General features: G+C 43.0%; 1 protein-coding gene and 1 long non-coding RNA gene across 2 annotated transcripts in view; both read left to right on the forward strand.

Moving 5' to 3' along the window:
- Nucleotides 1-1,024, forward strand: part of GSC (goosecoid homeobox) — a 1,997-nt gene extending 973 nt beyond the window's left edge. The window contains exons 2-3 of the mRNA XM_067555177.1: nt 39-298; nt 713-1,024. Of these exons, the coding sequence (XP_067411278.1) occupies nt 39-298; nt 713-865 (413 nt within the window). The 3' untranslated portion in view covers nt 866-1,024. The remainder of the gene's footprint in view (nt 1-38; nt 299-712) is intronic.
- Nucleotides 1,025-31,835: 30,811 nt separating this feature from the next.
- On the forward strand, nt 31,836-54,456 carry LOC137157754 (uncharacterized). Its single transcript, XR_010921229.1, has 3 exons — nt 31,836-31,972; nt 52,605-52,727; nt 54,381-54,456. It is a non-coding gene; the product is annotated as an uncharacterized lncRNA (long non-coding RNA).
- The last annotated feature ends 17,633 nt before the right edge of the window (nt 54,457-72,089 follow it).

Here is a 72,089-nt window from a genome sequence, read left to right on the forward strand (position 1 = left end):
TCAGTCCAGTGCACATGGTGTGGTCGTCTTCCCTCTAGGCTACGAGGGTACTGGGTCAGTCCTGATGTCGCCTGTGCCTCACCAGATGTTGCCGTATATGAACGTGGGCACCTTGTCCCGGACCGAGCTGCAGTTACTGAACCAGCTGCACTGCAGGAGGAAAAGACGACACCGAACGATCTTCACTGACGAGCAGCTGGAAGCGCTGGAAAACCTCTTCCAGGAAACGAAATACCCAGATGTGGGCACCAGGGAACAGCTGGCCAGGCGGGTGCATTTAAGAGAGGAGAAAGTGGAGGTATTGTCCCCTTTATGTTTAAAAGTGAACTGAGTCTCCATTCCTAGTCTAGCTGCAGCCATCCCCGCTCACCCTGGCCACGGCAAGCTGATGGGGGGAGCACGCAACGGGTTTACAAGAGGGGTCAAACTAGCGCGTAAACGTGCCCGTCTGCAACGGGATAAACAAGTCGATCACTCAGCTAATTAGCAAATCTCGGTAAGCGATCACCCCTTTTTACTCGAGGTAAACCTCAGACTTGAGATAGACGTAACCGATTGTTGTTGCGCTGCTTTTCCATTTGAACCGAACCAAAGCAAACCGAGTCAAAGGTGTGCATGCCCTACCGAACTGGTGTGGCGCGGACGGTCTGAAAATGGGGTCTGTCTGAACGAAATAGTATGTACTGTAACGATTTGATTTATTGCACGACAGGTTTGGTTCAAGAACCGCCGGGCAAAATGGAGAAGGCAAAAGAGATCCTCTTCGGAGGAGTCAGAAAACGCACAGAAATGGAATAAAGCTTCCAAAACGTCCCCAGAAAAGAGGCAAGAGGAAGGGAAAAGTGACGTGGACTCCGATAGTTGATACCTTGCAACGGGACACTTGTCGAGGACTGTACTTGCACAAAAGGATGCTCCTATCTTGCACACGCTCTGCCTTGTTGGAGGAAAAAGAGATCTGTATATAGTGTACATTACCCCCAGGTGATTTCTTGTAAATAAAATACGTTGCGGAGGTGTTGCACAGGTCTATGCCGCGCCTTGATTTATTTTATTTTATTTTTGCTATTTATAGTTACTTTACATCCGCTGGTGGCAAAATATTTTCCCTTAGTCTAGAAAAAAGGGGCGTATGCAGTTATTTATTTAACAGGCTTTGCATAGTTTGGAAAGAGTGGAAGATAATGGTGTTGTAAAGGGTGCCAATTTGTAACTGATTAATCTCTAACTTCAGCGTGTGAAGTGATTGTGAGTTTTATCACCAGGCGACAGACACGATGAAAAGAGAAAGCAGAACTTAAAAAAAAAAGTACGGACAATGGAAGAATCCAGCTGTGAACAACTGCACATTTCTAAATCGACGGTCCCTGCCAATCCGCTGTGGCGGTGACCAGCAGACCCTGGCAGTACCATTAATTGCCGAAGGAGCGTCCAGCAATCGGGTTTTAACTAAGATAATTGTCTGCAAAGATTCCCAACGCCCTCATCTTGCAACGAGGGTGATAAGTGCCTAACCTCGGCCTGCAGCGCTAGTATCAGCTTGCAAATGGGTATTGGGTTAGATGCCGCGTCGCCTGGGGGCTGCTTTGGAAGGTGGGGGGCAGGGGAGGGAAAAGCCAGCAGAAGAATGCGCGGCACGTTTGAGAGCGGGCAGCTGGCGCGGGGTCTGGGGCGAGAGATCCGGGCTGGCACTGAGCTGAGCTGTGCCGGCAGAGCCCAGCCCAGGGCGGGGAAACGGGCTAATACACTGTATTTCAATGACCCCCGGAGCTCGGCAGAGCGGGGGTGAGCGCTCCCCCGGCTGGGCTGGAGGCTGCGGCCTGGCACCCCGGCAGCGCTGATTTGTGCTCGTGGCTTCGGCTCGGTCCGCTTTCACCGCGTGGGGCGGTGGCGGCCTTGCGCGGGCGGGCGGGCAGGCCCGAGACAGTGGCCTCCGCAGCCAGGCCACTGCCGCGCGCGCGCGCGGGCGGCCCTGCACTCTCTGGGCCGGGCCCGGCTGGTCAAGGCAGGGGCGCGCGCTCTGCTCCGCTTGCCACACGAAGCCCTGCGCTCGGCCGCCGGGCCCCTCTCCCCCTGGCGGAGCAGCGGGCGGGTCCCGCTTAGAGGCACCTACCCTCCCGGGCCTGGCTACCCGCCGTGCCACGCCGGGCCGGGGCAGCGAGGAGGGCAGGCCGCTGGCCCTGCACTGCAAGGGCGGCGCGGGGCTGGATCGTGGCTCGAGGGCGGCCCGGGCCCCGCTTTCCCTTCATGCGGGGCGACCCACGTGTTGGCACGAGGTTTACCCCGTGCTGGGAGGGGAGTCGGGCCGTCTGCCCGGGTAAAACAGCCCCTGCCCTGGGCCGAGCTGCCTGTTCTTAGCCGCGCCCCCCGGCCCTTGAGTGAGCCGTGCGCTGGCCTGGCCTTTCCCCCGCTCTTAGCCCCCGGCCGGCACGGGAGCGCGGCACGCCGGGCCCTACGGCTGGGGTCCTAGCAAGGCAGCGGGGCTGGGGTGTGATGGTGCCGCTCCGAAGCGCCCCATTTCCAGCGCCCGCGGGTGAGGTGGCCCCCGGTTCATAGAGTAGCGCGTCCTCCGAGCCTCGGGGGAGGCGGCTGGGACCTCCAGCACCTGGAGAGCCGGGCTGAGGGGACAGCTGGGCTGCCTGGCGCTGCCCCTGGCAGTCCTGGCTCAGGGCTGCAGAGCAGCGGGGAGAAAACCTTCGGCTGAGGCCGGGTTCCTTGTCAGAGCTTCACCAGCGCTGACTAAGAGCGACCAGAGAGACAAGGGGGGTGAGGTAATGTCTCTTATTGGACCAACGAGTTATCCTGGGACCCACAAGGCTACAACTACACTGCATATAATAATGATCAGCGCTTTTATTCTGCCAATATCCTCATGTTTTGTAATACAATGTGAATAACACTCCCCCCACATACCTCGCCCCCCCAATACAATTTGCTCAACTCCTCTGCTCTCATAAACCAGAGTCAAGCTGGAAGCCATGGCACTAGAAAATATTTTCAGGCAAAGCAAATCCAGCCTCCCTTGTGTTGTTTGATTTGAAATTTTCCTGCTCTCCTCTCTCTTGCTTTCCGAAGATATGCTCCTTTGAGTTTCCAACCGGTTTGTTTTTAATGATCCCCATTTATGACAGCTGTCTCACGCACCAATATTGTTATTGATGCAACTCAATAACTACCAGATAAGTCATATACAAGAGGAGTTATGAACTGCTCTAGGGGATATTTGGTAGGAAAGGTGCTAGTGGCTCTTTACCCTACTGAGACAACAGAATCATAATTGGTCTGTAGTAGCTTCCTAATCTCCATCTTTTCAGGCCTCACAGCAGAGACTTCCACTCCACCCCTTAAGGTAACCTCTATTTGTGTTCACTTCCCCCATGCATGCTTCCTGAGACATCCAACCCCACTGTCCTCATCCCTCTTGAGTCAAACAGCCACCTTCCACCCAGATATACTTCACCTTTTGTAGCCTTGTTTAGAAAGGGTCTTTTCCCTCTAACATTCCAAGCATTGCTACCACCAGTTCACTATCACTGATGGTAGCAATGGTGGGACCACTAGTGTAGACAAGGCACTGGTGTGAGCTAGTAGTCCCACCACTGCTCCCCTGGTGCAGCTGTCCAGGTGGTGGCAACAGTGGTTTTGGTGGAAGGGGGAGGAAAGGGTAGTATAGACACTCTAACACCTGTGCTCAAACATCTCCTTCCCTCCATGATATACCCAGTTTTCTTATGTTTGTTCCTTCCTGGCTTCCTTTACATCAGAGTTTATTAAAATCTCCCACTGTAGAAGTGGCATGGTGCAGCTCTGCTGGTGTTAGTGCAACAGTGGGAGATTTCCCCAAAAGTGCCAGTGAAGACAAGATTCCTGATGCTCCTGCACTTGCCCTTTGGATGAACCCAACACCTCTTTCCCCTCTCGTGAGACACTGGAGTAGCCCTGGTCCCCTACTGAAGAAAAGAAATAGGAGTGGCCTCACATGACCAAATCCTCAGTGTGTTGACTACTGTCTAACCACCCCTAGGAAAGAGAAGGAGAAGGCAATCCTGCCTTTTCCTCTGAAGAGAAGAAGCAAAGGGGTACCATTTCCCAACTGATTCTTCCCCATCAATGCAGATGCCAGTATGTGTGTGCAGAACTACTGTGATGCTTCTTAAAGCACAGCAATGACACAGCAGACGTACATTACCTATGTAAGAATAGATTGAATTACAGCCCAGCATCATTCAAACTAGGTTGCAAAATGTGGGAAGTTGTGGTGTGTGCAGGATGGTGTTTTCTGGTAAGATATATGCATGAAGCCCATTGGATGGATATTTAATTTTTTCCCAAATATATTTAGCTACAATTATGTTTTAACGGGCATGTTCAGGCTGTATATAATAGTGAGAGATAGGGTACTATAGCCTTGATCTTGAAAACGTTTATGCACTGTCTTAACTTTATGCATGTAAATAGTCCCACTGACAACTTGTTGAAGTTAGTTTGCGAGTAAAAGTGATTTTGAATGGGTAAGGTATGAGTTTGTAAAAATATGTATGCTATTAAACTGGCTTGCTAAATCTTTACAAGAGAGGGTACTAAAAGATGTAGTTACTATAGGCTTGATCCTGCAAACACCAATACACATGCTTAACTTCATACATGTGAGTTTTTTCATTAAAGTTAATAGCATAAATATTTTTTTTTAAATCTCATTGAAGGTCAGTTTAACTCCTGAACTAAACCACATGAGTTAAATTCTTAAAGGTGACTTCTAAGAGGGGGAGAGGGGAGAGACTTGTACCTTATTTTTCTTCTTTATGATGTGTAAAAAAAAGCCTGAAAGTTTATTCCTGGCTGGCAGGGGGATAGAGCAAGCGCTGGCGGGGGAAGGGGAAACGAGCTTCTCAAGTGGGGGGGGGGGGTCACAGAATATACCCCTCCAAAAGGGGTCAAATTTAAATTCCTGTGCAAATTGGATGCGGGCCAATGTCTCTGAAGCCATAGTGTAGCCAAGAGGGGGATGCTTACACTGGTGGACTCCTTTAATGAAGTCACTTATGCGTTACATCAGCGTAGGTTAGATGACAGTCAATCCCCACATCTCATGCTTTTGCCACAAGGCTATTCTTTCTCCGTAACCTATTCAATTGAAATCATTTCTAAATAGTTTTCACTATACAGTAATAATAATCAAAAGGGAAATTAACCATTAGTCTGTTGTTAAGTCAGGACAGCATATAAAGGGCTCCGTGATCTGTTGCTGTTTCCCCTATCCCTCCCTCCTTATTTTTTTGAATACCTGTATAAAAGGGTTGCTCTTGTTCAAGATTGGCAGCATCGTGGAGGGTGAAGAATGATTTCAGACGGAACTAAGGAGCATAGCTAGAAATAATCAGATAACATTAAGAGAAGGAAAATGTAGAGCAACTATCAAGACAAACCTCTCGACAGTGAGATGTGTGGAATAGGCTTTCAAGGGACATTTAAAACTAGAATGGAGCAAACTCTAGTAAAGGTACAATATGGAAGCATTCTACTGAATGGAGATGGATTAGGCCATCTAATAGGTCTTTTCCAACTCCGACTCCTCTGTTATATATTTCAGTCTATCTAATCCATGCTATACTGGCAGATTCATCTCCTTAGTTTTAAGTGATGGGAATGTTTTTTAATCATTGTGGTAATCAGTGTTAGAAAGTGCAAGCCAGATTCTCAGCTGCTGCAACTCAAATTACACCACTTGAGAATCTTGACCCTACTTTATATTTTTACTACTGTTTGAGTTAACTCTGTTCAAATCACCACCTTAAGTGGATCCTGGGAACATAAACTGTATCAGCTTTGTTTTGCAAGTGACTTGTGAAACAAAGACACATTTGAAGTAGTGGAAGTTACAGAAAAATTGCAGCATTTTAAAGTAGACAGGATATTGGGCTAGATGGACCATTGGTCTGATCCGGTATGGCCATTCTTATGGTCTCTAAAATTGTGCCTGAATGTTTGCATGTGCACATTTTTTGTGCTATATTTGCATATATGTGCTCAAATTGAGTATTTGGATCTTTATCTAACTAGTGTACCACAAAAAATCTGTTACCTACACATACAACATTAGAGACTGTAATGGAAAATTGCTCCTTCACATTATTTTAAACCGTGTTTACTAGAAATGGGCCCAAGGCACAAAATTTAGCCTTTGAATACCCACAAAGTGTGTGTGTTTATTTGTAATACTAGTAGTGATTAGAATATTTCTTTAGACTGATCTCTGTCTTCAGGGATTTTTCTAGCACCTGTCATGTAGTAATCTGAAAGTGCTTTGCAAACATTTAGGGCCAGATTGTGACCCTGACTACACTCCTGAACAGGGGAACAAGGTAGCATAAGGAGCCCACTGACTCCTTTACGTGGGCTAGGAGCCTTCAGAGGACTGCTGCTCCCTTTCCTGTGCCTTTGGATGGAGCCTTGAAGCTGCCCTATCAATATGCTTGCTTGTATAACTGAGCTGGCACACCAAGGAAGTAATCTGTGTCAGGTTTAGGGCTGGTACAGATTCCTTCTCCCCCAGAACAAGTGAGGAACCAGGAGCCAGATTTTGATTCAGGATATGTCTACACTGCAGTGTAAGTCCAAGGTTAGTAGACCTTGAATTAGCAGATCCTGGGTTTGTTAAGCTAGGGCTTGAACTTCTACACTCATTTGTAGCCTCAAGTTAGGAACTGTTGAATCCTGGGTCCTGACCTGGAGCTTCAGCATCTACACCGCATTATGCAGGCCCAAGTCCAGCCATCCATATCCCAGACTCCCTAGCGCCCTCCCCAAATATGGCAGCCTAGCCCTTTGTTCATGCTGCAGTGTGAGAAAACTTGACTGTCCACCAAACTTGATTGTCCAGAGGACAAAGAAGATCAGATCATGGGATTGCAGGATACTTTTGGTGGAGTCCCAAAGCATGAGTCCAATGGGACTGTGCCTGCTCTGCAAAGCAATAGGACTTGAACCCTGGGTCCTAGCTTGAATCAGGCTTGGACCATTCCCCCTTGTAGGGTCCCAGGACCCTGGATCCAAGCGCCGGGTTAGCGCAATTTGTGTGTAGATGGAAGCGGGGGTGTAGGCTTGAGTCTGAGTTCAAACTCTGGGCTTACATTGCAGTGCAGACATGCCATCACAGTCCCAGTCTGGTTCTCAGTCTACTGGGGCAGTGTAACTATGTATTACCATTTTTTCAGGGCATCACAGGGTTGCTGGCCCCTTTAAGAGGTGTGTGGGCCCAGGCTATCTGTTACCAGCTAATTTAAGGAGTCCATCTCGGCAGTTAATTGAATAACAAGCACCCGGGCCTGATAAAAGGTCGTCAGGGCTCAGTTGCAGGGAGGTGCTCATAGAAACAGAAGTTTACCTAAGGGAGAGGTGCTCCCTGAGATGACAGGTGTCCAGAAGGATGGCTGTGCAACCCCACAGCCCAACAGGAGATACTTTAGTTCAGAATTACTTCTGTTTAATAAAATGGGACCCCAGCAAGGGAATTACATCTTACATCCTTTTGGATAGTGTGGAGTTCTTAAGAGAACAGCAACTGATGCAAAGAATGCCTGCAGCATCACAGTAGGTTAGCAGTCGGAGCTACAGGGCAGGCACACACTAGGACAGTGGCTCTCAACCTTTCTAGACTACTGTGCCCCTTTCAGGAGTCTGATTTTTCTTGTGTACCCCAAGTTTCACCTCACTTAAAAGCTACTTGCTTACAAAATCAGACATAAAAATACAACAGTGTCACAGTAAACCATTACTGAAAAATTGCTTATTTTACCATATAATTATAAAATAAATCAATATATAAATTGGAATATAAATATTGTACAAATACTTACATTTCAGTGTTTAGTATATAAAGCAGTATAAACAAGTCATTGTCTGTATGAAATTTTAGTTTGTACTGACTTCACTAGTGCTTTTTATGTAGACTGTTGTAAAACCAGGCAAATGTACCCCCTGGAAGACATCTGCATAACCCCTGATTGAGAACCACTGCCCTAGGACACAGGAGTTGTGGCAAGCCACAATGAATTATGCAATGAAGCTTCCTAACACTCTGTTGAGGTAGGGAACTGTAATCCACCCCATTTTACAGACAGGGAAATGGAAGTACAGAAAAGTTATGACTTCCTCAAGGTCACCCAGGAAGTCTGTGGCAGAGCTGGGAATAGAACTAGGAATGCCTGAGTGTCAGTCCTGAATTTTAGCCTAAAGATCATGATTTCCCATCAGCTCAATCTGGAAGTTTTGCCTGTATAAAGGCTGCATGATTGTCTCTTGTGATAGAAAATTACTGATTTCATGCAGAGAACACACATATTTTGCCACCTGAGAATGAGCCCAGGGTGAAGACTGGATTAATGAAAGATCAGTGATATGATATGGACAACATTGTTTTGTATTTGAGGATTACATTACTAAAATTATGAAATGAGAGCCCAAACCTACATTGCTTGCACACTGAAAAACTCTGAGAGTGGGGAGTGTGCAAAGTATCTCCAAGTGAGTAAAAAGGCCCCAGATGAGTAACTTCCTATTAAGAAGAGCAGGGAATGGAAATATGATCTTTTATGCCAAATTTGACCTCATAGTGAATCATTATGGCCACGTTGTAAACCTCTTAAAAGCCATTGCTTGAAACTACAGTAAAGAGCAGAGTTACAAGACACATAGATGAGCATATACTGGGGAAGAGTCAACACAATTTTTGTAAAGGGAAAGTATGCCTCATTAATTTATTAGAATTCTTTGAAGGGGTCAACAAACATGTGGACAATGGTGATCCAGTTGATATAGTGTACTTGGACTTTCAGAAAGCCTTTGACAAGGTGCCATGCCAAAAGGCACTTAAGCAAAGTAAGCAGTCATGGGGTAAGAGGGAAGGTTTTCTCATGGATCAGTAATTGGTTAAAAGATAGGAAACAAAGGGTAGGAATAAATGGTCAGTTTTCACAGTGGAGATAGGTAAATAGCAGGGTCCCCCAAGGATCTGTACTGGGACCAGTGCTGTTCAACAGATTCATAAATTATCTGAAAGAAGGGGTAAGCAGTGAGGTGGCAAAGTTTGCAGATGATACAATATTACTCAAGATAGTTACGTCCAAAGCTGACTATGATGAGTTTCAAAGGGATCTCACGAAACTGTGTGACTGGGCAACAAAATGGCAGATGAAATTCAGAGTTGATAAGTGCAAAAGTAATGCACATTCAGAAACATAATACCTACTATATGGACAAAATAATGGGATCTAAATTAGCTGTTAACAGTCAAGAAGGAGATCTTGGAGTCATCATGGATTAGGGTGACCAGATGTTCCATTTTATAGGGACAGTCCTGATATCCAGGGCTTTGTCTTATATAGGTGTCTATTACCTCCCACCCCACATCCTGATTTTTCACACTTGCTGTCTGGTCACCCTATCATGGATGGTTAGGAACCATTAGGAAAGGGATATATAGTAAGACAGAAAACAGCATAATGCCACTATATATATCCATGGGCTGCCCACACCTTGAGTACTGTGTGCAGTTCTGATTGCCCCATCTAAAAAAAACGAAAACAAAAACATTAGAATTGGAGAAAGAAAAAGTCAGTATGGAGAAAAGGTCAACAAAAATTATTAGGGGTATGGAACAGCTTTTCAAAGAGACTGGGACTCTTCAGCTTAGGAGAGAGACAACTAAGAGAGGATATGACAGAGGTCTATACAATCATGAATGATATGGAGAAAGTGAATAAGGAAATGTTATTTGCCCCTTCACAAAATATAAAAACCAGGGCTCATCAATGAAATTAATAGGCAACAGTTTTAAAATAATAATAAGGAAGTACTTCTTCACACAACACATAGTCAACCTGTGGAGCTCATTGCCAGGGGATATTGTGAAAGCCAGAAGTATAACTGGGCTCAAAAAAGAATTGGATAATTCCAATAGCCACGATGGTCTGGGATCCAATCCCATGTGCTAGGTATCCCTAAACATCTGACTGCTGGAAGTTGGGACTGGACAATGGGGGATGGATAACTCGGTAATTGCCCTGTTCTGTTAATTTCTTCTGAAGCATCTGGCACCGGCCACTGTTGGAAGTCAGGATACTGGACTAAATGGACCATTGGTCTGACCCGGTATGGCCATTCTTATGTTTTTGTTATGAGGCACCACTGATGAACACACAACTGAAAATTACTGTAAATAAATTGTGAGCATACTCTCGAATATTTAGCTCTTTAACTTCTTAAATTTGTAGTTTCCACTGAGGACTTATAAGTGCTAGAGACTGATTTTGGTCATGTTGCTTATGTTACTTTAATAATGTGGGCTGCTGATCACTGGGGACAGAGCTGTGTCACCCAGCATATTGCACTAAGAGAGTAGGTAGGATTTACATGAAGGGCCAACAGATAGGACATTAGTGTCCCGTGAATGATTATTTCTTATTTACTGTCAATTTGATGTGGCTGTTTTAGGAATAGCCTAATGTTACTTTGTAGTTTCATACATCTGCTCTACTGACTGAAGTAAATTACTGTCCCTGGCTAGAGGAAAGCCAGACAACTGCAAAAATAAATTAAAAAAAAAAAAAAAAAGCCCATATGAAAACCATAATGCTGTTCACTTTCATAGGGTTAAATCCTGAAGGTCTTGGTCACTATTTTATCAGTTTCTACTCTGAGAAAACTCCTATCAAAAGCCATGAGAACTTTGCCTTATGCTAATTAAGAATAAAAACTGAGGGCCAGGTTCTTGGCCTCAACTCCACCTGCTTTGTGCTGATTTCAGCACTGCTGAGTCTGCACAAAGCTGGTATGTAGCTACCCTAAAGGTGGGGGAATCATTGGATGGTGTAGCCAGCTCCGTGCCATCTGCTTCGGGGTGCAGGAGGGGGTACTAGGCGTGTGACAAAGCACATGGTGCTCTTCTTGATATCTGTGGACAGCCACTCCTGGCATAATTTAAAGTAGCCCCCAGCCAGTTCAGGATCAAAGGAGCCATCTTTCCTCCTCCCCAGCAGCCTGCTAACCTCATCCGTGCTCAGTGTAAACTCAATGCAGCTGAGAATCTGGACCTGAGTAAGGTCCTCAGGGTTTGGCCCATAGAAGTAGGTGACATGAAATAACAATATAGTTAAGCAGCGTCCTGAGTGAGTGAGGCATGCAGCGTTTGGCTCAAAGCGCATTTACGCAACTGAATTTCAAGTCTTTACTTGTGAATATTTAAAGGGTTCCAGAAATGTTAGGCTTTTCCTTCCAAAAGTAAAAGCTATGGTATAAAAGTGAATACGCTTTTATTGTGTGTTGTTATGTTCTATTTTTCTGTTTTACTGCAGGGAAAGCCCCCACACCGCAGCTGAATAAACTGTAGCATAGATTCTGCAGATAGGCGGTTACATTCATAAATAACTAAATCCCTATGACCAGATTAGAAATTCCTGGTCTTTCTGCCAGGTCATAGATACACATCTCTGACATCCAAAGGGCAAGATTCCATGCCATGCATGCATGCAGTTGTCAGGCTGTATAGTAGATCCACAGAACACAGGAGGATGCTCTTTTCTCAGAAGAAAAATTCAGAATGCTGCCTTTCATGCTGGAGAGTCATTTAGATAAGAATCAGTGTTGGATCACTTTCATGCTAATGCTGCATTGCTGTGGGAGAACTGTGCTTGCTGTGGACAAGATCAAACACCCAGTAAGGCTTTTTCATCTCTGACAATATGATCCCATATATGGGAAATATAAATTTGGAACTAATAAAAAAAATAATTGATTAGAAAACTCATGAGGAACAAAAATGGGCAACATTCCAGTTTAGACTGCTGAAATATAGTAGATCCAGGGCTTGAAAATGAAGCAGACATCTACTAGCCAGAGGGCTTCCTAAGGAAAAATTAGACAATATATGCCTTATTCAGGCATGGACTAGAGGAAGGTCGCATATCCAATTCATAGGACACTGGTTTGGGAATAGAGGAGACATTTGTTTTATTTCTGGCTTTGTCACTGACTTTCTGTGTAAACCAGGCAATTAATTTCAGGTCTCTGTGCCTCAGTTTCTCCATCTGTAAAATGGAAACCATTCTGCTTGTTCACCTTGGCTTTGAGATCTAAAGCTATAAAGTGCTAACTATTATTACTGTGTCGGCATAGCTTCTAACGGGGTGGTTTTCTTTATCTTTAATACACAGCAAAGGCCATCCTTTAGCCTAAAGAAACATTTGGAAGGAGTTGCAGGGCCAGATGAAGACCAAGAGACCTGTAAATCAAAGGGCTGCATTGCAAAAATTGAGTCACCCTTGAGTGGGGGATACAAATTACAGGATAAAAAGTTTGCCAACTTAAACTAGTTTTGCTCTCTCAGATCTGGGCCATTTTAACTAAAAAGGAATTTGAGGCTTGGGCAGTAGGTGAAGTGATTTTTGGGGCTACTGTTTTGGAAAGAAAGGCAAGTGTTTAATGTGGGTGGAGGAGAGGGCGATGGCTGTGCAGATGTACCCTGGGCTGGCCAGCTGGCACATGATTAGCATCTGCAGCAATCATACACAGAAGAGGAGCTGTGTGCTGGTTAGCAGGATGGGGAGTAAAGAAGGGTGGATCTTGGGTGGGGAAGGAGTTACAGGGCCAGCTGAGGAGAGAGAGGAGTATTGTCACAGCTGGGACATGGGCAGTCATACCTAGTGGTCGGAGCAGGAGTTGGGGTCAGGAATCAGTAACCCAAGCCAAGAGTCATAGTCAGGAATCAAGCTAAGGGTCAGAGCTGGAGTTGGAGCCAGGAGTCAAGCAAAGGGTCAGAGCAAGAGAACAGGGGCAGGGATCAGGAACAAAGAAGAAACCAGGGACGAGGCCAGGAGTCAGGTAGTGGAAGGCAGGATCTGTAGCAACGGCAAGCCAGGAGCCACTTTGTTGCACATACAACTTCCTGTATCTCCCTCTGGCTTAAATAATGTACCTGGCCCAATCAGGGACTGTGTAGCTTCTCCAATCAAGTCCCTGTGGGCAGTACCTTTAGTGGAGCATAAGGCCTTAGGGCTCCCCATGCTCCAGTTGCTAAAAGAGCTGTAGGGTGGTGCCATGGCTATGGCAGCAGCCCACAGGCCCAGGGTTCAGGACCCTCGTATCCTCACACCTATGAAAAAACTACATCACAACGAGAGCCTGCAAGTCTTTGATCTCTGAACCGTTCATGACCTGCTGCTAAGGTGACGTATTGGGACTAACGGGTTAATTATTTGGCATGAGGGAGGGACATGGGGAGGACACTACTTGGGTTGACTTGTCCCAGCCCATGAAAACAAAAACTGGTTAATGAGTTTTGCAACCTTGTGACCTATATATAAGGTCCCCCCATGCCAATATCATTTTTTTCTGTTTCCTGCATCACACACCGCTCTATTCAAATTTACAACCAAAACACAGCATTTCCCTCAATGTTGTTGCCATCCATTGACAGATATTACAGTGAACAGTCATCATACTCATACAATCCTTGATGTCAAGTTAAATAGATCATTCCACCATTATAATTCCATTAATCTGATGCGCTTTTTTGTTGGCTTGTCAATTGCTCCCTAAAAAAATAAATTACAAGACTATAATGTTCCACTGTGGTAGGGCAGATAACCACTCCGTGGCACATGCTGAGCTGAATGGAAACTTAGTGCAATCTCAGAACAATCATGTAGAACATTAGTTTATAATCTCATGAAGAGGCATGTGCACTTTGCTCCAAAATCAACAGGGTATGTTATCTGTGTAAAAATGATGATTATTAGCTATCGGGCTGCTCTATCGTTAAGCAAAAATAATCGCTAATAATGAAAAAGACATAAAAGGGCAATATCCTTTGGACTGCACTTTGGTGCAGCTCTGAGGTATGGAATGGGGATGTTATAAAGGTTGCTGTGGGCCATCTTTTTGGTAAGCCTGTCCTGGACCCAGCAGAGGCCAGGTTGGTCTCAGGCACAAGACATTGTATCTGGGACTCTGCCAGAAGTTGCAGCTCACTAAATCTATCCTTCTCCTCAGCCGGCATGCCCCCAATACATTGCCTCCACCAGGGGCATGAAGACATGGGGGCCAGCCCTACACATATTGGGGATTCCCCCACACCAAAGAAATCTCCAAGAAAGTGGTTAACACAGAACAGCCTTAGCAGAAGCCAGAAACTGGTGCGGGGTCTAGTAGTCAGAACACAAGATTGAAAAATAGGTAGGATAATAGTTGCCTGCTCCCTAAAGATGTTGTAATTACTTATTTGTGTTCCAGAGTGGAAGAGGATGAGAAGAACTGTATAAATATTAAGTAACTACCAATGTTGAGTCTTGAAACTCATTAAGGTATTATTATAAATTATTTACATTTACGAAGTGCTCAGAAGCATGTCTGTAAAGTTAAGCACTTTGTGGAACTAATACAAAGAGGAGATCTCTGCTCTGAGCATATAGCCTAAAGTTCTGATCCTCCGAAGCCTCGCGCCCCTGCTCAGTGTTCTGCATTGTGAGCTGCCCTATTGAGGGGTGGGCCATTGTGAAAACACTTCGTGACCTTCATGCTACTCACAGCCTCCTGAGTAGATTATTAATACTCCTAGAAGGAACAATCTGTTCCAAGAGGACTGTGTGTGTCTGCTGATGGCCAGAAGATGAGTGCATTTTGGCAGTACGTGTGTGTCTGTTTGTGGGGGATGTGTAGGGCAGAATTTGGTTCATATTTCTGGTTCCAACTATTATTATTCCTTTATTCCCATTCTCAGAAACATTAACAATCCTGAGAACCTGGATGTTAGCTGAATAGAATCTGGGCATGTGCAGGAGAAGAATCTCCCTGGTTCAAACAAATGGAATATCACAGTGAAAGAACAACATTCAATGACACTTTGAACACAGAGGGAGGTAGGAGAGAAAAAACAGAAATATCGCAAGCCTGCTCTATCTGTGTGATATCGGCACAACATATGCACATAGATGTTATTGCTCTAGTGCATTTCACTTCATTTCTCGTTTCCATCTTATTTATCTTTGCATATTTTCAGTGACATCACAAATTTGCAGAAGTGACCTTGCTCTTTTCTGCCTGGAGACTTCTATAGTGACTTGTTTTCTGTTTATTTTGCAGTCACACCCCATTATTCTAAATCAGTTTGTAAACTTGTATTTAGTGTGTGTGTAGGGAGAGAACTTTAGATAAACAATAACTAATGATACCGTAATATGCAGTATGCACACAATAGATTAGATTAGCTACCACTTCAGTTTTTCTTATCTCCTGAAATTCAGAAAATCCAAATAGGGGACTAATCAGGTCTGATTGCATCATACAGTTTGGCATGAATTCAGCATGACCATTTATGCATTAATGTATATGTATTTTTCCTTCATTTGGCTCTAGTTATAACTATTGCATATATGTGTATGCTTTAAATCTAGCGTTAAAGATTACTCTAGATGGAACGATGTGTATTCTCTGCTTAATGGGAAATTCTCATCACATCTCTATATGCTATCTCTGAAAAGAAACTTTAAGGAACTGGTTGTGGGCTGCAGCATTTAACTGATGGATTCCTCCAAATGCCAGCGTGCTTATATTCAAATCCACATATTTCTCATCTCAGATAGTGGAGCTGGAGAAAGGGGTTTGATTTGGCCAAGAAGAGTATGTTTTGTGTAGTGGCTAGCTCATTTAATTTCTTCTGTCCCAAAACCACTTCAGTGAGGTTCATTTTATCTATGCAAGTTATTCTATTTCTGTGGTGAAGAAATTCACCCTCCTCTGATGTGGAGCTGATAGGAAGCCAACTGACAACATGTGTTTATATACATATATTTGCTAGCGTAATGATCTCTTTGTAAACATCTGTACCCAAGAACCTGATGTGGATTTTGCGTGATACCTGGAGGAGTCTGGTCCCATACAAATAAGAAAACACAAACTTGTGAAACATATAGCCTGATTTTCTGTGTGGTTTAAAGGAAAATCACACCATTTGCTTCAGACCAGCACTGTGAAATAAATGAGATGCAGGCAGTTCAAGAATATGTAGTCCCCAAAATAAACCAAATAGTTAAAATATATATAAAAAATATAGAATAGCAAGATACATTTTATTTGATCTAGACTTTCATTTGTGAATCATCTGCTGAGATTTTTGGTTTTAAACCGTGGGTGCTTAAAGTTAGGCGTCTTACATTGAATTTAGGCACCTAAATGAGAGTGGCTTTGTTTTCAGAAGTGCTCCAAGTCCAACTGATGTCAGTGCTCAGCACCTTTGTATATATTACCCTAAATTAGAGGACTACTCTATTTCTTTCTATCAATAGCTCTATGTGCCAGATCCTGCTCCCATTGAAATCAATGGCAAAGTTCTCTTTGACTTCAATGGGAGCAGAAGCAGGAACTACGATCTTCATTCTAACATCCTTAATCGCATACACAGGTATGTAGGCAATACCATTGAAGCTAGTGAGAATTGCTTACATGAGTGAGGGTTACTTGTGTAATAAGATGTTGCAATGTTGGGATGAATGTTTGGATGTTCTGAACACCTACGTGCAAGCAGAGATTAAAGTTTGTTATTTGGAAAGAAGGGGTTTTAAAGCTCAACTGAAAAATGGTAGTTGCAGCAGTGTTGTAGCTGCCATACACCAGCCTAGTGTGTTGGTTCAAGGCAGAGAAGAGCGTCATCTACTGAACCAGCATCACCACTTCCTCCTGCACCTGAATTCGAATTCTCATCCGAATTCTGACCTGAACTTACCTTGCAAAATCTTTGGGATCACAGCATAAAGCAGCATGGCTAAGGAAGATACATTCTACAATGCCTAGCACAGTGTTTCTAAACCCATGGATTGTGACCCTCTGTGGGGCATCACAAAATGGTAAGTGGGGAGCCTCAAGGTCTTGACAATTGTATTACAATCTGAAGCAAAAGAAAATCTTATTCCTGACTCTCTACACACCTGTACCACTGTCAGCATCCCAAAACACACACGCACGAATTCTATAGGCTAATTATTGTTATTATTGTTATTATTGATACGTTTTTTTCTCTTACTTTATAGTAAGCGTAAGGGGATTGTGAATTTTTTTTTACTTTGAAATAAGTGGCCGCCACCTGGAACAGATTGAGAAACACTGGCCTAGCACAATGGGGCTTTGGTCCATTACTGGTGCTCTGAGGTGCTACTGCAGTATGAATAATTACTAATAATAAATAATAGACTACCGCAGCATCAAAGTACCATGAGGCAAATAGAAGCCAAAGTGGTACTGAGTTAAGGATAAGGTTTCAGATGTAGAACCCAGTTGTACATTCCGGGGTGTACACATGCTATGCTTTTTTCCCTACTTTAACAATAAAAGCTTCCATTAAAACTTATTGGTACAGCTTCTAATCAAAGCTACCTGGCTCTACATTTTCAAAGATCATTCTCACTTAATAGGTACAACCAATATCTAACATCTGTGCTTACTAATGTTAAAATTTGCACCTGTACTCATCCTGATGAGCTTTGTGAGTGCAAATTTTAACAGTTGGGAGTGCACAATTTAAAGGGCAAGTGACAGGAGGGTGCAAATGTACACAGTTTTGTGCACACAGACATGGAGGTCAAATAAAGGCCCGCACAAATATCTACCCTATGTTATTCAGAATTCTCAACCTACCGAGGTCCAGTGTGTGACTCCAGCTTCTCTGTGACAAAAACCTGAAAAAGAGGACTCCACAAAGAAATAGAGTAGGAGGAATCCCAAATAATGGATTACACTTTTTTTTTAACCCACATAAACTATTTTATAATGTCAGTTTCACAGTCAGCATTTTAAATCGCAATAATTTATCTTGGTAATTGGAGGGCTACCACTGGGTTTGTGTCGCGTGGGATGGAGGTCAATGCGAGTGTACGAATGCTGTGCCTTGAAATGAGTTACGGTTTTGAGGGATATGTCCAGTGTGCTCATTTTGGGTTTTGGCATTTAATTCCTTCCTCCCATTGAAATATGTGGGAGGAATCGGATGTCAAAGACTTCACTGTATATGATGTATAATTTCTCCCTTGTACTTCAGTGGGAGGAATATCAGACCCCAAAATGATTATGTGCATAATGGTAAAGAATGTATTACTGCATTTTTTAATGTCGGTTGTGGGAATTCCAGGAAGGGTAAAATATTGTTGTCACCTTTCCCTATTCTTGGATTCCATTTGGACTTTTCCATACAACCCCAAGGATCCCAGCAACCCAGAACTTTAACTCTGTCCTGAACTTGGTGCTGGTCCAGTATCCTTTAGATATCCAAAGCAAAAATGGAGATCTGGTATACACTGCTGGCGAAATTTGGCAGCAGTTGATGGAGTAGCTTGCATATCTCCCACTGACTTCCTAACTTCTACCTACTGTGGTGTCTCTTCTATGCTGTGCCAATGGAAAATGCCCTCCTGTCGACGCAGCGTTACTCTTTTTGCAGGGGTGGATTAACGGCATCAACTTCCGGATCGATTGAGCGGGTCTCCACTGCCACTCGATCAATCCCGCAGAATCGATCCGGCGGCGCTGACAGTGCCACTGTCAATACACTGGGTTTGGATCATATGCAGGCGTTGGTCATTGAGGAAAACATTTAACTCAAGGCTTGCGCTTGCATTATGCAGATGGAATACACCAGAAACTGTCTTAGATATGTTCGGGTGCATTAACTACAATAGTCTGCCTTGAGCTTCATATTTTCACTCAAGACCTTGTCAATTTCTGAGAAGGACTGAGCTTGGTAGCTGCAGCAGATGGTCATCGAAATAGATAAACTTGCACGAGAGTGTAGCTGGCAGTTCGTTGATGTACACATTGAACAGTATTGGTGAAAGAACTGAGACTGGAGGGAGGCCATTGATCTGACACTTACAAGAACTACAGCAGTTGCCCATGTGTATTCTAAATTACCTGTTTTGGAGAACTAGCTCTACTACTCTGACCACCCGATGCCAGGCAATTTGAGAGAGTTTAAACAAAAGGCTTCTATGCCAAACTGTGTCATAGGCGGCGATCAAATCCAAGAAGACAGCTCCCATCTTTAGATTTTGTTGGAAACCATTTTCGATGAAGGTGGTCAAGGTTGGGACTTGATAACAGGTGCTGCATCCTTTCCTAAACCCTGCCTGCTCACCTTGCAAGACATCATCCAAATCTGAAGTGATTTGTCAGCGTTCACCTCGTGCTCCCTGTTATTGCCCGGCTCAGGCCCAGGAAGCTAAAGATCCTACAAGTGGACCAAATTTGGTGACAAATCCTGGTTACATGCTGTCTGACTGTGACCCCAATGTATTGCCATCCTTCGACTATCAAGCCATTGGACTGGTGCGTCAAATTCTTCAGCTTAATGTTGAATGGCCTGTCAATAGCTAAATGCAACATCATTAGTGCATCAAACAAAGTGTCTACTCCTAATCCTCTTGCAGTCTCTGGGAGTTTTGCCATTGTCTTCACTGGGAGTGGGACTGGATCCAAGAAGAGCAGAAATGATGTGAATGAACCGTCTTCTTTTGCTAATTCCAGTCCTCTGTTAAGCTTCCGTAGTTATTCTAAACACATTCAGTTTCATTATATGTTATCATGATTCCATTGTAATGTATTTGATTAAATAGGACTTGCTTTCTCTCTAAAAATGATTTACAATGTGTTTTTAATAGTAAGAGTTTCCAAAAGGCTTTTGGATGTCAAAGCAGTGCTATTAATCTTTTTATTAGCATTTTGAAAAATGGCATGTGTTGCCTGATTGGTAGATATTTGTTAGCATTCTCCTTTTCTACAGAGGATTATCACTTTGACCCCACTATTTTTTAGCATACTATAGCTCTATAATTTTCATATCAAGGGCCAGAATCTGATCTCAGTTACACAGTGGAGTTAATCTGGATTTGAACTGGTGTGACTGAGAGTAAAATCTGGGTCATTGTTTCAAAAGACTTCAGATGGCAGCTTGCTTTGCAGCCCATAGACAATTTTTTCAGCAATACATTTATTCTTTCATGTAACTCCACACATTTGTTTTTTTAATCATAATAAAACAGCATGATTCCTTTAATTAAAAAACAAACAAACAAATAAACAAACAAACAGAAAACCCTATTTTTTTCTACACACTGACAAAAAAAGAAATCCCAAGAAAAATTTAATATTACGGTTCCATTTAGGAACGATGGGCCAAATTTGGCTCTGACCTATCCCACTGATTTCAGTGGAGTTACTGCAGATTAATAACAGGGTAAATGACAACAGAATGTGGCCTGATATATTAATTCTTATGAAATCACTATTATATGCTATTATATTATTTAAAATTTATTAACAATCCATTTATTAACACTCTTTGTCTTTATAAAATGCATTGTTTATATATATTTTTAACAGACAATACATATAACCAGCTTCTATGAAGCACATTGGGGCTTGATCCTGCAGTCTTTGCTTATGTGATTAATCCTTAGCCACACAGATAACACCGCTGACTTCAGTAGGTCTACTCATGTGAGTAGGGCTGTGCCTAACACCTTTACACAAAACTCCCATTAACTTCAATGGGAGTACTCACATGAGAAAAGCAAGCAAGACTTGGCCTTGAATAAGGATTGGAGGTTTTGGCTTGCAATATATGTTTAGTGCATGATTTTAAATAGCTGTAAAACATGCTTTAAAATGCCAGATAATAAATAACAAAGGTAAAGTATTTGTAACTGGAACCTTATTATACTGTATTACTAAAACTCTTTGTATATCCAAGGGTTTCCTACTGGAGCTTTGTGAAGTATTTGTTATTGGGGTGTGCACAGGAATTTAAATTTGATCCCTTTTGGAGGGCAGGTTCTAAACCATCCACCCAGAGGAACTTGTTTCCTCACACCCCACCAGAAGCTCGCTCTTCCCTACCCCTGGGGCCAGAAAAATTCTGTGTCCTCAATGATTATTGGGGAGCATGCCCCTGCTTGTCTCCCTCCCCCTTGTGCACGCCCCTGTTGATTATTTAAAATGTTTCTACTTAGGTTCTATAAAATACATGCTCTTTGCTACAAGCTGACAACACTTCCAGGCCCTGGGGCCTGTGTGAGAGGCTGGAAGCAGTAACAGTAGAGGTACTGTGCAGTGCTAGGCAGAAGAAAAAGAGAGGCACATATAAATTAACAAAAAGGGTTTATTTGATGAGGCTGCAAAAGGTGGTGTCAGGCAGGGTCATAAAATTAATATAAAAGTTAGAGCCCGATTTCTAACACACACTTGCTTTTAAAAAACCAAGTGCCTGATCCTCACAATCCTTGCTCAGGCAGAGCTCCCAGGTCCTTAATTTGAAATTGTCAGCATTATTTATTTGAGCCAAGATTGTCAAGCAAGAATGCCTAAATTATACATTGCCATAGATTGCCACGTAGCATCAATAAATACCTGTGTTAGGAAGAAACAAACAAACAAACAAGAAAATCCCTGGAGGAACTGCTATTAAATACAATACAGACCTGTGTGAAAAATGACAGCTTGCAGTCACTCTTCCATTACATCACGTGGATTAATAAGTTATTATTAAAGTAGTGCCTAGAGACCCCAACCACCATTGGGGCCCCATTGTATGAGGCACTGAACAAACGTAAGAGACAGTTCCTGCTCTAAGGAATTTACAGTCTTAATTGATGTGACAAAGGCAGTATCATTATCATCTTCATTTCACAGATGCAGGAATAACCGAAGCACAGAGAGATTAAGCACATTGCCTTCTGTACTACTGGTAGTCTGTGGTTGAGCTGGGAATTGAACCCAGATAGCTTGAGTCCCAGGCCAGTGCCGTAGGTGATTCCCCCTATTAGCTGGCATTTAGATTACCTGGACTGCACACTACTTCCAGTGTGCAAGCAGGCTGTACATTATGGCAGTGGTTATTACTCTCCATGCTATATGACAGGGGTGGCCAAACTTACTGACCCTCTGAGCCGCATACAACAATCTTCAGAAGTTTGAGAGCCAGGGTGTGCCTGCCGGGTCTCGGGGCTTCAGCCTTGTGGTGGGGTTTGGGGTTTCTGCCCCACGGAGCATGCCTGCTGGGGCTTCAGCCCCACTCCTGCTGAAGCTCTGAGACCCCCTCTATCTGCAGGTCTGAAGCTTTGAGCCACGGCACGTGTGCTCCACGGGGCTGAAGCCCCAAGATCCCCCTTCCTGCTGAGGAGAAGTCTCTAGCTCCACCACCCAATGGAGGGTAGAAGCCCCAAGCTCCCCACTCCAGTCTGGTAGCTGGAGACTGTGGGGTGGGATGTGGGGTGCTCCGTGAGCCACACTTTAATGGTAAAAGAGCTGCATGTGGCACACAAGCCATGGTTTGGCCACCCCTGGTATATTGCATGATGCCAGCATATGTCCCTTTATGATACATCTATCTAACGATAGGGTCCATGATAGGGTGACCAGATATCCTGATTTTATAGGGACTGTCCTTATATTCGGGGCTTTTTCTTATATAGGTGCCTATTACCCGCTACCCTGTCCCGATTTTTCACACTTGCTGTCTGATCACCCTAGCCCATGCCTGTGAACCAGTTTAAAAGTGGCATATTAGACATGAAAAGGGGATGTATTTGCGTCAAAGTAGAGATTATATGTAGTGCTTTTATTCCAAGAATCACAACACACTTCACAAACATCAGTGGATTAAACCTCACATTCCCTTTTGAGACAGGTAAATGTCATTGTCCCATTTTGGAGATGGGGGAAACTGAGACACAAAGAGGTTGGCCAAGGATATGCAAAAAAGTCTGTAGCTGAGCTAGGCATAGAACATGGCTCTCCTGTTTGCTGGTCCTGTATGTTAACCACAAGACGTCTTCTTAATATACATGCTGTAACCCCAAAATTACTTCAGCTGTAGGCAAGAATCAACTGCTCCATCTTGTTTCTTTTGGGAGCCTGCAGTTAAGGCAGTTAGTGTATTTTTTTGGTCTATATTTGTGTTTACTTGTTAACATCCCCAAATCAGACATATCAGTACATATCAGATTTTGCTTAAAAATGATGATATATATTAAATTAAGATGCTTGTGATATGCTGTGGTGATAGGCGCTCTAAATCAGGAAAATAAATACATTAACGTTTGAAAGCTTAACATAAGAAGTAGACTACATTTTCCAAATTCACCCTGTGAGGGTATGTGCTCCACACACTTGTCCTGATGGGATTAACATAGGCCAGATGGGCCAATTAACCTATTAGGCTGCAATTTGGGGGATACTTAGGATGAGAGGAAAGCTCTAATTAAAGGAAGTTCTCATGTGCAGGAATAGGTAAGGCTTCTATAAAGTCAGAGAGCTGCTAGTAGGGAAGAGGGTCGCAGCCCCTTGTTCTGGGACAAGGGAGAGAGGGGGATTTAGATCCAAAGGAGGGGTTTGGCTAGAAGGGTGGAGAATATGAGCATGGGATAGGCAAGGCAGGAAATAGTCCAGGGGGGTGGGAGGAAGGCTTGTGGTTGCCCAGATCTTCACTGCTGGGGAGAGAGCCCTGGACTGGAACCCAGGGTAGAGGTTGGGCCTGGGTTCCCCTCCCAGCCACTGACTGAGTGAGTGAGTGGCATAATCTGTGCAGTGAATTTGGAGGCTGTCTGGGACCATGTGTTCTAGCCATAAAGAAAGTGGCCCTGCCAGGACAGTGGACTTAAGGCCGGCCTGTGATGGTGAGGAAGACTGTGCTAATACCCCAGAAGGGAAGGACTCTGTAACTTTGCCTAACCATGGGCTAAACCATGAGGGTGAGGCATTGCAGCTCCTGAGGAGCAAGAGAGAGGCCACAGAGTGAGAGAGCAAGACAAAGGGCTGAGGAACCTCAAGAAGAGGGTGTTCGACTGAAAGAGCTAATCCCCAGACGTGGCCAGTAGGAGGGGCTCTGGCAGTGAGTAGAGCGTCCTGTGACATATCCTTTTCTGGGGAGTTTGTAAGGTTTGCTGAAATGCATTAGATTACATTTGGGTAAAATAAACAATTTAATTAATTCTGTAAATGCAGTTTAGCTGACTAACAAATTAATATTTTGATATTTAAATGAAAAAAACTCAAAACCTTTTTCACAGCCTCCCCTACACCTTACTCCCAGCTCCCTTTAGGGGTGGTGACTGGTACTGCATATTCCAACCTCCTACGTATGGTGTATCTCCCCTGCTTGCAGATCTCAGTCTTAGCTAGATCGAAATCTAGCTATTTTAAAGTACAGAAAGGACTATTAGGTTGGGCCTGCTAATGGTGAGTTGGGTTTTTCCGGAGACTTTTACAAAGTCTGAGGAGTGTTATTTTCACAGAGTAGTTGTTCAGGAAGCTAAGTGGTGGTGGAGAGGAATGGAATTCCCCTCCCTCCCCAACCTTAGAATGGAATTCTCCGCATCCACCAACTCATGGTTAGACAATGCAGCCCTTCCAAGATGACTAGTCTCCAGCCTATTGGGAGCTTTTAGGACACTGGATCCATGTCACAGATCCCAATGTCCTTCCCAGACCTGCGCCAATCCATCTATCAATGGGTATGTCTACGCTGCAGTCACTGGGTGTGACTTCAGTTTGAGTAGACACATCTGAGCTAGCTTTGATCTAGGTAGCTCAGATACCGGAGCAGCGAGATGCGGCAGCACAGGCTTCAGAGTGGGCTAGCTGCCCAAGTAATTACCCAGGTTCTAGGTGGGGTTGTACAGCCCATGCTGAAGCCTGTGCTTCTGTGATTTCATTGGTCCAGTACCTGAGCTAGGCAGAATAAGACCATGGCGACACCAGCGCGCATAGAGCGGCACAGCTGTACTGATGCAGCTGTGCCACTGAAAGATTGCTCATGTAGCCACTCTGTGCTGACAGGAGAGAGCTCTCCCACTGACATAATAAAACCACATCCACAAGCGCTGGTAGCTGTGTCTGTGGGAGAAGCTGTCCCGCCGACAGAGCGCTGTGCAGACTACCACTTATGCTGGTGAAAATAAGTCGCTTGGGGGGGGGAGGGGGGGCTGTTTTTTCACACTCCTGAGCAGCGTAAGTTTTGCCAGCATAAGTGATAGTGTAGTCATGGCCTGAAGCTCGCTGGGGTATGGCAACACAAGCTGCAGTCTACACACCCAATGATCGTGGTGTAGACACCTTATGATGTTATGTGATGACCATCGCAATAGTGTCTGAGTGCCTTTTCCTCCTGCACACAAAACCCCCACCTCTTTACAAGTGATGCAAGGAGCCTGACATCAACGCTATTTTCACCCACAGTATGCTTTAGGAACCAGGTGATTGGCTGTCACTTGTTTTAGGAGATTGTATAATATAAGGTCCTAATCTTGGCTGTGCAAGGACTGCAGGATTGGACCCTCAATCCAGAGAGCACTGAAAAAAATAAAATACCTAAAAGTTGCAATAAAGTGCTCTCATTTCCCTAAAGTTATTAGTATTTCAGGTCCCAAATGCCTGATCCAGTATATTCCAGGTAAGGTTGCACTGGGTGGGACTTAATAGTCACTTACTAGAAGGCTATTTAAAGTCACTCTTCTTTTAGTCACTTGTAGCACTTTACATTTTCTGAGTTTGATGGGAGTGCTGCCTTGCGCCTAGTTGAGTGGGCATGTTGCACTGCTTGCTGCATGATACGCAGCCAGGAAAACACATAAAGGCCAGCATAGCTTTCATTAAAGCCACTGCAAAAGTCTAAATTAATTACAGTATTTTAAATAAGCATAATTGGTTAATAAGGAAATTATTAGGTTAATTATACACCATTGAACATATTGTGGCTAAACGGTTAGGTAGCATGTGTACTTACCTGTTCAACCACAATAGATATATGTTTAATAACTGGTTATTTGGGTAGCAGGGTAACTACATGTACAGCAGCGACATGCAGTAAGGGCTAAATTGTTATCCTAGTCAATTCGGTGACCTCAGTGGGAGCAGGTTTTGGTCCCTATTGCAGTGGTCACTTAGAGTGACCATAATTACCAAATGTTTACATGGATATGATCAGGACTGCAAGGCTTTGTTTTAGTTTTCCTTAATATGAACCAGACTGTACCTTTAATTCATGTTTACTTATCTCCTTGAGGTTAAGGGGACTTGTACAGACAAAAAGGATGAGTCTGCAAGGTGTGGAGGGCCTTCAAATCGCATTGACTTTATTGGGAGCTGGGGGTTCTCAGCACCTTGTAGGATCAAGGACAGAACAAAGGCACACTACATTGCCTCTGTGTATTTTTGCCCTCTCTACGCTGTTAAGTATTGTATGTACGGGACTAGTGATACATAGTTGTTCTTTAGAATTGGAGATGGGCCATCCTATACTAAGATAAACTAAAGTCATCTAGGAACAGTCACCAAAGGATTGCCTGCTTTGGTACACTAAAAGGGCTCTGTGACTACTGTTCTATACCAAGTATGAAAGAGAACACTGTGTGGAAAATATGCAGTAAGTGATGGGGCAAAATGTGTGTGTAGGGTAGGGGGAGTGAGTGTGTAACTTGTAGCCAGGTATACTGTGGCAATGGGTTCAGGCTGCATAATTAATTAAAGGGAGGTAGTTGTGGAAGTGAGCTCACTGAGGTTTTGAATTCCCCACCCACACTCCAGGGAGCTCAGTGCTGGAGCCCTCCGTGTGCAAGCCACCGACTGAGAGAAAGCTGCTTTCCTTTTGTTTAGCTTAAAGTTTGTCTGACTCTGTCTGTTTGGGGTACCCTGCCTTTCATCCCCACAGCAGCTTTATCTCAGTCAGCGGCTTGCACAGATGGTTCCAGCCCTTAGCTGCCTGAGTGAGAGTTCAAAACCTCAACAGGCTCATTGCCCACAGCTACATCCCTTTTCACATGCCCCCTGAGCCTATTGCCATGTTCTGCCTGGCTATTTACCTTCTTTCTCTTAGTTGCTCACTGCAATGAATGCACATTTTGCCAGAAGCACTTAGGTGTCAGATTGTGTAAATATAATCCGTATTTCCATTCAGTGTACTCCATTTGTACATGCAAACAGGCGTAGGGTAACAAATTGACTATTGTGTGTGTATGCATCACTGTTCTCTACTGGTTGGAGTAAGAGCTACTCAACTGTGAACCATATGCATTATACTGCTAACAGCCAATGAAGACGTTCCTTTAGTTCAAGTGGTAGGGGCTGTGCTTTTTTTTGGAAAGAAAGATGTGGATTCTAATGTTGCTTCCTCCATGACCTCAGAATGCAGAAGAAAATTGTAGACAGGTGTTCAGAGATTTCTTAGATTCTGAATGTGCAACACAAGAAATTGGGCAAGAACCCGTCTGGCTTCTTAAATAACTGGGTGCATGTATGGATGTGGGTGAGATTAATGTTTCTTGTGGTGAGAGTCCAGCGCCTGGAAAAGAGGCCATGTCTCAAGCAGGAAAATGCCAGGCTATTTAGGGCTATAAAGGTCAAACCCAACATTTTATTAATAATTAGTTAATAAACTCTCTTCCTTAAGTCGCAAGGTGCTGCACAAAGGATGGGTAAATATGTTATCCCCATTTTATAGATGGGGAAAGTGAGGCACAGAGGTGAGGGCAATAGACTGGTGGCAGCCCCAAGTCTATTGGCTCTTTACTCCAATGCCCTATCCACTTGACTAAGCTCTCTCCTCTTGGAATATTTAACCCATAGAAAACTGACACTACATAAATAATTGTGCTGTAACCTACGTATCTGTTCATTTTCTATATCTATTCAGTCAGCTTTCTCAATATGTAGCACTTCTCACTACTAGGGCTGTGTGTTACACGTCTGCTTTTAAATCTTAATGACTACAAAGGCTTCCTCATTAAAATGTAAGAATAAAAAAATAATGCTTCCTTATGAAACATACTCTCTACCCTTCGTAGCTCCATTTATTATGAAATGAAAGTAGCTTGCAAAAATTGCAATCACAAGATACAATGATAAAGAGAAAGCCCTGACCTTGCAGTTTTAATCTGATTTTTGGTGCATAGGAAGTGCAGTCATGATCACCCACAATACATTCGATATAAATGAGGTGTCACTGCAGAATACCAGCTGTAACAACCATAGGCATTTTTAACCTGGGCTGGGGTCTACTCTGGTGCCTTAGCCATGCACCTGAGCATTCACATAGAGCATGGAATCAGTTGTGGTTAATGCTGACAGATATTTGGGCATGTGCCACTGTCACACATCAATCTAAACACACCTCTGGTTCCACAACGCATCTTATACGATTATACTATCAGTTCAGCCCATCTGCAATTACAGCATATTTCACATTTCTAGTAACATTGGGTCTTTTCCCCCCATGAAGCCACATTTAAACTGCAGTGATTCAATTCAAGCAGGCTATATTTTTAGCACCATGCACAGAGTTAACTGTGCAGTTTCCCATTGATGATAATGCAACTCAGGTGGTTAAGTCCCCACACAGCTCACTGAAAATTCACCCCACAGTGCCTAGTCAATTGTTCTGCATTGAAAGTACATTGAAAATTCACTTATTTTGAGCATGGTTATTGCTACACCAGATTTATTACAGATATTAAGCTGGTAACTAAAGAGAAACTGTGAACTCAGCCAAAGCCTTTAAATAAAATCTTGTCCAATAAAACTTCAAACCCCAGGTTAATCTGTTGAACTACAGCATTTCTCCACTGAGGTTGTGACTGGTGTGCATTACAATTGGCTGTATACCTAGACCAGAGTGTCCATCCAACCTGGCATGACTGAACTTTATTTCCATTTGTAGCTACAGGTATTGTAAATCAACATTCATTTTCCATTAGAAAAAGAAAATCTCTATAAGGATCCTTGTAATCTTCCAGGTTAGAATTCTTAACTAAAAATGTTTTACCTTCAAACTGCTCAAGTGGTTAATCCTCAGCCCACGTTGTTTCTGTTTAACTATTAAGATCCACTGGAATCCTGCTTTGCGTGGTTACTTTTTCTGCAAGTTGTATCATGGTGAACTTGATCATGCCATTTTCACAGGCCCACAGTCAGTGGGTCTTGCATGCAAAAAGGATTGCAGGTTGAGGCCCAGTAGATCAGCAATCCTGAGTAGCTGCTTGCAATTGAACAATGCAACTGTACCAAATTAACCAATTCAACAGGAGATTATGAATACAATTTTCTGAAGTATCTAAGTGATTTAGGTGCATAAGCACCATTGACTTTCCATGGGATTTAGACACTTTTAAAAACTTGACTCTGAGGTTTACCTCCTGGAGTATCCTCTGGATTGTCCTGTCCCAAGTGCCAGAGATCAGAGCTAACTCTCTGGCCCCAGCAGGCGTTATGGGCTTCTGAACCCAGAGGTGTCCCATAGTCTTCAGGGAAATCCCACAGATCTCTCAAACAGCCAATCCCTGATTCATGACTGTCTCAGGAGGAGTCATGCTGTGCACAATGGTGCAGTTGCATCGCCCTAGTAGTTACTTCCAAACCCAGCTCTCTCATGGGGCATTCAGTGTGAAGAGAGGTTCATCCCTAAAGTAACACTTCCTGTGACAGGCAGAAGGGGGAGTATCATACTGTAAAAAATGGCTTTGCCTTCTCCTGGTCTGCAAAGCACGAAACATGCAGTGTTGCCTATGAAGGGCTTCTGTGTGCTAGATGGAAGTGCAGGAGCTAGGGAATTGCCCTCAAGCCCTGCTGCTCCTCCATCATCATGCTACTAAATTGGGACTCTCTCCTACGCAGGAAAGTGGAGGGATGAACACTGTGTGAACACTATGCAGGCACAAGTACAGAGTTATAAAACAAAATAATGCAAAATAGGTATCGGTCAAAAGCCTTTTCTTCCCAGAATGGGAGACCATCTGCACAAGGTCAGATGGTTTCCCAAGAGGCCAAAGACACCAAGAGAGAAAGAGACGCTCCTTAGTCAATCAGGGAAACCACCAAATCACAAGCAAAATAATTCTGTACTGTGATGATTTGATGCACTAGAAATACGACAACAAATACATGAACGTATGCAACATCTAGTGGCCTGAAGAGATCAAACCAGTGTGACCAGCACTTACACAAGAGAATCCTGAAGGAATTACAGTGCTTTGGTTAAACATTGAGCAGTTACCCTTGGCACTTCCTGAGCACATGCATACACAAATAAACCAGCATTTGACCACAACTGCACTCACGCTCAGCTGAAAAAAATCCCCCACAGCACACAAGATTAAAGCCAAACCGAACGGACATTTGAGTTGAGTTTTTTTTAAACTTCCCGTCCCCACATTTATTTTTTTTATCGTTTTAGGAATTGGTTTCTTTAGTTTATCCCATAGCTCTCACTCACTGAGCTACCCTAAAGTATTAGCAGAAAAAACATACAAACCCACATTAATCCTTGGTGTAACTCCATTGAATTTGGCTAGTTTTCCTTCTGGTTCCTCAGCCAGAGGATCTGGAGGGTGTGGTAAGCATACAGTCATGCAAAGAATGTGTCTGTGTAAAGTGATACCAATTAAATGTGATATTTTTAACAATAAAAGGTCTTGTGTTTAAGACACTGAACTGGGGTTCAGGAGATGTGGGTCTGTTTTCTGACTCTGCCATAGGACACCCTGTGTGACCCTGGGCGAATCACTTTGTACTTCAGTTCTCATCTGTAAAATGGGGGTAATACTTCCTTTCTGCCACCCTTTGTCTCTCTTATCTACTTAGAATGTAAGGTCTTTGGAGCAGGAACTATTTCTTGCTGTGTATTTAGAGGTGTCTATTACAGTACAGTTGTGATCTCAGCTGGGGTCTCCAGGTGATTTTGTAATACAAGATTGGGGAAGATAGAGGGAGGTATTTGAAAGAGGGGGAGAAAGATCCAAGTGAAAATAATAGCACAATGTAGATTGGGCCCAAACTGCAAATTCAGATCGGGACCTGATTTTGAGCTCCTAAACATTTTAAGATGTTTGAGTCTAGGATTTTGGTTCAGCCCATTACTGGAATAAGAACAATGAAATTTTGAACATGACTCTACTTCCAAACACCCTCAAGCTTTTCAGGGGTTTAGACCCTGGGGTCTTTCTTGCTTTGGTTTGAATAAAATACAGTCTGAATAATAGAGAGAAGTTAGCTCCATCCAATCAATCTCCTCAAATTTCCTCTCTAAAACAGAGAGCAGTAAGAGCAAGGGAGATTAACCTAAAAGCATTGTCACACAAATGGTAAGAATATCCCTATGACTATACAGCAATAATGCATCCAGACACTCAATATGTGTACCATCTCTTGGCATGTCTACACTGCAGAAGAGCACATTAGCTATGAATTCACAGACAACAGAGGAACGAGCCTTGGTGGACAGACCTGTGCTAGTTTGGCTTGAACTAGCATGCTAAAAATAGGAGTGTGGAGGTTGTGGCTTGGGCAGCGACATGGGCTCTCAAGGCCACCTGACCCCCCATGTCTGCGCTCTGGTGGCTAACCAGAGTCTCTGCCTGAGCTGCAATTTCCTCAGTGCTATTTTTAACATGCTGCCTACTGCAAGTCTGTCTACCTGGGCTGGGAGGCTTGCTCTCTGTTGCAGTGTAGACATACTATCCTTGTCTGAGCATGGCACAAGGGCTTGCAATAAGATCACTTCTGAGACAAGAGCCAGGTCGGGGTCCAAGCTGGAAGGCTGGTCCTAGATTTAGCAGATTCCTGTATGAAATAATAGATGTAGGTTCTTGTAGTGAGGTGGTGTGGCCTCCCTCTGAGCCAAAGGGGGAGGAACCACCCTCCTTACCCAAGTGGGAGGAGCCAGACCAACCTCACCCCTCCCACTGGAAGTGGGTGGGCGGGACAGGAAGTATAAAAGGCAGGGCCTCCAGCTCAGTTATGGCTGAGACAATGAGGGAGATGGATGCATGTGGCTTGGATGCTGCCTTTGCAGATGGGCCTGGAGAGAGGAGCCTGAGCTTGCAGGGCAACTGTCAGGACTGCTGCTGTCTACTTACCCCAGGGTAACTGAGGACACCCATGGACCCAGGTACACATCTGGGAAAGGGTAGGAAGTAGTCCAGGGGTGGCTGACTGCAATTTGGCTGTTGGGGCCTGTGCCCTGGTCAGCACATTATGGTTGTATTCCCTGCTTACCCAGTGGTGGAGCACTCTCCCACTGTTAGAGCTGTGGGCTGGGATGTGGTGGAGTTGGGTGGGCTTGTGTCCCCCTGCTGCCCTATTCCTGGGGTGGTAGCACCCCACCATAGGCCAAGAGGCCTGCATTTGCCCATCATCTACTTGAATGAAGACCCCAGCCTCTAGATTGCTCCCTTGCCCTGCCCGACCCTGCCTGGGGGCTGGAGCTATAAACTGCATAACTGCTCTGCCCTGCCTGAGGGCTGGTAGTCCCCTAATGGCATGTTGGCTAATTCCCCCATTTTTAAGAGATGGTGACATAGTGAGAGGGTGTGGCCTCCTGCCGAGTCAGAGTGGGAGGGACGGCTGACACACGACTACAGTTCTCATCAGCTCTCTGACAACCTATACTCAGGTCCCCCAGAACCCTGAGTTACCATGACCCATGGCCTTCCCCTCCCCTGCCAGAGTTGGGTGGCTCTTTGGTTTCTGATGAGTTACTACATGGACTGGGAAAGCAAGAGGAGCTGACATGCAATTTTCCAAACTTAGAGCAGGAGAGAACAATTAGGAAATTCAACTTCTGCCACAAATCACTAGCACCAGAGTCAGGCAGGCCCATAGATGATGGACTAGGGTGATACTTTGGCTGGCAGACTAAGTATGGCACATTAAATAGCTGCCTACTTGGGGTGAGTTTGTTGTATTCATGCAGTAGCATTGTTGAATCATTTGAGTTATACAAATGAAGTAACATTATTGCTACTGGAGGGAGCTCTTTTACAAATAGAATAGAACATTTATTTTACTACTTACCATTACTAGGCCTAAAGCAACCACTGCTCTCATCTTAAAACCTTCTAAGTCAAATAATAAGGCAGTAGAAGCAAATCCTAGCGGCAGGGAAAGCTAATGCTAGTATTACAGAAAACAGCACCAATTGTTTCCTTGATGTTCGGAGTCTGACACTGGAAACAAAGTTTACTTTATAATGAAACAGCTGAGGATAATTCTCTTCACCTTGCCAGTGGGCCATATAATGGGTATTACTGTGATTTCATTACTCTTTAACTTGAGCATCTAGCTGCACCCTGAATCAAATCCCCCTATCTAAGGACACCCAAATAGTGTGTGTGTGTGTGTGTGTGTGTGTGTGAGAGAGAGAAATCTGCCTTTCTCTTGAGCATTATGAACAGTGATCAAAAGGACAATGTTCTCATATAAATGAGTTTTGAATTCTTTAGTGCTAGGCAGCACTTTAATATATTAGCACCACAATTTCTATAAGTAGGTTTGTTTTGGTGGAAGCAATACTGGTTGCTCTTAAGGCAACCAATAATGTAAACACATGGTTTGTGTGTTACATAAAATGATTGTGGATTAGCATTAGTCTGTAATCATCTATTAATTCATAGGCGTAGACAGTATGTGATGGGATATACCTGGCCTTCGTGGCTCCCTACAGGACACCCTGCCATCCTACTATGCTCTGTCCCAGAAAGCAGCAAAATGACAGGAGAAGAACAGCAAAGGTCAGTCCTCCAGGCCTGCCTGGAGAGGCTGTGACCCATCCATGCCTAGGGTGGCCCACCTGAAAATGCCAAGGTCAGGGCAGGCTGCAAGAAGGAGAGCAGTGTCTCCCAGACTGGTGGCTAACACTGAAGTTTGTGACTCCTTGGTGAATCTAACAGCGCTCCTGATTTCCTACACTGGTTATCAAGAAGCTACAACAAGAAGTTTACAATCCAGTAAAGAGAGAAGTTATTTAAACTCTATTCCCTTTACCAAAATGTTCTCCTGTTCCCCCAAAGGCTCAACCTCATTGCCAGACCAATATAAGTTTGGATCTTACCCAAAATACCACGCTGCCAGCCAATCCTTTAGTAACTTAAACTGAAGGTTTATTATAAAATGAAAGAAACAAATGAGAAGAGCGATGTTAAATGGTCAAAGCAATCAGATACATACAAATGACGTCAAAGTCCATAGATATCAGATTCTCAGTAGAACTGTGGAGTTGGCAGGCTTCTACAGTTCCTCTGGTGTACATCCAGTACCTGGATGGGTCTCAGTCCTTTGTTTCACAGCTGCAGTTGTATATGAGTTCTTCCAGAGGTAGGAAGCAGAATGAAGACAAGATGGAGATGGTGAAGCTGCATTTTATAGTTCCTGGTCTGCCAGGTGGCTTGTTTCAAACACAAGCCCACAGCACATGGGCAGCAGGGAAAGGCACTTGCAGTCCCCCTGACCACAAGCATGTCCCTCCATGTCCTGATGATTCATAGGTGCCGTCCTGGCTTCTCTCCCTGGGCTCATTGTAAAGGTAATGGCCCTATGAGTCGTCAGTGCTGACACTAATCTGTCTGGGGGGTGTCACCCAGTAGCACAGCACAAAAGGTTTGGATACAGAGCTACATCACACATATCCAAAATTTACAGTACAAAGACAATACATATACATAAACAATATTATCATTTTTAGCAAATTAAAACCTTTCCAATGGCACCTGATATGGCACCTCTTGTGGGAATCATTGCAATTTTTGTCATATTGATATTAAATAATGGTCACCCCTAATCCAGACAGCATCACAGAGGCCTCATGGAAGCAGCCACTCAGAGCCCAGCAGGCTCATATAAAAGATGCTGCTGGGCCTTAATAGCTCAGTTCCTGGCAGGACCAGAGGGGCAAGGTGAGGTACTCCTCTCTGGTTAAAGGCGCTTGAGGAGTAGCTAGAGTTTAGGTCTGGCTGCATTTTGCATAACTGGGTTTTCAAGGAGAGAGAGGACCTAAGAGCCTTAACCTTGAGATAAGCATGAAGTAAAGGGGCTGGATAGGACAAAGGCCAAGGGAGAAGCTGAAGTGGAGCAGTATGTGGCTGCTGTTTATAGAGTTCTTGCACTGGATCCCAGAGTAGTGGGCAGGCCACAACGGGGCACTGGGCTTATTTGAGAACCCAAAGAAAGGGCTGAATTTGAAGAGCCCAGAACTGGGGCTGAAGACCCTAGTGAGGGCAACAGGAGTGTGTGTTTATTGGAGCCTTTTGTACCCTGGAAAGGGATCATTTGGACTTTGTCATTCAGCCAAGCCATTGAAGTCGCACCAAGGCCTGCTGGCAGCCTGCAGGGGATGCCAGGAATAAGAAAAGAATGACAGTATCACACCCGGCAGCTACTCAAGCGGTGAATGCCTCCATTACACAGTGGCATTACCAGAGTCTCCTAGGCTGCCCTGCCAGTGTGCCTCAAACCTGAGCTATCAGAATCACCTCCAGGGTTTGAGGGGATAGTCCAGGTTGCCAATTAGTGAGTTGTGATGCTGGTTTTTGTGACTTGAAGAGCTGCAATGACGGGGAAAGAAGTACTGCATGGATTTCTCTTTGGATTTTCTCTGGTAAGTCCATAGAGCAATAAGAGGGTGTTTCTCAGTCTTATTTGAAACTGGCTTCCTCATGTGCATTTGCCAAATCCCCATGCACACTGCAGTTATCATTCATTAATAGTGCTAATTACCACTAGACAGTTCAGCAGACTGGCTATATGTGGATGGTCTGTGACAAGAAGCAGACACATGGGCAAAAAAAGAATTCCACCTAACCTCGACTTTGTCACTATCTGTTTGCTTTGAGTGAAAGCAGTGTCTCTTAATATCTAGTGCCTAACAGAAAACAGGAGAAGGAACTCTTCACTACCTTTGGAAATACTGAGTTGGACGTTAGGGGCCAAACTCTGCCCTTCCTTACACCTGTGCAATTTCTGATTTCCATGTGGCCGCACAGGAACAACACGGGACAGAATGTTGTCTCAAGTCTTTGAAGGGAGAACATTTAACCCATGATGTGGTTCTTGGCTATGAGAGATGTCATAGTGCAAAGTACTGCACTTATGAAGGAAAAGTCAACTGTAAAATGGGGAATAACTGGCTAGGCATTAGTACTGCTGAAAAGGGTTTGGAGGCTGTAGTGGATCACACATTGAATGAGTCAACAGCGTGATGCAGCTGCAAAAAATCTAATATCACTCTGGGGTGTAATAAAAAGAGTGTTGTATGTAAGACATGGGAGGTAATTATCCCACTCTATTCGGCACTGGTGAGGCCTCAGCTGGAGTACTGAGTCCTGTTCTGGGCACACTTTAGGAAAGATGTGGACAAATTGGAGAGAGTCCAGAGGAGAGCAACAAAGATGAGAAATGAGAATTTAGAAAACTGGAGGAAAGGTTAAAAAAAGAGTATGTATAAACGTGAGAAAATATATTGAGGACTGTCATAAAGAGGACTGTAATCAATTGTGTCCCATGTCCACTGCAGGTGGGACAAGAAGTAATGGGCTCAATCTGCAGCAAAGAAGAGTCAAGTTAGATATTAGGAAACACTTTCTAATTATAAGGATAGTTTTAAGTACTGGAAGAGGTTTCTAAGGGAGGTGGTGAAATCCTGTCATTGGAGGTTTTTTAGAACAGGTTAGACAAACACTGGTCACAGGTGGTCTAGGTATACTTGATCCTGTCTCAGCACAAGGAGCTGGTTTAGATGACCTCTTGAGGTCCCTTCCAGTCCTACATTTCTATGTTTCTGTAGCCTTTGGGAAGTAGTGGTATGGCATGAGAGGCAGATATTTTAGCTCTGGCCAAAAGCTAGTGGCTAGACAAGGAAGTTAAGGTTGAGTGGCACAAGAGTAATCTGGTTAGACATTGGGCAGCGTGGACTCCTTCGGCAGCTCCAAGCACAGCACAGAACTCCCTGCCTAATGAGAGAGGGATTAAGGTGGCTTTTAGCCATGTTTGCACCTTCCTGGTTCTGAGGTGCTCCAGAGTCAGAGCAGCTCCGACTGGAATCTGGACATCCGTGTAAGCTGACCTAATTTTTGGCAGTCTGTTTCTGGCTGTCTATGGGCAGCATCTCAACCCAGAATCCCCACAGTGCTGTCTGCTGTGGCCCCACCATCAAGTTCCTCTTCCTGCCCAAAGGAAAAAAGGGAGAAAAATGCGAGGAGGGGGAAAAACTCAGAAAAAACATCAACCAAAACAAAAAGTTTGTGACAATTAATTTTGAGCAAAGCTTTTCTGTGGAAGTGTTTGGACAGAAATGTTTCCACCAGCTCTAGTTTTGAGCTAGTAGGTCCAGACTGTGCCTAGACGCGCGCAGTCATATATCTTCTGTGCCTCTGGCATGCTTACATTGTTGTGCGTGGTGCCCAACTGCCACAGTGCGTGGAGTGATGCAGAGTCCTCCCTGACAGGCTTTCTGTCCTCTCTCCTTCAACCCTCACATAATTCCAGTGGACTCTTATCCCTTTCAATTGGGCTTTGTGTCAGGAACTGGGATTTGCCTCCAAGTTCTGTACCTCATGCCTGCTTACTCAGCTTGAAACAAAGGCTCATAGTTTGGAGCAGGATTACTTCTGAACAGTGGTGGCATTAGGCACCTGCAACCCATGTGGTCGTAGGGGGAAGAGGGGTCCTGAGGCATTGAGGGGGCCCTCTGAAAGCCAAATCTGGCCCACTAGCATCCTATTCAGTGTCACCTGGGACACAAAATGGTGTCCTCCCCACAACATGTCCTCACACACACTATGTGCGAGGTCATGCGGCATGGAGGATGCCATTTATGCACCGTGCAGGCGAGGTCACTGGTAGGGGTCCCAGAATTGAGCTTTAAAGGGTGTTCCCATGGGACAAACATCACCACTGCATCTGAATGGTTTATTTGTTCCCTACATATACATGTGATAGTCTCAGCTAGGAGAGGCCTAGGCGCTAGAATGTGCTGTCCAAACTTGGCCTGAGAGACCTCTTGGCCAAGAATCAGCCAATTCAGTTTCTTCTCTTATACCCAGTCTATCCACTCTGCTTTGGTCAGAGTCAAACTACCTGCCCCCAGTGCTTTCTCTTTAGTTCTCCTCTTCCAGTCTAAAGTTGTTTCAGTGGGTATCTGGTCTTTCACAAATGGTGGTGAGCTAGTCTGTAGAGGGTTTAATGAGTTAATTCTTCTTGTCTACACTGGACACTAGATATTAAAAACCCCCACTGTCTGTAATAAAGAAAGGGATTTAAATCCAGTTTGACTGGACTTGAACTATTACCTGTGTATCTGCCTTTTTCTGTGGATCTTCTTTGCAGCCAGACTGTTGAATTGCCGGAAGCATGATGTCACTTGTTTACGTGCATGTCTCGAGGACCAGATTAATGCAGGAGCTTTAGGGGCTGCAGCCCAGGACCTTGCAGCCCAGGGCTAACGGGAACCCTGCAAAAATAAATCCCTGCTCCTTCCCCCCCCAATCCGTCTCCCATGTGACATGGGCCCAGAGCTCAGGCCAGGAGCTGCTCCTGGCCCCAAGCAGCACTGCGCGGTGGCCACTCCCACTCCCATCCCTACCCCTTCCCCTGCCCCTCTCCCATGTGATGAGGGCCCAGCGTGAGTGTGAGTGCCGCTCAAAATCATCTCGTGTGCCACGTTTGACATGCATGCCATAGGTTGCCAACCCTTGTTCTACATGTTTTAAGACTGAAATGTAACCACAGAATGGCTTTCTGTTAATTAAAAGGCAAGTTTAGTATAGCGTTAATAGCCTTGATGCCAAAATTGTAGTAATTTTGTTTTAAATTAGGAAAAAGACTTGTATACAGGAGCCCCACAAAATCTAGTAGCCCCAGACCCACAGGAGAGTTAATCTGGCCCTGCTGGAGGCCAGATTTGGCTCTTAATGCCATTAAATCCCAGAGGCAGTGGAAACTGAGGGAAATGAGATATGGCCTGATAAATTCATTATTAATAGCCCTGCTGATTTAAAGATCCAACTCTCTGAACTGGTTAATAATGAGGTATATAATCCAGGGCAGTGTGAGCCCACAGAAATTGTTCACTTATGTCTGAAGAAGGCCACTTTCTCCCATAAACCATATTTCCTGGCCTGGAAAAATATACATTGGATTTGTTCTCTTCCTTGCATTCCAAGCCTTAGTCAGGACCATCATGACTACAGCTTTTCTCCCTGTGAGTGTGGTCTATAATAGAAACTCTTGGTGATTTCTGGGTTAGCTGAGCTTGGAGGAGAGGGGGATAAGAAACTACAGTTCACTCTTTAAGGACGTTTCCCCTCACTTGTCTACCAAAAATAATAGCTTATTTTTTTTTAAAAAAAGATGCCTGGGAAGCAGTTGGGGCTCAGACTTTTGGTTTTATAAGAAATTAAATGAAAATGGCGTTAGAGAACCTAATGTGAAGAGAGAACTTGTCAGGAACACTTTAGCTGACAGTGAAAGGGTTTGTTTGCTTGCATACTTGGGTGGAAATAAAATATTTCTCTACAGCTTTGCAAACTTGGACATAATAGTACTGTATCAGGGTGGGAGAATCCAGAAGGGGAGCTGGCAGTATATGACCGCTGTGAGTCCTTCCAAGTTTGGCTTGAAACAGGCTCCCTGACTTTTTTTTTTTGTGTGTGTGGGAAATCCAGTTTGCATAGTTGCCTGGACCTGATGTTCCCATTTGAATAGAACCATTCTTCTTATGGCTGAATCTTGTTGCACACCCACCAGTGAAGTTTGCATTTGGTGGGTTGATATGGGGGTTGGAACAGGGAATAGGTCTGAGCCCTGATGTAACCAAAGAACCCTGATTTCAGAAGGGGAAGTTGGTTTCCTTTCTAAATTTGGACTGGAATGAGGCAAAATATGTAACAAATAATGAGACTTCCTGTTAGCTTGGGGGAATACAAAAGGAAACAATGTACTTGGCCACAGTCTGCCAGAGTTAGACACAGTGGCTTAGGGGGAAAAGAAATTATCTTGCTACTTCAGCTGCACCTCAGATAATGCAACTGATATGCTCTCCTTGCTCTCTCCCCTTGTGAGAAACCAATTGAGAATGGCTTCTCTGAGCCTCAGGTTCATATGTGTCAGACAGTCCATCTGAGTCAGAGGATTAATATTATTAATACTTTCACCATGTGATAGGGAGCTGAAGAGGGGTGGGAGGGTTGCTTCTGCTGACAAGGTTCCAACCGCAGAGAGGGGAGCTGCAGAAAAGGCAATGCAGTCTGGAATTGTATTATCATCTTGGATGCTGGGTGGAGTGACACAGAAAAATGGAATGATCATATCATGATGAATGTTTTTTTTTTTTGTTCGTTCCCTCCATGCTTTCATGGGCCTAATTTTCAGAGATGCTGAGCACCTGTGACTCAGATGGAGTCAGTATCTCTGAAAATCAAGCCTTGCGCAATTAAACCTTCTGGACTGCAAGGTCTTCAGGGTCTTCTAGAACATAAGAACGGCCATACTGGGTCAGACCAATGGTCCATCTAGCCCAGTACCCTGTCTTCTGACACTGGGCATTGTAGGTGCCACCGCAATACAAATACACATCAGAGCAATCCTTAATAAAGTGGTTGCCAATGTAGTTGACTGAGATGTCCCTGTTGCATAAGAGATAGGGCTTTGAATAGACTTACAATGTAGTTGATATGGCTCACTGACTTAAATTAGCTTTGATTTTTTTTTCTTATCGAAAATATAGTTCAACCTCCTACTGGCTTGCAAGCCCTCAAACTCTATTGTGTTCACCCATCCACACAGCTCCAAATGTTTGAGACATCATGTCCTGCACATGCATTGATGGTGAGGTTTTGAGTTGGTTTTAGAGTGCTGCTGAGATGCAGTTGCTATGAGAACAAGTTTAGAATTTCCTAACTGTTATGAGTTTCAATTCTCAACCATCTTTGGCTGTCCATCATACTCAACGATGACTGTGGAGGAGGGACATTTAGTGTTTGTTAGCTTGGCAATGAGAAGCATTTGGAAAAAAAAAACCTCTGACAGTTTGTGCAGGAGAAATTGAAAAGCTGCTTGATATTATGCCATTGAAGATAGTGCTGTAGCTATGCTGCCTTTCTGTGCATGTCAACATACGCTACAGATCTCCACTTATGTCTATCACTGGCAACGTCTTCCCAGTTCTCTGTTAATATTTGTTTGTTTCAAATTCTATTTCAAAACATCCTTATAGCAAAGCTTTTGCCCTCCTTTATTGAGGTTCCTTCCTTAAGCTCACCATTGAGGAGACTCTTTGGGAGCCAGTGATCCAGCATACGGACAACATGACCTGTCCATCTCAGCAGCGCAGCTGCTATAAGTGCCTCAACCCCGGGCATACCAGCTCTTCTCAATACCTCAGTGTTTGGAACTCGATCTTACCATTTAATTCCTAGAAGCTGCCACAGATGTCTCAGTTACAGGCTTGTGAGCTTTTTGATGTGTCGCTTCTATAGAGTTATTTATTCTATAGAATACAGAAGTGCAGTCAACACCACAGCATAATAGATGTTCATCTTAGTTGCTGTAGTGATGCTTTGGTGATACCAGAGATGTTTTGATAGTCTTCCAAATGCTTTGGAGGCATACTGAATGCAATATGCAACTTCTGCATTGGGGTATTATCGCTAGCAACTGTACTTCCTAGATATATAAAGATATTGACACTTAAGGGTTTCCCCATTGACAAGAACTTCAGGTACTTGGATGGTTGGCAAAGAAGTTTAGTTTTACTGGTATTTATCTTTAATCCAAATTGTTTTGCTGCTGACACAAAGGAAGTGGTTATCTCTTGGATGTCTCTGAGCAAATGAGCAACTAGTGCTGAATCATCTGCAAAGAGAAATTCTCTAATACATTCGTCACGCACCTTGGAGATGACACATAATCTAGCCAAGTTAAATAGTTTCCCATTGGTTCTAGTGCGAATATAGACTCCTAAACTGAGATTTTTCTGACATCATACTGAGGACGCCAGCTAAGAACATAGTAAAAAATGTAGGAGCAAAACCACAGCCTTGTCTCACACAATGGCATATATCAAACAAGCCAGTAACGTTTCCTGCCACAGAGACTGTACCAGTCATTCTATTTATTTGAATAAATTGTTTTGGATAGCCATATAGTTTAAGCAGCCTCCATAGGGTTTCCTCTATCCACTGTGTCAAAGGCCTTGGAAAAGTTGACAGATACAACAAAGACCTTTTGATGTTGCTCAAAGGCCTTTTCTTGTAATTGCCTCATGGAGAAAATCATGTTGGTTGATCTCTTCGCACAAAAACCACACTGACTTTCAGGAAGAACACTTTCTAATATATATTTTTTAATCTGTTTAAAATTTTAGCCAGGATTTTTCCAGCAACTGAGAACAGCTATACCACGATGATTATCGCAGACAGCCCTTTCACCTTTTCTTTTGTAAATAACAATAAGAGTGTCTTTGAAATCCTGAGGGAGCTCTTATTTTTCCAAGCATTCTCATCCATCATGTGGCATTGATGTGTTTGAATATATAGAGGACATAGGTGACAGCTGTTCCTCTATACTGATGGCAATAGTCAGCTATATGTAATTACAAACATTTAACCCACTCTCTCCAAAATGCCAGAGCTTGCCTGAGTCTCAGATTGTTTGCAGTTTTGTAGCCGTGTTGGTCCAGGATATTAGAAAGACAAGGTGGTTGAGGTAATATATTATATTTTATTGGACCAGCTTCTGTTGGTGAAAGAGACAAGCTTTCAAGTTACACAGAGCACCTGAAGAAGAGCTGTGTGTACCTTGAAAGCTTTTTTTTCTTTCATCAACAGATGTTGGTTCAATGAAAGATATTACCTCACCTACCTTGAGTCTCAGATTGTCATGGTTTAATGTGTGCAGTCCAAGACCAGAAAGTTCAATTAGAAAACTAACTTGTATGTTTTTTTAACCGTATTACAGAGTTGACTTCTTTCCAAGTTGAAACAGATGATACATTGTATTAAAGGGTTGGGGTTGCACTTAATATTCTCATATAAAAGAAGGAAAGACACACAAGACTTTTCCGCTACATTGGGTTAGACATTCAAACTATGCTTTTTTTACAAGTTTAACAGCAGTTTTTATTCCTCTGAGTCACATGTCTTTTGGTGGAAACCATGTACTTTCAGTGTTGCTCAAAGCATAAAATGTGCAATCAAATTTTTTAAAAGCATTCATAGCTTTGCAAAGAAAACAAAACAGTAAATTAAACCTAATATCATTAAGTTTTTGTGGTTTCCATGTAATTTGTAATCCAAAAAGCTTTTGGTATTAGAGGTAAAAAGGGGAGGGGGGGGGGAGAGAGAAGAAACAACCCAGCACAAGGAAAACTGACAAGCTGGACCAGCATTTCATTTTATAAGGCAAAATACTGAATATTAAAAGGTTTATGCATGCAGTGAGCTGGCAGAAATGTTGGTTCTCCAATGTCTAAACAGAACCTGTAACTTTCCATAAGTTTGAATAAGAAATTTAATGGGCCTCATGCCTCCCACCTAGATGGCCTTCCCATTCCTGTACGTGGCATCACTGGGGGATAGAGAAGGATTCATAGGCAGGGTGTAGTCATGGACAGGGGCAACTTTAGACATAGGCTAAATAGGAGACACCTAGGACATTGTATCTTAAAGGAGCCTCGCCAGAGTAGCACTAGGACAATTGTTCAGTCCTGAATTGCTTTTCTTTGATACCAGGGTGGCCCCTTTCTTCAAAAGCATGTCCATGTTTCTGCTGGGTCATGTGCAACAGGCAGCTCTGGGTCTGAAATGCATCCTAATATCTTTCACCAGCTTTCTGTGGTGGGGCATTTCAGCTAATACAGATCATTCATGAAGGAACTAAAGACACCTACTGTTGAAACTCTTTTGTATGAAGAAATGACCCTAATAGAGTGCTGGGTGGGTGCTGGGCTTGGTTACAGGAATACTACAGGGACTGTTGGGGGAGAAAGGGAAATGGGAAAATCCCTTCCTCTAAGGCACCAATGTACTTAAGGTTCACCATGCTCACAGGCAGCTGAGTGAATGGGAAGGCTGAGGGGCCTGGCCCAAGCGTGTTACTCTTTGGGGGTGTAAATAGGTAAACAGTTTAAGATATTCAGATAGGAAAGAGAGAGAGAAATCTGAACCTTTGTCATTCATCCAAAATAGACCCTCTGACTCAATACAGCATGTTGCAAGTACATAGCAGCCCGTGGCATAATATAAAAAATGAAAGTAACTTCATATTTTAAACACACTCCTTATTATCTCCCATAGCAGCAATATCTGTCTGCAAACTGTTTCACTTGGAGTTCAGATTACTAACTTTCCAGTACTTTTTACCCATTCAATCCAAAAACAATCCTGCTTTTTATAAATCAATAAAAAGGACTAGAGTACTTATTATAAGAGAGCAGGAGAAGCCAAAAAAAGGGGAAAGGCAGATCAGGGAAAATTATTAGTCTGAATACACAATGTTGCCAAATCCAATGAAGAAAATAAACCTTGATGCCCAAAACCCGCCTTTTGGACAAGCAGTCAAAATCAAATGGAACCCTCAGTAATCCCTGTGCAGGATTTGTTCAAATTCAATTTGGTGCTTTCTGCTTTTGATACATGTTGGGAGCAGACAGTTTTAAATAACAGGCTGTAAGCATGCACTGTAACCATACTGAGCTATAACACGCACACATCAAAACAAAGAAAAATATCAGTTACTGCAGCTTAACGTCCAGGGGGAAAAAACCAAAATATTTTTATGGGATGATAAAAATGGCATAATTGAAAGGAAATGTCATGTGCTTTTTTTTTTTAAAGCACATATGTGACTGTTAAATCTGGGAATGGGGTTTCCCTTAGTGTTCACACAACCGCACAAGACTCTTTGTGAAGTACATTCTTTGCAGTAAGAAGAGGCAGTGTCTACCAGTAAATGGTGTAACCAAAGAACATCTCTAAAACCTTGGGAGTAGGACTGTCTGATTGTATTTAACCTGAGTATTGAATGAGTAAGGAATGCGGAATTTGGCCTTTGTACTGCCTGCACGGTGAAGAGATGGAATAAGAGTAGTTATCTATCTCAGCCCACCAAAAATAAGACTTCCAGTGAGAAAAGACCTTGAATACTACTTGGTTCCTCAGTGGAGTCTGAAAAATTATTTATCCAAAGAAAGACATGCAAGCAGGACAAGATCTTCTGCTTTCCATCACTATCTATCTACCATCCTAAACTGTAAACAGCCTTCTGCAGGATGGAAGTCCAGAAATCTGTTCAGAAGAGAGGCCAGCCATTACTGTGCAAGGACAACTAAGGAGAAAAAATCCAGTTTCTCCACAGCAGAGAGAGAAGGCTTCTCCTACTGTTCCTGATCTTTCGTTCCCTACTTTTCACTCAGTAAAGAGCCAGGCAACCTGCAGAAGTTAGTACAAGTGAGGCATAGTGGGGGCAAGTGGGAGAAAAAATGACCACAGCAAACTTTTCATTATTGGCTGGATGCTCTTTTACTCTAGTCCTGCAAAGCGTCAGCTGGGGCCACTTCAGATCACAGTTGCCTGTCCTGTGGGTGTGCAGCACCTCTGTCATTATGGGGGATTCCTCCTCCCTTCCCTAGCCTATATTACAAATCACGCTCCTATCACTGTGTGAGAGAGAACCTACAGTTTGATGGGTCCATTGTCTTTGGCTGCTATCTCCATATATTGCCAGCCAGGAGACATAGGGTTTAGTCTTGCAGCCTTTTCAAGACTCTTCCCTGGTAAATGACACCAGCCAGCAAGGAAGATCCTCCCCTCTTCATTTGAAGACACTGCTGGTGCATTGGGTTCCAGGTTCCCCCCTTCCCTGCATTTTTTCCAAGATCCATAGGTTCGTAAGGACATTACTGTGTGTGGCAATCTGGCTGGTGGAGTACAGACTCCACCTCAGGGCAGAAGGGGCATCCATTTAATTGGTTTTACTCAGTTGTCTCCTGGGTGGAAATGCCATCTCAGAAAAGAGTGTAGCCTCTGTGCCTGTTGAGCCTAGCAGATATTATAATCTAAAGAGAGCCCTATAATTTTAGAGATAAGGACAACACATCTTAGCATTAATGAAGAGTGGAATGTTCTTGGCAGTGATTAGCATATAAATAGGTGACTGAAGAAAAGACAGGTGTATCAGGATACCCCTATTGTTAGAGAAAATCCATTCTGTCCTTTCCCAGGCAACAGATGTTACCATGCCAATCACGGTATGAGGTGCGAAATTGCAAGCCATATCTTGCATCAGCCTGTAGTGAATGCAGTGGGCCAGATCCTAATCTTTACACTGGTATAAAACTGGAGCAGCAGCTCCATTCATGTACAGGTGGGCCAATTCAGATCAGCTTCCGGCCCAGGTTTTCTATAGGAAATAATCACAGCTAGATGAATAGTACTGTGAGCAAACAACCCTTGACGATCCACAGGCCAGGTCAAGTAAATGTATCCAGGGTAAATCCTGGTCTCCATCCCCGCTCTGTTTGTGTGCAATGGAACTGATATAAATTGAGGTAGCTCCACTGGAGATCTGGCCTGATAATGATATAATATATTCATCGCGATTTCTGTACATTCTCATTCATCCCTGTGAAAAGAGTAGTTGTTTTTCACACAAATTGAAGGTGTTCATAGTAGGGTTAGCTTATTCCTTCATGTTTTTACATTACTTTTTGAAAAGCAGGATTTATATGTAAACTGCTGTTTGGGGGAAACTGTTTCCCTCCTCTTTCTGGACATTCATGCATCCTTCTCTGCATAGCTAGTGTGTCTCCCAGTATGTGTATTGAAAATGGAGAAGATATCATTAAGCATGGGAATTAGCTTAAGTGTGAGCTATGAAAATGAAAAAACTTGAGTACAGATTTACTTTTTCATTGTAAGGTGACAAATAAAGTGAATATTTCTTCAGTGTATATTTCCTAATATTTCATTAAGCAAACATTGAACAGATGTATTTAAAATGTGGAAAAATTAAATGAAAGGCACAATGAGGATTTATAGAGCTGGAAACCAATGGAAATTAGAACTTTGAACAGAAACTATGTTATTAATACACAAATTTTGAACTATAAAAACTTTATAAAACTTTATAAAAAACTTGAACTTTATTTAAAAAAAAAAAAGGCTTCCAAGTTCTGAAACTGAAACCTGGAACCATATAAACTTCAGTTAAAAAAGATTCAACTTTGGTTATGAAAAAGTAATATAGCTGTAAAGAATGTTTTTATGTTCATTTAAAATTAACAACTAATTCAGCTATATTAATGTGTCTTGATTCCCAGAATTGTGGAAAATCTTGGAACTAAAAAAAAGTAGACATTTTTCCAATCTGAAATTTTGCAGTTAAGATTTATTTAAAGATGGCATGGAGAACCCACATGGCCATTAATTCAGTAAGAAACCCATGTCACAATCAAAACTACAGGGAGTCACCACATTACTGAAACTAGGGTAGTAAAACTTCACTTTGCATAGCAACTAGAAGCCACAGCTGTAGCAGTGCACCATTTATTTCTGTAAAGCTCTCACTTTACAGCTTTGGTCCCAATTCATTTAAGCATAGGACTTAAGCACATACTTAAGTACTTTCCTTAATTGGGGTGCATTTAAGCACATGCTTAAGTGTTTTTCCTATGTGTGTCCTGATAAATAAGAGTTTTCAAAGGTTAATCAAACCATTTGTATTAAACCTCACAGTGAATGGAGCTCTGCTGATTAATACCAATTGAGAATCTGGCCCCATAGTCTAGCAGTGCTGCCTGGCTTCTTGTTGTGCAATTGTTAATTAAAATAAGTCTGATACAAAAATACATATGATCCTGCCTGTGCTGAATTGAAGCATTGCTGAATGTTGTGAACTTTTGTTGCTGGCGTTTCTGGAGACTCTGATATTCCAGTGGGCACAGTCAATGCCCAGACATGTAGAGCCAGGTAAACTGAGCAAGGTACTCCTAGTCTAGCTCTGTCTGCCCTGGCGTGTCTGTGGTGTTACCCTCTTTGGCTGCTGGCAGAAACCGCACTCATCTTCATTGCTGCTGTATGGAGCCTGGTCTGCCCCCTGCACAGCTGAGGTGGATCTTACTCTTTTCTTCCTCAGGCCCCCAGAAGTTGTTTATATTCTTCCATGTTCATCTGGCTCTTGGGTTTTATGGTGGACATATCAATTCGGTAACTGGCTTATCTCTGGCCACCTGTTGGCTTTTACTGTGGAAGGTCTCCTCACTGGTTGTTCTTGATGAGGCTGCTATTTTGTGATCCTCTCCTTGAGGGGCACCCCCTGAAATTTTACCTGTGGTATGCACCATCGATCCCTGGGGAGCCATCCCCACTGCAGGCGCTGGCCCCAGCATCTGCACCATGCTCAGCCCCTCCAAATGAAGTGTCACTCCCCATCCCTGAGAGGGGGACAGGCTGCTAGAAGTGGGGAAAGGCCAGGCAGGCCCCCTAGTGGGTGAGCCATGGTGCAGGAGCCAGCCCCTTGGCAGCTGTAAGGAGGGGCAGCAGTGTGTGCCTCGCTGCCCAGTGTGCCCATTCAGGTTTGGCGCTGCAGCTCAGCCATTGGGCCTGGGAGGGGGGGATGGGGCAGTGGGGTGAGTTGAGTGAGTGGTGGTTGAGTGGGGTGAGTTGAGTGAGTGGTGGTTGAGTGGGGTGAGTTGAGTGAGTGGTGTTGCAACATGGTGCGCAGGGGAATCAGCATTGCTTAGGTTTGTCCCCGCAACCCCACTCCTTCGTCATGGAGGTTTGGCCCTACCGAACCCCCACGTGGGCAGTGGGACGGCCAGCACTGCTTCTCCTGGCCGCTGATCATGGTACGCACCACGTGTAAGGGGTGTGTGTGTGTCTGCGGGCACTGCTGCTGTGTTTCACATTCAGTTTAATGAGCAATTTCATCCCTGTGAAGCTGCTAGCATCTTCTCCAGAAGGCTCAGCTGATAAAGCACAGAGGCAATGCCAAGCTGAGTGACCCTAGCATGTGCACAGGGTGAGGGGCATAATGAAATAGAAAAGCTGTACACCAGACAGATGCAGGAGGTGAAGGTGTCATCTGATGTTTCTTGCAGCTAGAACTAGCAACAGCCAGTCAGCTCCAAGCCGTGTTCTGACTGGAAAGCTCAGGCAGTTCCTTTTCTATGCTAAGAATGTCTTTAGAGAAGACCATGAAGCCAGGAAGATGCTCCCTAACCTGGTAGAAGCACCCCCTGGATTATCCTTGCCATTGAGGGTAGGAAGAGATTAATTAAAAGCACGATCCATATGGCACCCCTGAATGTGCCCAAGTGAGGGACCCTCCATGCTCACATTTTCCTCTATGGGAATGAGGATCAGCCACCTCTGCAACATCATCTCCTCTGTCCGAGGACTTCAGCTGTTGGTGTAGCCTCTCCAATCTTATCACTGAGTTAGTCTGACTCTGAACTCACCACTGAGGTGTCTTCACTGACATACAATCAAACTACATTCATGGGGTTGGGTACAGAACACACCACGGTTACCAAAGTTACACAGCAGATCTCTTCCTTTATGTACATTCCCACACTTTGGGATTGGCTCGGTCACTTTGTAGGAACCAATCCCTGTTCAGCCTGCTCTGTGCATGCACAGTCTCTGCTCGGCTTACTCTTTACCTCCAGCTTATCTTGTACGTTGTTATCTTGTCCATTGTAAATGGTTCCCTGGTGGTTCCCCGTATCTTAGCTAATGCACACATTCTGTGTCCAGCCTATGGATCCACTCACCTCCTAATTCTGTCTTCTGAGAAACGAGGCCTCACTTATGTCCAATTACTTATGTCAAGCCAGGCCTATACCAACAGGGTGCCGTTTGAGGCTGGGGATCCACATGTGTGGAAAAGCATGCCTTAGACTTTATTAACTCTTGCATATCCCATGCATCCCATGGAACTCTCCTTCAGTGGTGGGGCCAGGTACAGCAGTGGGCAGAGGTGTTCCTGGCAGGGGGCACCAATGAAAATGCTGAAGGGATTGGGGTGAAGGTGCAGAGAGCAGCTATGGCTCCCAAAGACGTACAGGGCCTGTGTACAGATGGCCTCCAATGCATCCCCAAACTTATTGCTTTGCGTGTGTAAAATAATTCCCTTCCCTATCACTTAGGATGCCTGCTAAAGTCTCCGAGCAAAATGATCCTTTCAGAGACATCTGTGCTGTGCTATTAACTTCACTGTATTTATACAGGTATCATCACCGAGGATGGAACAAAGTCCTTGGAATTTTATATTTTATCTCTTCCTAAAGAAAGGAAAGATCCCAAGGACTGTGTGTGTCTCTGATAGCCTTATTTCTCTGGTTTATGACTGAAGTGCTCTCTGTTAGCCATGTGCCAGGTGTGGTAGCCAAATGCTTCTCCAAATAACACATGCAGATGAAATCTGATTAATTGCAGAACACTGGACCAAACTGTGCCATCATGCGGGGTTCTGATGAAAAACTGATGGCATGGTTTGATCCATTGGGGGAAATATAGGTTGGCCACTACCAGTGTATTACATAGCACGCATGCTTGTGCACTCTCTCTCTTTCTGTCTTCCTATTACCTTCTCTTTTTTCATTTAATGTTAAGAGAGACTTTTTCAGGATTGTATGTCATTTTTCCATCAGCATTAAAGGACATTAGCTTTGAAGGAAGTGGTCCTCTCTTCCTAGAGTAAGGCCATGTCTACAGTAACTAGTAAACCAGCAAAGCACTCAAAGCTTGTATTGGTAGAATTGATTTCTCATCCCCCATCCCCTCCCCCCAGCACAACAAGCTATACCAGTAGAAGTGCAGTTTTGCCACTATAATTGGATCCACGCTAGGGGCTTTTGCCAGCACAGCTGTGCCAGTCAGGGGTCACACTACTTCACAACCCCATCCAACAGAGCTATGTTGGCAGAAGTCTATAGTGTAGACAAGGCCTAAGCAATAGTTTAATATTATGGCTAAGCAGGTGGCCAATAGAGATCACCGATTTCCTGAATGCCTTCTTTATCCTACAGCTTAAAAAACAAACCAAAGATACTTTAAAAAATACAAAAGTCAGATATGTTCACAGCCAGTTGGCATAACTACCTGATCCTTTCATTGTAACCCTCATCTTTCCTTCCATTGATACAATACTCAGTTGTTATCTTCTTTTAGTTTAGGACCCCTTCCTGCAATGGTTTCCATGTGAGCCTGTGCAGAGCCCCACTGGAATCATTAAGGCTCCCAGAGAGTAGGTATCAGTGGTTCACAGTCAAGCTGGAAGGCATATCAGGTGGGATCTCCTAGGGATCAGTTCTGGATCCATTTCTGTTCAATATCTTCATCAATGATTTAGATAATGGCATAGAGAGTACACTTATAAAGTTTGTGGATGATACCAAGCTGGGAGGGGTTGCAAGTGCTTTGGAGGATATGATTAAAATTCAAAATGATCTGAACAAACTGGAGAAATGTCTAAAGTAAATAGGATATAATTCAATAAGGACAAATGCAATGTACTCCACTTAGGAAGGAACAATCAGTTGCACACATACAAAATGGGAAATGACTGCCTAGCAAGGAGTACTGTGGAAAGGAATTTGGGGGTTATAGTGGATGACAAGCTAAATATGAGTCAACAGAGTAACACTGTTGGGGGGTGGGGGGGGAGCAAACATAATTCTGGGATGTATTAGCAGGAGTGTTGCATGCAAGACGCAAGAAATAATTCTTCTGCTCTATTCCACGCTGATTAGGCCTCAACTGGAGTGTTGTGTCCAGTTTTGGGTACAACATTTTAGGAAAGGTGGACAAATTAAAGAAAGTCCAGAGAAGAGCAATAAAATGATTAAAGATCTAGAAAACATGATCTTTCAGGGAAGATTGGAAAAAAAAAATTGGGTTTGTTTAGTCAGGAGTTGAGAAGACTGAGGGAGGGACATGATAACTTTTCAAGTACATAAAAAAAAGTTGTTACAAGGAGAAGGGAGAAAAATTGTTCTCATTAATCTCTGAGGATAGAACAAGAGGTATAGAACAAGAGGTAATGGGCTTAAGTTGGACATTAGGAAAAACTTCCTAATTGTCAGGGTAGGTAAGCACCGGAATAAATTGCTTAGGGAGGTTGTGGTATCTCCATCATTATAATGCTTGGTCCTGCAGGGGACTGGATTGGAAGACCTCTCCAGATCCCTTCCATTTCCATGATTCTATGATGACAAACACAGGGTAGGAGGCTGAATTTTGCATGCATGATATGCTCCTGTCTTCAGCCAGCCCGTCAGTCTGTAGCTGGCATATTAATTGCTTTGGAAGGATCACAGTGTTTTGAATTGCTTTTTAATCTGATGCTATGGCTTCTGTGTGTACAGCTGGATTCGACATTCAGTGCAAGGCCACATGAATTCTGCAACTCCGCAACTCGCTGCACATTCCACACCTTGCCACTGAGTTGTGTCCAGAACCTAAGCTTTCATTCTAAGGGGAAAAGTGTTACACTGCAAGGGTATGAAGATGGTCTTAAATGTGATCCAAGTGCTAACAGAGGAAGTGGAGTCATCTTCAACCTGCAGAGAATAGCTCTGAGAGATTTGAACTGGCCCATTCCTCTCACTAGTTAGTTAAATGGTCATCTGTAGGTAGAGTTAACAATCAGCAACACTCATTATGTGACTGCTGAACAGTTTAGCAGAAACTAGAGGCTATTGTGCACCTTGGTCTTGCGGGGGAGATTTAACTGTTCCATCTCTCTTTCAGGGTGCAACTTACTCCTCCACTTGTGCACAGCTAGCTCGTCTGCCTCGGGTGAAATGCAGCGATTGCTTTGCCTACTCTTCACGTCTTCTTGCTGCCCTCCATCGACTTGCCTGCCTGCTGCAGGTAGCATTGGGCACTCAGCCCCTACTCTCCCTACTTGCCAGCAGCTATGATATGAGCACAGCTAATACATCCATAGAGGGAAGTCAAAGGGAAGGGCTTGCTCCTCTTGAACTCCTCTGTGCAGCCATGGAACCAAAGCCACAATGTAGCCTTACCTCGTCTCTCTAATATCCTGTGACCAACATGGCTGCAACTATACTGCATACAATCTAGCCTTATGGACCTTAAGTAACACTCATAAAAATATTAATATCTTAGTACATAAAGCACTATGATCACATATAAAAACTGGAGGTGGCTTTTGAAAGTGGTGTTCAGAATCAGGTTAAGGTTCAGGTTTGATGGCACTGAAATCTTGCAAATTTCACAAGGTTTCTAACATCTTAACTACAAAACTACTCAAGATAGTTAAGTCCAAAGCAGACTGCAAAGAGTTACAAAGGGATCTCACAAAATGGCGTGACTGGACAACAAAATGGCAGAAATTCAACATTGATAAATATAATCATAACTATACATAAAATGATGGGGTCTAAATTAGCTGTAATCATTCAAGAAAGATCTTGGAGTCATTGTGGATGATTTTCTGAAACCATCCACTCAATGGGTGGCAGCAGTCAAAAAAGCTAACAGAATGTTGGGAATCATTAGGAAAGGGATGGATAATAAGATAAAGATCATATTGCATCTTTATAAATGCATGGTACGTTCACATCTTGAATACTGCGTGCAGATCTGGTTGCCCCATCTCAAAAAAGTATATTGGAATTGGAAAAGGTACAGAAAAGGGCAATTAACATTATTAGGGGTGTGGAAAAGCTTCTATATGAGAAGAGATTATTAAGACTGAGACTTTTCAGTGTGGAAAAGGGGCAGCTAATGGGGGATATGATAGAGGTCTATAAAATCATGACTGGTGTGGAGAAAGTAAATGAAGTGTTATTTATTCCTTCTCATAACACAAGAACTAGGGGGTCACCAAATGAAATTAATAGGCAGCAGGTTTAAAACAAACAAAAGGAAGTATTTCTTCACACACGGCACAGTCAACCTGTGAAAATCCTAGCCAGAGGATGTTGTGAAAGCCAAGACTATATTGGGGTTCAAAAAAGAGCCAAATAAGTTCATGGAGGATAGGTTCTATTAGTCAGGGTTGGCAGGGATTGCTATTTGCCAGAGGCTGGGAATGGGTGACTGGATGGATCACTTGATGATTACCTGTTCTATTCATTCCCTCAGAAGCATCTGGCATTGGCCACTGTTGGAAGAAAGGATACTGGGCTAGATGGACCATTGGTCTGACCCTGTATGGCCATTCTTATCTTGAATGAAGAAATCTTACCAGTTCAACTGCTCCCAAGAGAGCTTGGACTCCACCAAAAGGGAGTAAAAAAAAAAGAGGCCCGTTCTGGTTTTGGATCTGACCCAAAACTAAAACCATAAAGAGAGAGAGTCAGATCCAGGAATTTGAATGGCAATCCATGTCCCTGAAGTTTAGAGGATCAGACTGGAGAGATGTACTTTGGTCCCTTCAGTGGTTAAAAATGTAATCCAGCAATAGAGGCATAATACCTAGCTCTTGTATAGCACTTTTCATCAGTACATTTCAAAGTGCTTTTTACAAAGGAGGTGACTCTAATCTCCATTTTACAGATAGAAAAACTGAGGCACAGAGCAGAAACGTGACTTGCCCAAGCTCATTCAGCCAACCATTGGCAGAACCAGGACTTGAATCCAGATCTCGAGTCCGAGACCAGTGTACTATCTCTAAGACCCTTCATTCTGGATTTTTATTTTTTTTAATTTCCCAGGAATTTATTGGGTTTTATTCAAAAGTTTTTAAAAGTGGGAGAAAAAAAAATGAGTAAAAACCAACTAGGAAGGGCAGCTGGCAGGGATGCCCAGTACTCAGGGGAGCTATGGGGTACTCCCCATGTGGCAATTGGAAGAGCCTTCCACTTCTTGCAACCATTGGGTGGTCTCAGCTGCTGGGACCTGGCTCCTTGCTGGTCTCATTCCCCTGCCTGCGCAGAGGAAGCAAAGGGGCCAGAGCCTGGAGGGGGGGCAGAAGGCTGCACCCCATGGGTCCTGGACCCCCTGCCAGATAGGACCACACTGAAGGGCAGGTGGGGTCAGCAGGGTGCTCTATCTGCTTCCCCTGTGAAAAATTCCCAGTCCCCCTAGCCCCAAAATGTTGGGGGAAATCACTAAAACCTGAATGCTAGCTTTTCCAAAAACCCAGCAATTTTTCAGGGGAAAAAATTGGTAAATACCAATAATGAAGGTCTTTACATGTCTACAAGGCCGGAAAGTGCAACCATCTGGGACTCTAGGAAGCAGCAGCTAATATTAATGTCCACAGTAGCAATATTAGTTTGAAAACAATGCAATAGGCAAGGAATTCAGATTACCAGCTTTCAAGTAGTGTCACTAATTCAGTCCAAAAAAATCTTGTTTTCATAAGTCAATAACCAGAGAGTAGTATGGAATACAGAGAAGTCAGAAATAAAATATTCTTACTCACAAAAGATCAAGGAGAAATTCTCAAAGTACTGAACACAGTCTAATTTGATGTAAAGTAGTAAATAAAATCCATAGGCACAGAATCCACAGTTTGGTCAAGCAATCAAAATCTTTGCAAACCTCAATAACTCATGGGCAAAGCTATCTGAAATGGGTTTTGCTTTATATTTTTATTATAAGCAGACATCATTAAAAAGATTCATGTAATATAAGCGTACATTCTGAGCATGTCAGCCCAGCTCCAATCCACCAAAATAGTTACACATTCAAAATTCTATTTTTAAAAGGTTCTTTATACCAGACCTGGAAATCTATAGCTATCACATCAAAATTACATTGGTATAGTGTATGATTTTTTTTTTTGATATTACATAAATGCATTACAACTTCTAACCCTTCATGTAATTAAAAGGTTTTATTAAATAATAATACATTACAAGTCTGAAATGCTGCATTTGAAAATATGCAGTTGCACAAAGTGGCAGATGCTCCTTTGTAATCACATAAATTTGCTCAACCCATTGTTGAAAGGATTACAAAAATATCAAATGCATATCTGACTGAAATCTAGGGATTCGAGCATGGGGCTGGCAGTCGAGGGACCCTTGTTCTGTTCTCTGCCGTGCCAATGGCTCATTCTGTAATCCTTGGAAAAGTCACTTAACACTTCTGTGCTTCCGTTTCCCCATCTGTAAAATGGAATAAGAAGATTGGAGAGGTTGTGAGGCTTATTAATATTTGTGGTCCTCAAATGAACAGTGCTATGCAAGGGCAAAGTGTTACAATGAAAGTACAGGCAGAACTAGGAAGAAGTTGATAAACTAGAATTGTCTCACTGTTATTTTGTGTTCACCTATCTGTGATAGCCACTTGATGTCTCGTGTATTTAAGTAAGCTCTTTAAGGCGGGGGCCACCTTTTTGTTGCAAGTGTGTACAATGCCTCGCAGAACAGAACTCTGATTCCTGATTGGAGCCTCTAGATGTTAGTGCATTATAAATCCCAGTGATAATAAAAAGGATATGGCATGCTCAGAATGGGAGTTATGACTGTCCATTAGCATTTAAAGCTAGTGCTAACTTCTTCTCTTCTGTCTGCTAGGTGGAGCTCATCATAGCCCCCCTGCTGTTTTGCTCAGGGCCCACCCACCACTTTCATCAATGCTCTCTCACAGTGTTTCTCAATTAAATTTGGCCGTGGAACCCTTTTTAACTTCTGCAGGGCCATGCGATACCCTCTGCTGAAAAATCCGGGACATCTTCCCCTTTTCGGCGGCGCGCGCTGTCAGCTGTTTTCGGCGGCGTGCGCTATCAGCAGCTTTCGGTGGCGCGGTTTCAATTTTTCGCGGAACCCTGAAATTCATCTCGCAGAACCCCAGGGTTCCGCGGAACACCAATTGAGAAACACACCCCCCTTCTGATAGAGCAGTATCTCACCAAGGTCATTCTGCTGTCCCTGTGCACATGAAAGCCCCCTGGCATTGTGGGAGTGCCGTTCAGGTAAGGAGAACAGAATAGCACTAAGGAGATGTCCTACAGATTGGAAAGGTGCAGTTAGCTCTTAAATTCCAATGTAATTGCTTTGTACCCAGGCTGATATAACTCATTCTGGATATTTCTTCAGTGCATACTTCCTAATATTTCACGTGCCAAATGCTGAACAGATATACTTCCAGGTGAGATAATTTAAACGAGGGGCACAGATAGGACATGAAGCTGTACACCTAGAAGGCAATGAACCAAAGAGCTTCGAATAGCTGTAGCTTGCACTTATGACAGATTTTTTTTGCTGTAAGATAAAGCTGCACTCCAGCAGCGGTATGGGAGGACTGTAAACTTTCAGATCCGAAGCTTTGCAGGAGTTCATCCATTTGTCCAGACTCACATGCAGTACTCCACCCAGAGAACACTTCCTTAAGTACCACACGGGGCTGGCTTAGCTAGGAATCACAGGAGCATGGCCATTCCTCCATCAATTGCTATTTTCAGTCTCTGGATCTCCATGGGCATGGCTGGAAGACCCTCCATTGCCTCACTGCAGCTACCTGAGATGCCCCACAACTGCTTTCACAAGCTCCAGCAGATATATTTCTTGCAGAGAATTTGTCCCAGCCTCCATTGTGAGAGTAGGTATAGGAAATAATGCTGCCATTCAAGGATTTACAAGAGTTCCCACAGGGAGACTCTAGGAACTTAACCTCTTCTCTCATAATTCTCCATGTCTCTCTGAAGGCTGACTGTTGAGCTCTCCCAGAAGCGACTGCTCCATGAAACCTTTCTGGGTGCACAGCAGTGCGACTGCAAAATGCAATGCAGTGCAAGTGTGGATCCGGAGCAGAACTAAGAGCGAATCAGCACGTGGACACCCTGCATGGCTGGCTCTCACAAACATGTTGTCTCTCTTTTTCTCTTACCGGTAATTTGGTCCTCTAGTGTAGGCACAGCTTCAGTGTGTCTTGGAAAGTCATGGCATTGAGAAAATAATAGTTCATGTCCCCTGCACATTAAGTACAGTAAAGCATATTACTTCCTGGCATTAAACAAATCAGGCAATGTTTTGATTGCGCTATCTGACTATTTAATGTGCAGAGAAATGTGAGCTCGTCATGATTAGTACAAGAAAAAACATTGGGGAAAACTATCTAATTCTGCTTCTTCCTCTTTAACTCTGGAGAACCAGTGAAATAGCAGCACTGGAGGCTGCAATTTCCTCTTTGGTCTAATGATTATAGGAGTTGGCATGACTTACAAAACCGAAAGCGAGCATTTAATGGAGTATAAAAACTGTCAAGTAGACACCCCAAAATGCATATGTGCCATATTTTGCAGCACTATTAGTGCTACAACTTGCAGAAATGCTACCAGTCAGTGTTACTATTTATCACGAGCTTTAAAGATTCAAATGAGCAGACATGTTCCATTACCATAGGAGGTCGAGAAGAAATACATATTTATTAAAGTTTCAGTGATATAAGAGTTTTGCGGTACATTTTAACCACACTTTCGGTTTGGTGCACAATTGCATACCTGGTGAGCTATTTAGAAACTTCCTGTTCCACAGGCTAATTAGCAGTCTGAATTTTAACTAAAATCAGGGTGTCACATCTAAAATGTATTGCAAAGGAGGCCTGCATTTGTCATTCAAAAACACCGCCTCGCTGTTAAGGCCTAGCTGTAGAGTGGATTTTGCAGCTTGAAAAATTAATTTTCCAATAACTGCTGGGTCAGACCTGGGAGGAACTTGATTGTCTTGAATCATGTGAGGTGAATCAGATTGGCTACATTTCAAGTCAGAGATGGGCCAAAACTGAAACCTTTAATCCAAACCTCTCTAAATCCTGTGGGCAAGGTGGTGATGGATTTAAATCACCAGATCAGAACTTACACTCATTTTGGTTCTGAGTCAAATTCACTGACTCATTCGCGGCACTCACAGGGGAGGTATAGCTTCTCCATAAATTAAACTATGGCCTCTTAATACGTGTGTATTTTGGGGTAACTGGCGGCAGAGCAAATATTTTCTTAGTTATCCTAGTCTCTTTGGCATTAGAATAACCCTTTATTGCATTTCAGCTGCTGCTGATTGTTCTCTTTGCATTAACTTAAACTGGGCAAACTCTAGTTAAACTTGCCTTACAACTAGGTCTGCTGACAAGAGGTGCAAGGGGGCAATTGCCCAGGGGCCTGGCAATTTAAAAAGGCCCAGGCGGATGGGAAGATAGATACGTACCCTTCTCTCATCCACAGACACCCCCTTTTCCTGAGGACCCCACCACTAGCACTCTCCGCCGCTCCCCTGAGCCAAGCTTATTTATTATGCACTATGCAGATTCCCAGGTGGCTGAGAAGGCGGAATCTGCTACTCAACTTCCCCGGGTCCCTTGAACTTCCCAGGGAGACTGAACTCGGGAAGCTGAGAAGCAGATATCACCTCCTCAACCGCCTGGGAACCTGCATGCCGCATAATATATAAGCAAAGGATTTCAGCGCAAGCCCACTCGGACCTCAGTCATCCCTTTCTAGGGGGGTCGTTGATTGTTCTGCCCGACCCCAAAAGGTCAACCACATTACCAGATCAATATATGTTTGGATCTTACCTGAAATACCACACTGCCATCAATCTTTTAGTAACTAAAAATAAAAGTTTCTTATAAAAGGAAAGAAACAAACTATAAGAGAAATATTAAATGATTAAAGCAATCAGATACATACAAATGATTTGAAAGTCAATATATATCAGGTTTTCATTAGTTTGTGGAGTTTGCAGGCTTGTATAGTCCCTCTGGTATACATCCAGTACCTGGATTGGTCTCGGTCCTTTGTTTCACAGCTTCAGTTGTAGATGAATTGATCCAGAGGTTGGGAAGCAGGAATGAGGCATGAAGACTGACAACTAAAGACAATATGGATGTGCCTTTTATAGTGGATTGCCATGTGGTTTGTTTCAAACACAAGCCCTCTGCACCTGGCACGGAAAAGCCTCCTCAGAGTCCGAGAGAGTCCCCTGATTACATGGCATGTTCTTACATGTCCTGGTGACTCATCAGGGGTAGCCCTGTCTTTTCTCCCTGGACCCATTGTACCTGTGAGTTTCCTCAATGGGCCATCAAGCAGGCTAGTGCTGAGATCATCCCGTCTGGGGTGACACCCAGAAACACAGCACAAGCTGAAATACAGATATGTCTTACATATTTATAACCTACATTACAAATATGACACATACACATAAACAATATCATTATACTTAGCAAATTATAACATGTTTAACAGTACCTGACATGGCATAACTCATATGAATTATTGTAATTTTGACATATTGATGTTAAATAATATATAAATGGTCCCCCCTAATCCAGCCAGCATCACAGGCTGCCTTTAACAAGTTTCAGTGATTACAGTGAAACATGCTGCTAAAGCACCAGTCTAACACCTGGCACTGCAAGGATTCAGCCAGAAAGTCTATTGTATTTCCTTGGGATGTTTCTATTTTTAATCAATAGGGAATGCTATAGAATAATTTCCCCCTCTTGTCTGGAACCCAAATGTGAGAAATTGTCAGTTGGCAGCAGAGCAAAGAGAACACACCTACCTGATAAAATGTACTTTTCTCCCTTAATGATTTGACAAGCTGAGTGTTGTAGTTTCTAGGGATTAGAAACTGAAAACCTTCAGCTCTTCTTTTTTGTCTCAATGTATATATTTAATGTATATCAAAACTCCCATTGATTTCAGTGGTGCTAGGATTTCACTCCTTGAATGGTTTGATCACCCGGGACCTTGTGCTCCACTGTTTTCATGTTGTAGCAGTGATAGTCCTAAAATAGCACAAGAATCTAATAGAAAGCACGAAATTGTGAATAGAGCAAGTCCCTCCCAGATGTCGTTAAAGGTATTTGCAAACTTCACTTGACATAATTTATATTGGGTGAAAGCAATGTTTCTCTAAGACAGAGGCATGTGCTCTGCAATTCTCTGCAGCGTGAAACCAACTGTCCTTAAGGGATCAGAGAGGTGGAATATAAAGTGGACTGAATGCCAGGGGATTCCAAAACCTCTGTTTAGCTCACCGAAAGTGCATGTGTGTGCACACCTTACACTAATCTAAATAGGGCCAGGCCTAATTTATGATGCATTTCCAAATAAGTCAGTTCAAGGTGAAGGCCTGGAACTCAACAATGTGCTGTTTGTGTATACAAGGCATTCTTGCATGCCCTGCCTGCCTGTGAATTGTCCAACTGGTGGCCCACAGGACGATTCTGTCCTGCCCCCACTGGAAGATATTATTCTGTAGAACAAAATGGCATCCTCTGGCCAATATGATGTTGCACACACCTATATGTGAGGTCACATTGCACGAAAGATGCTATTTTGGGACTGCCAAAGGTATACAAGTAGCCGTTGTATGTCTTACTAAAACTATCACAGTATGCCACTGCTGGAACTGACAGTGATTTGCCAGTTGGGAAAAACATCAAAAGTATTCCTGCCAAACACAGGAGTTCTGATGGGGTGTGTTACATCACCAGGATGACACAGGATAATCGAGAATGGCAAGGCTGGAAATGTATGAAAGGCAAGATATAAAATAGTAAAAAGCAGCTCTCTCCACTCCAGCCCAATCCAAGACAGTACATGCTGAACCATTTTTTTAGGCCTGAGTTTGCTGCTACTCAGCAGCTTCCCTCCAACTCTCAAGTTATCATGGAATCATAGAAATGTAGGGCTGGAAGGGACCCGAAGAAGTCATCAAGTCCAGCCCCCTGCATTGTAGCAGGGCCAAATAAACCTAGACCATCTCGACTTGTGTTCTTTCCAATCTGTTTTTAAAAACTACCAGTGATGGGGATTACATAGTCTCCCTTGGAAGCCTATTCCAGAGTTTAACCACGTTCTAGTTAGAAAGTTTTTCTAATAACTAACCTAAATCTCCCTTGCTTCAGATTAAGCCCCTTCCTTCTCATCCTGCCATCAGTGGACTTGGAGGATAATTGATCACTGTCCTCTTTATAGCAGCCCTCATGGTATTTGAAGACTGTTATCAGGTCTTCCCCCATCTTCTTGTCTCTATACTAAATATGCTTAATTTTTTTTTTTTTAATTTTCTTCGTAGCCAGGTTTCTAAATCCTTTATTGATTTTGTTGCTGTCTTCTGGATTCTTTGCAATTGTCTGCATTTTTCTTAAGTCATGCCACCTTGAATTGGACACAGTACTCCAGGTGAGGCCTCACCAGTGCTGAGTAGAGCAGGACAATTACCTCCTGTATCTTACATCTGACTCTCCTGTTAATGCACCTTTATTATTTAGCCTTTTTTACGGCTGCATCGCAGTGTTGATTCATACTCAATTTGTGATCCACTATAACCCTAAATCCTCTTCAGCAGTACTATCACCTCATTAGTTATTCCCCATTTTGTATTTGTGCATTTGATTTATTTTTTTTATAAGTGAAACACTTTTCACTTACCTTTATTAAATTTCATCCTGTTGAATTTAGACCAATTCTCTAATTTGTCAAGATCATTTTGAATTCTAGTCCCATCTTCAAAAGTGTTTGCAAACTATCCAGCTTGGTGTCATCTGCAAATTTTATAAGCATTCTCTCTACTCCATTATCCAAGTCATTAATGAAAATATTGAATAGTACTGCACCTCGGACAGGACTCTCAAGACCCTACTAGATAAGCCCTCCTAGTGTGACAGAGAACCATTCATAACTACTATGGTCTTTTAACAAGTTGTGCACCCATCTTATAATAATTTCACCTAGACCTTAGTTTGCCTGTGAGAATGTCATGTGGGACTGTGTCAAAAGCCTACCAAGATATATCACATCTACTGCTTCCCCCCATATTCACTAGGTCTGTAACCCTGTCAAAGAAGAAAATTAAGTTGGTTTGGTATGACTTGTTCTTAACAAATCCATGCTGGCTACTCCTCATGACCCTATTATCCTCAAGATCTTTAAAAATGGATTGTTTAATGATTTCTTCCAGTATCTTTCCAGGTATTGAAGTTAGGCTGACTGTTCTATAATTCCCTAGGTTCTCTTTGTAACTTTTTTTTTTTAAAGATAGTTACTATGTTTGCTCTTTTCGTGACTTCTGGGACCTCATCTGTCCTCCAGGAGTTCTCAAAGATAATTGCTAGTTCAGAGATTATTTCAGCTAGTTCCTTAAATACCCTAGAATAAATTTCATCAGGCCCTGCTGACTTGAATTCATCTAAATATTCTTTAACTTATTCATTCCCTGTTTCGGTTTGCATTCCTTCCCCCTTGTTCTTCATATTACTTGTGTTGACTATCTGGTCTCCATAACCTTTTTAGTGAAGACTGAAGCAAAATAGGTATTAAACAACTCATCTTTTTTGATGTCATCCGTTATTATCCCTCATTCCCCACTAAGTAGATGACTTACACTTTCCTTCATCTTTCTCTTGCTCCTAATGTATTTAAAGAACATCTTCTTATTGCCTTTTATGTCACTTGTTAGATTTAACTCATTTTGTGCCTTAGCCTTTCTGGTTTTGTTCTTACATGCTTGTGCTATTGAAATTTCTACTTTTTGTTGAATTTTTTTTCCAGGTTATTAAAGAACTCCTGATGGAGTTATATTGGCCTCTTACTGTTTATCCCAACTTTTCTTTGCATTGAGATCGTTTGCAGTTGTGCCTTTTTAATAATGTCTCCTTGAGAAACTACCAGCTCTCCTGAACTCCTTTTTCCCTTAGACTTTTTTCCCATGGGAACCTTCCCTACCACTTCTCTGAGTTTGTGAAATTCTGCTTTTTGAAGTTCATTCTCCTTATCTGCTGCTCTCACACCTTCGTTTCCTCAGAATAATGAAATCTATCACTTCATGATCACTTTCACTCCAGTTGCCTTGCACCTTCAGATTTGCTACCAATTCCTCTCTGTTGGTCAGAATCAAGTCTAAAATGGCTGCACACCTAGTTACTTCCTTCACTTTCTGGAAGAAAAAGTTGTCCCGTACACATTCCAAGAATTTAGTGGAAATTGTTTTCTGCCATATTACTTTTGCAGCAGATGTCTGGGTAGTTAAAGCCCCCCATTACTGCCAGGTCTTGTGTTTTGGGTATTTTTGTTATTTGTTCTAGGAATGCCTCTTCCTGTTTTGGTGTTCTGTAGTAGACCCCTACCATAATGCCACCCATATTTTTTACCTCTTTTTTTCTTTACTCAGAGATTCTAGACTGGTCTGCCTTCCTCCTCCTTGTGGACCTCAGAAAAAGTCCATACCTAGGGTAGCCCCTGAAAATGCCAAGGCTGGCTGCGAAAAGAGAGCAGATTCTCCCAGCACTGGTGGGTGACTTCCCAACCAGCCACAAACAGTGTTTCTGATTCCCCACACTAGTTATCAAGAAGCCAAAATAAAGATGTACACAGCCCCCTTTACTGCATTTCAAACTCCAGCTCCCAATCAGCCACTAGATCCAGTAAAGAGAACAGTTATTTAAACTTTATGCTCTTTACCAAAAAGGTTTCTCCTGACCCCAAAGGGTCAGCCACAGTACCAGATCAATATACATTTAGATCTTACCCAAAATACCACTCTGCCAGCCAATCCTTTAGTAAATAAAACTAAAGGTTTATTATAAAAAGAAAAAAACAAACTATAAGAGAAATGTTAAAGGATTTAAGCAATCAGATACATACAAATGATTTGAAAGTCCATATATATCAGGTTTCTAGAAAAATTGTAGAGTTTGCAGGCTTGTATAGTCCCTCTGGTATACATCCAGTACCTGGATGGGTCTTAGGCCTTTGTTTCACAGCTTCAGTAGATGAGTTGATCCAGAGGTAGGTGGTGACTGAAAGACAGACCAAAGACTGGTGACTGAAGACAAATTGGATCTCGGGCAGCTGCCTTTTATGTCCCTTGGTCTTTGCCATGCTGTTTGTGGAATTTTAGGGGAATCAAAATGGAGTCCAGAGTCACATGAGTAAGTCCTGGTGACTCATCAGGTATATCCCTGGCTTCTCCCCCTGGGCCCCTTGTACTTGTGAGTTTCTTAATGGGCCATTAAACAGGCTAGTGCTGTAGCCATCCTCTCTGAGGTGTGGCCCAGACACAGCACAATTTGAAATACAGATATATCAAACATATCCATAACTTCCATTACACATATAACACATGAACATAAACATTATCATCTTACTTAGCACATCATAGCCTTTCTAACATGGCATATCTCACACGAATTACTATGATTTAGACATATTGGTGTTAAATAATATAATAAATGCCCCCGCCCCCTAGTCCAGCCAGCATGACAATATGCTTGATGTATAAGGCAACAACTTCTCTTTTTATCCTGCCTATCTTTCCTGAACAAACTATATCCCTCTATTCCAATGTTACAGTCATGAGACTTATCACACCAAGTCTCTGTGGTGCCAATTAAGTCATCATTAAGTTTATGTACTAATACTTCCAGTTACTCCTGTTAATCTCCATGCTCCCTAGCGGTCTATACACAAATGCAAGATGTTGAACGCATTCCACCACTGATTTTCCTGTTCCTGCTCCTATGATCCTACCATAACTTTTCAGGTCCCCCGCAACATGTAACCCTCCATTAAGGTAATCTTTTTTTAATACTTACCTGCAGGCTTTTGTCACCTGCTCCACTGAAGCTCATATGAAGCCCTCCTCACTAGGTTGGTGAGTCAGTGCATGAAGATGCTCTTCCCCTTCTTGGTCAGGTGGACCCATCTCTTTCCAGCAGATCTTTTTTCTCTTTGGTGGAACTTCTTTCTGGAACAGCATCTCATGATCAAGGAAGCCAAAATCCTCCCATTGACGCCATCTGCACAACTTTCATCTCCAAAATGTAGGTGTCCCTGCCTGGGCCCTGACCCTCACTGGGGAGGATGAATGAGAACACAACCTGTGCCCGTGACCCCTTCACCTTATCTCCCAGAGCCCTGTAGTCATTTCTGATCTGCTTAGCATCAGAGCTGGCAGTATCGTTAGTGTCCATGTGGATGAGCAGCATGGGGTGTTGGTCATAGGGATGTATGAGCCTCAGCAACCTTTCTGTAATGTCTTGGATGTGGACTCCAGGTAGGCATCCTACTTCCAGTGTATTGAACAATTTCCTTTCAGTGAAAGCATAGCCGATAAACTCTAGACTTCCATCATGCTGAAAACAGCCATCACATTGCCTGTGATCAGAAGTTATTGCTGGGAGATGTACACGCTCTATGGAAAGAATATAGTTCATGGTTTAGCTCCCAGAACTTTAGTTGCCTGCATGAGGACAAAGTTCTGCTGGGTAAAGGAACGTGCTGTAAAATACCATCCTTAGGAGTGGGAAACTTATGGAATGAATGTTTTTGTGTCCCTTGCACCATTACAGCTGTCTGTTTCCAAACATTTATGATGTAATCTATGAATATTAATCTTTTAAAATATCTCATCTGCGGTTTTCAGCCATTCACACTAGTGCAGTGAGGAAATAATATTTGCTTTGGTGCCACCTAGTGTGCTTCCTCAATTCTGAATCCCTTCAAGTCCTTTCCTTTTTACAATATCTTTCTCACGAAAGGATCTTGGGCTTCTTTCTTGGGTTTGTTTCATAAGAGAGAGTTCTAGTGATTTTATTGTACTTTCTCCCAAACCACCTACAATGGGTGCATTAATATTCACTGTCCCTTCAATGTTTCCGATGTAAATTCTTTACTGGGTGAAACCTTTAAGCTGTTTGTGCTTACACAAGGGCATAAAACAGTGGAATTGATGCATTTCTGCTGATTGGACAGAGGCAAAGCAACAGAGAATCCATACATTACTGGTGCCACCACCACTGCACAGTGGAGATGGGCATCTGTGGCTTATGTCCATAGCAGACTCAAATATTCTAAGGCTAGGAGGAACCATTGTGATTATCTAGTCTGACTTCCTGTGTAGCACAAGCTGTACAACTTCCCCAAACTGATTCCTAGGGCAGATCTTTTCAGGGAAAAAAAACAATCTTGATTTAAAAATTGTCAGGGATGCAGAATCCACCATGACCCTTGATAAATTGTTCCAAAGATTAATTACTCTCACCATTTAAAAATGTACACCTTCTTTCCAGTCTGAACTTGTCTAGCTTCAACTTCTAGCCATTGGATCGTGTTATACCTTTCTCTGATAGATTGAAGAGCTCATTATGAAATATTTATTTTCCATGTAGGTACTTACAGACTGTGATCAAGTCACCCCTTAACCTTTTCTTTGTTAAAATGACTAGATTGAGCTCCTTGAGTCTATCGCTATAAGGCATGTTTTCTCATCCTTTAATATTCTCATGGCTCTTCTCTGAATCTTCTCCAATTTATCAACAGCCTTTTTGAACTATGAATAACAGAACTGGACACACAATTCCAGGACTGTTCACACCAATGCCAAATATAGAGGAAATATAACCTCCCTACTCCTACCCAAGATTCTTCTGTTTATGCATCCCAGGATGGCATAAGCTCTTTTGGACACAGCATTATATTGGAACTTCAGTTAAACTGATTATCCACCATGACCCGCAAATCCTTGTCACTGCTTCCCAGGATAGAGTCCCCCATCCTGTAAATATGGCCTACATTCTTTGTTCCCAGATATATGCATTTACATTTAGCCATATTTAAACACACATTGTTTGCTTGCACCCAGTTTACCAAGTGATCTAGATCATTTTGAATCAGTGACCTGTCCTCTTCATTATTTACCACTCTTCTAATTTTTGTCATCTGCAAACTTCATCAGTGATGATTTTATTTTTGATTCTAGGTAAAGATGTTAAATAGAGTAGGGCCAAGAACCAATACCTGCAGGACCCCACTGGAAACAGACCTGCTCAGTGATGTTACCCCGTTTACAGTTACATTTTGAGATCTATCAGTTAGCTAGTTTATAATCTGTTTAATGTGTGCTATGTTAATTTTATTTATATCTAGGTTTTTAATCATAATGTCTTTAACCACCAAGTCCAAGGATATGATGTCCACACTATTAACTTTTTCAACCAAATTTGTAATCTAATCAGAAAAAAAATCAAGTTAGTTTGATTGGATCTATTTTTGGTAACCCCATGTTGATTTGCATCAATCACATTACCCTCCTTTAGTTCATTGTTAATCAAGTCCCATATCAGCTGCTGCGTTATCTTGCCCAGGATTAATGTTTGGCTGATAGGCCTATAACTACCCGGGTCGTCCCTTTTACTCTTTTAAAAAATTGGCACAATGTTCGCTTTCTTCCAGTCTTTTGGAACTTCCCCAGTGCTCTAAGACATATTGAACATCAACTTTAGTGATCTAGCAAGCTTCTCAGCCAGCCAGGTACAAGGAGGGATGAGGGGGTAAATTTGTCACCTCCCAAAAAAGTGTGGCCGGAGAATCTCTGGGCCACATGTATCCCATGGCCACAGTTACATTAGATAGGATTTTTAAAAAGGAAGGAATATAAGACCTCATGCTACTGTTAAGGAGATTTGTATCCCTCAAGCTGTGATGCACTTTAGTCCAGAGCGGGCTTGGCTCAGCGTTGTTATGTCAAGGGGAAAGAAGGCACAAGGAGCCTTCACCTCTCTTACACGCCTGGGCAGGTCAAGCCACAGTATGGCTGGGGATCCCTCAGTAGAAATGGTCTTGATAAAGAAAGGAGCTCACTGTGCGACCTTTTGAGGGTGATAGTGTTTGCTGCTGCAACATGGAGTCCTGTGCAGCGCAGCCTTTCCGCATCTTTAAGCAGGGCTATTCCTTCAAGGCATAAGCTTTCAGTAACTCCCTTTATTTCATTCTGTACAAGTGATCAGTTAATCGTCAGCTCCCCCTCTTGATGAATGTAGAAACAGTCCAGACACCAGAAAGGATTAAAAATACAGCATGCTTTACAGCTTTATTTTGTACAGCATCTTTTGTATGCACTGTACCTCCAAGGGCTTTACAAGGTTAAACAATGCAGAGTAATAAAGAGTCGATAATAGCGGGAGGGTGAGAGTGATAATGAAGAAGTTGCCTGGGAGTGGCATGTAGCATATAACATATAGCAGAGTGCACTGTTAATACAGTTTTTGTTGGGATCTGTTCTTTCCAAGAGCTAATATTTGGCAGGGTTGTGACGGGCGAATAGGTTCAGAGAAAGTAAAAATCAGCTGAATCTATTCGTTATCCCTTGAATTAGCCCTGATCCCAGTAGGTTCACATGGGACCCAGCAAACCCTGCTGAACTGTATCTTTAATTGTATAGATATCCTTGGAGTTTAGCTGCAGTTTTCATCCCAGAATTCCTTTCAGAATTGTAAACTCTCCGTGTGCAAGATTCCCCCTGTCGCCTTCCTGAGAGGTCCACAGCTCCAGTAGGGAAGGCGAGTGGGATCCTCATGTGTTGTGCAGTTTTACAGGGCTGGTTTAGGTTTGGGGATGCCCTAGAGGATTGCTACATTTTCAAAGAAAGTTAAGTGGGGCCGGTAGAAGGAATGCTGGCTCTTGCAAGCTTTGACCTGCTTCATAGGAACAGGAGTCGCCCTTCAGATGCTGCCTTCCCACACAAGGGGAGCAGATTGCCTGGCCGCTTTCTAGAAAGGACTTTTGCTCAAAAGCTGTGGAGAAGGGGAAGGAAACATTTTACTACAAATGAATGCTCTTGCCTTATCCACCTGCTACGGTGCACTGATGAAACCCAAGCTGATCCAACCCTACTGCCTATGGTATTGCTTACATCCTTCTTTTGGCCTCTACCTACTTGGGTGTTTGTGTTATAGCTAATTAGAGCTGGATGGGAAATGGTGTTCCTGTCCCATTAATATTTGAGATTTCAAATTTCCCTGTACTGTACTGGGATGAACCCGAGAGCTTTTGACATTTTTGTGTGGAAAGAGAATCATGTGACCCCAGCATAGGGGGGTGTGGACCCTCATCTGCAATATGGGAGATGCATATTGGAATCCTTGCTCTGCCTGATCTGGAACAAGGACTTGAAACCAGGTCTGCCAGGTGACTGCTCTAATCACTGGGTTGGTGGCTAGTCTACACTCGTCGTGCTCAGAGACTGACTATAAAACTGGGTCTGTCTCTATGCAATAATCACTTAAACCTCTTCTGCTCCCAATAAAAGTGAATTCACAAAAAACGTGATTTTTTTTTTTACATTATTTTACAATATTAATTTTTATTTCTCCAGGTTTCCATGAGTAGTCCAAAGGGTGGCTATATAGAAGCAGGGCTAGATTCAGTCCCTGCTGTAAATTCATTCAATAGTTACTCCAAAGATGAATTTATTCTGTTATTATGCTCTAACAAGTAAATAAATGAAACCATTTTTAGGTAGCAGGGGGAGGAGGGGAAATAAAGCAAAGAAACATAATCAAATCCATCTCCTTAGCTCCACATCGGTTTATGCAGTCAGCTGAAAGGAGAGACAGGGAAAAGGAGACATAAGCAGAGAATGAATAATATGAATTTAATAGTTTAATAAATGCCACAATTTGCACATTTAACTTTAAACTGTTATATCCCACCCCTACCCACAGCCCTTGAGTTTGGCTGCATGTGAAATTTTCAAATCTAAAGGAAAGGAAACATCTGGTGCATCCTCTGGCCAAATAACCCATATGTCTCAAGCTGCAATAAGTCATGACAATACATTTGATATTTTTATTGCAGATATGAATAATGCATATTGCTTTGTCTATATATTTGTCATAATTTTTCCTGCTGTAATTAATCCACAAATCATGCTGTAGAAATATATGGATGACTGAATTAGTTGGGGTGCCCTACTAATAGGTTGACATTTGAAAGCCAGAGTTGAAGATGTCTTGTGTTTGGGAAGTATAGCAGGTAAGTTACTAAATGTGTACCTAGCAAAACAAATATGGTCACATGCCTAACTTTTTTTGCATATACTCTGTATTCTTTATATGGGAATTTTTATCACCCTTACATCTCATTCAACATGATATCTACTGAGTAGCATTCTCTCTATAGAGGGGCCATATTTTGCCCTCAGCATGGCCTAGTGGATAGAGCACTGATTTGGGAGTCGAGAGACCTATTCCTGGCTTTACCTCTGGTTTGCTGGCTGACCTTGGGAGAGTCACTTCCCTTTTCTGTACCTCAGTTTCCCCATCTGTAAAATGGGGATAGTGATACTGACCTTCTTTGAAAAGCACTTTGAGATCATCTGATGAAAAGTGCTATGTAATAACTTGGTGCTACTACTATTATATCTGTGGAATCACATTGACTTCGGGGGCTTCATGGGTATAAATGAAGGCAGAATTGGGCCTTTGTGCCTTTTTGGCCCTATTTTCTGTAATGACACCTACGTGTACAGAATGAGATTGTGATTTCTTTAAGCACATGTGCTTCTTTCCTTGGAGTGCACAAGGAAAGCAAGAGCCAGCCTTTTTATAAGTAATGGCTATTAGACACAGGAAAAGCTAAATTTTCCCATCTTCCCTTCTCCTGCCCCACAACAAATAGACTAGACTCCACCCCTTCTGCAAAGTTCTTGGAAACTACTTACCCAAGTTTGAGACAGGGAGTAATGAAAGTCTGGCATTCCAAGTGGAGTGGAGTAAAGCTTGTGGTATGTTGTCTGAGGAATGTGGTAATTGTGTTTGCGACGTGTCTCTCTGGATGCAGTAGAAGTTAGGTGGTTTCATGTTTTATCTAACTTTTTGCTTTTGAAGCTTGATGTCATGTATGTTACATGCACAGCAATCTTAACTGAGACACAGCATGAAGATTTTGTATGTGAATTTCACATTCACTTTTAGTTCCAGAAAAAACTCTCTCTTGTATAGCATCTGTTACAATGGGGTCCTGATCCGTGACTAGTGCTGCTAAGACCTATGGTAATGCAAATAAACAATAGCACAGCAATGGTTCCTCCTTTTATGAACTACAGTATCTTGCCTACACTAGAAAGTTGAACTGCTCTAACCACACTAATATAGTTAAAATACATCCTCACGAGTGTGGATGCGGTTATACTGGTATAAATGAGCTTATATTGAGATTGGCTATAAAATATACTGGTATAAGGTACCTTTTTACCAGTATAACTGTGCCCACACTAGTGATTGTATCAATATGAATATTTCAGTTAAAAAAAAAATTATACCTCTGGCCAAACTATTTATAGTTGTACAAAAATTGTTTATGGGTCAGACTTTTGAACTACCTGGGTACTTTCCAAAGATCCTGATCTTAATCAAAGAAGTCACTAATACCTGGCCAATAAATCACTTTGTTTCTGAGCCTTATGGCCATGAAGAAAGTTCTAGGTTTAAATGAAAGCTTAGATTCTGGAGCATCCATTCAACATTAAA

Source organism: Emydura macquarii, unplaced genomic scaffold, assembly GCF_026122565.2.
Source record: "Emydura macquarii macquarii isolate MOO-44397 ecotype Brisbane River unplaced genomic scaffold, CSIRO-AGI_Emac_v2 contig_1551, whole genome shotgun sequence".
Classification (NCBI taxonomy): Eukaryota; Metazoa; Chordata; order Testudines; family Chelidae; genus Emydura; species Emydura macquarii.